Below are 72,089 nucleotides of genomic sequence, written 5' to 3' on the forward strand. Positions count from 1 at the left end.
CTTTCGATATGAGCTATTGTAGGCTAACTTTTTTTTTCCTCCGGACTTTGTGCTAAGATAGACTGAGTATGGCCTGAAACTATATGTCCTTTATTTGACTCTGAGAAAAACAAACTACATTGTTTTTGTGAACTGATTGTTGTTCTGACCTAAGGAGAAAGTCATTCTATCAGGCAAGTACACCACTGACAAGAAAAAGTCAAATACATTAAAATGGTTTCAATCTGAAAATTTAGGGTTGTAAAAGGGGTTAGTCTCCTGGTTAAGCCCTTGCTTTAATTTACTCAGAGATATTAAAGAGAATCTGAAGAGTTAAGGTTTCTTGCACTGCAAAAAATGCTCATCTTAACAAGTACTCTGTCCTCACTTTTAGTATAAAAATGTGATATAACTGAAATTTCAAAACGCCCTACATGACAAGAAATACATAAGACTGAATTTGGATTACTTTGCTTACCCAGTTTCAAATATGAATAACTTGCTAAGATGGACAGAACTGCTCCAACAGTTCAGCATTATTGCTTATTTTTCCATAGAACACAGAGTGATTTTATTCTGAGCTAGAGTCATGAAATCTTGCATTTACACGAAGTGTAGATGCAAATGTCTGAATCTGTTTTTCACTGCAGCTGGTTTCCTACAGGAACGAAACTTGATATATTTGCTGAATCGCTCCTCAGTCACCATATTTCAATCAGTTTTTTTTTTTTTTTGCTGGCATCTTAGCTTTTGCAAAGAGGGTGGTCCTCATAGGACAAAGTAATCTTTAATTTTCTGCAGAACCCATGTTGCACTCTTTATAATGCCGTTTTGTTTGTCATTGTTTTAGCTATTATTTGAAACAATATTACTACAAAGACTAATGGGTCAAGAAACATTAGTTGTCAGAAAATCTGACAGGATGTATACAGTCACTTATTAAAGGATGATTGCTTGTTCAGTGTTAACATATTGTACTGTTGTTGCACACACACAATAAGGGAATATTACTTGACCTATCATATGGTTTTCCCACACCAACTTCAAATGCAAGAAATTCAAACAAACCCAGGGACATAGGTCTTTAAATTGCTGTTGTTTCTTTTCTTAAGAAACATTAAAAATAAAATATCAAGAAGTCAGACCAGATGCACTGGCAACTACATAGAACATGAGGTCAGCAATTTAATCTAAATTCTTCCTATGCAATATATAGGAGGGTGACTTTTCTGCAATTTTGCAGGTTTAGTTCACATACATTTTAACTTCCAAATACTGTGGTAATAATCTGACTGTCTGATTATCTGACTGTGCGTGTTTCTTGTCCCAAAATATTCGTAATAGTTTTCAAACTTGCTAAATAAGAATGTTTTCTGCAGATCATGTGTTAAAAAGAGCTCAAATGCTTTTGAGGTTCAAGTGGATAAGTGCAAGAAGACTAAGTTAACCTCTGTGTTTCCCCCTCCTGGCTGTAGCTCCCAGCTGGCGATGAAATATCTGGATTCAGCGTTCACTCCTCTGACAAATGCACTCAGTGAGGACCTGCAGAACTCCTCTAAATGGAGGTACAACAGCACTGCTTTTATTCAGCAGAGGTACGTTACACACACAAACACAGTTTTCCAACAGTGACATGCTTCTAGTAGTCATAGCAGTAGTGGCACTGTAGGCAAAACATTCAGTATGTTTTGAGCAAGGAGCATTTCATCAGTGTCACTCGAACATAAAATGAAAATTTATCACTTACATAAAAAAAGTTTATATTAAATCCAGACGACTGGGGTTCAAAAACATCTTTTTGCAGCTGAATCCAGTGTAAAACCTGATTATTAAATCAGAACCAATTTGAATTTCACATTTATTGGGCTTATCATTCAACATTTGTACATTATGTAGCAATAAACTAATTTACCTCTTCACCTTTCAGAAAGGAGATCTCTCAGTACATTGACATCCCCCACAACTTTACACTGACAAGAAGATCAGTACGAATAGGACAGCTGATGCATTACGACTATTCCAGCCACAAATACGTCTTCTCCATAGGTGAGAACTTCTACTCACTCGTCCCTGAGGTCTCGCCAATTCTTAACAAACACTACAATATCTGTGCCATCATCGGGAACAGCGGCATCCTCAGTGGCTCACGCTGCGGATCCCAGATTGAGAAGTTTGACTTTGTCTTTCGCTGCAACTTTGCACCAACGGAGATCTTTAAGAAGGACGTTGGGCGGAGGACCAACATGACAACCTTCAACCCCAGTATCCTGGAGAAATACTACAATAATTTATTGACTGTACAGGACCGGAACAACTTCTTTCTGAGCCTGAAGAAGCTGGATGGCGCTATACTGTGGATCCCAGCGTTTTTTTTTCACACATCGGCGACAGTGACAAGAACATTGGTCGATTTCTTTGTGGAGCATCGAGGTCAGCTGAAGGTCCAGCTAGCCTGGCCCGGGAACATCATGCAATACATCAACAAGTAAGATTCACCAGAGTGCCACAGTATATTCACAAAACACATCATCATGATGCAGTGCATCATACACAGGTAACATACACAGTAACGCTGCAGTGTAGTAAGATTAGCAACAAAGGCAACCGCTCTCACCTGGTTTTATGATATTTAAATAACAAATTTTTATTGTCAACAATTTCTGTGTAAACACCAAACGTAATGCATTATTCAATTTCTGAATAATTTATGGCTTTTTTCTTTTACCTTCAGTGGCTTTAAAAAATAGTTTTGAAGAACATGTAATTGCTGGCAGGATGACAGCTAACTAACAGCTAACAGCTTGTCAAAGTGGTCGTGCACACAATAAGACCACATTTACAATACAGTTGGTCAACACTAGAGATGCGATATTGGCACAAAAGTTATATCTCGATATTTTGGGGGGAATATCTAGATGATATTTTGCAAACTACAAAAATATATTCATAAAAGTCCTAAATTGCATGATATCAGTCTTCTAATAAAATATTAACTGCTTCCTAAATACAGGAATGGAAACAAGATCCTTTAAAAAAAAGAAGCAGGTCCTATTTATTTACTTAAAGATAAAGCATTAAGTCAAAAACGATGCAAAACACTGAAATCACCTGTGCAGAATAGTGCAAATATGAGTAAACATTTTAAACTACCCCATAAGATGTACTTTTTAAACATTTGAACAAACACCATCACAAAAATAACTTTGGCAATAATATAGCCATTTAAATAGATATCGCCAAGTGAAATAAGTACTTAGGGTTAGTTCTGTCACATATTACACAATTACAGGATTAACAAAACAATGTGCACTTGACTCCAAATTCTTTCAGTTATGGTAATCTTTTTTTTTTACTGTTACAGTTTTTTTTTTTGTAAAATATGTCTGGACCTGCTGTTTCTCTGGTTTCATGTCTGTCTGTGTTTTAACTGTGCTCTGTACAGCAAAGAGGAGATTTAGGCTCCAAAGCCGGATTATAAAGAAACAGTTTAGTGAAAGGTATGGTGCAGCGCTGGAAATGTGTGTGTGGTTAGGGATTTAAGTCTGGTGCTTAGTGTTTTAGCACAGAACAGGCTGCTTGTACAGTAGGCTAATCTTCACCAATCCCATTAAATCTACCTGCTCTGGAAGAATTACTTACTTACTGCTTTCAGCACCTCAAGGATTCGTGGAGATGCTTTTGTTAAGGCCAGGTTGTATCATATCCCCTGTGCTGTGCTGCCTGTGGAAACCATCAGCAGTGGTCAGATTAGCTTTAACTCTTTGAAGTAATGTCTTTCAGTAACAGGCTAGTCTCACCCTGCTGTCTTTAAAATGTTGAAACAGAGCTAATATTTCTACTTTTTTACTGTAATTGTCTTTATTATTATAATTACATATACTATCATTTTCACATGGATTTAAACAAAAAAAGTGTAATTCTAAAAATATACATAAAAATAGCAATAATGAAATAACGCTAAAATTAAAATACTTGAATCCTGAATGTTGGAGCAGGCAGCTACAGAGGCTTCAATTTAGTTGTTTTATTCCTTCACCCTTTTACATTGCACCATGTTAATATGACAAATTGAAGGTTATTTTAATTCTTCTTTTCACGTGTTCTAAACAGCTACTGGAAAACCAAGCAGCTGTCACCAAAGCGCCTCAGCACTGGCATCCTCATGTACACGCTAGCATCCTCCATGTGTGATCAGATTCATCTGTACGGCTTCTGGCCCTTTGGCTGGGACCCCAACACAGGTAAAGAGCTGCCATACCACTACTACGACAAGAAAGGCACCAAGTTTACCACAAAATGGCAGGAGTCCCATCAACTGCCCGCCGAGTTCAAACTTCTATACAAGATGCATATGGAGGGACTGCTGAAGCTTACCCTCTCCCACTGCGCTTAAGGCTAAAACTGCAGCACTTCCACAAAATGAAAAAGACAGACAAGAGTGGGATTTGGGTGATTTTGTCAAAAGCTAAATTTTTGTTGTTAGTTGTACAATAGGAACAAGCGAAAGGCCATAACCTTGAACTCGAGATGAGCCATAACAAGAAGAGTATTCATTTTCTACTGTTCATCTTCTCCAGAATGTAAAGATAAACACTGTTTTTGGAAAAGATGACGAGATCACGGCTGGACTGGTAGTACTTAATGGGGTTTTAATGACTCATTTGTGAGGAACTACTACAAATCAGCCAACTGAACAAACTAAGTCTATGTTCATACTGACCCTGACACTTTGTTTTAAAAATGCAGCCCCCTCATTTCACTCTCTCACTTTACTTCATTTTGCTCATCCAGTTTGTGTCCTGATGCAAAATTGTTGATCCTAGCTCAGTTTTTGGCGTAATTCAATGCAATATCACATCCAACAACACAATGGTGGCTAAGCAGATAAGTGCAAACACACATTACAAATCAGTTCAGTTGTAGATGAAATAATAAAAAAAAAAAACCATCACTAAAAATTTTTTTGGGGTAATTTCCCAGCTGTAAGATCCCACATTATTATAAACTGTTATGCAGTGTAAGCCTTCAGACGTCTGGATCTTTTATTCAAACAAGACTTCCTAGATCATATTTCATCAGTGCACCTGCATTTGAAACAGAAAACCATCACCCTTGCATTTGTTTTTTACTGAGTCCTATTTCAGGCTAACTTCTTGTAATTGGTGTGGTATGCAGTAACTATTGTGGCAGGACAGTTACAGTACCTAAACTCTTATATTGATGCTGGGATGAAATGCAGTATGTCTGCCTTTCACAATTGGTTACAGCAATGAGTCAAACAATCACTAATGGGGCTTTTGCACTAGTACTAATCGGCTCACCTCGACTCGACTTGACTTGGTTTTTGGGGTTTTCCATTAGAGGATAGTACCTGATAGCAGGTACTTTTTAAGTACCTACTTGGCTGAGATTCGCGAGCTGACCCGATGCTAAAATGTGACGTCAACAGACTGCCAGCCACATATTGGAGTCCGACCGCGTCTGGCACAAGAATCAAAGGGGTGTTTAGTGTGCTGTGCAATAACGGCCCCACCAACATTAAGATGATACTAAGTTGTAATGGAAAATGACCTAAACTGAGTTGAGTTGAGTAAAGCCGACTAGTGCTAAAACTGTGTAATGGAAAAGGGGCATAAATCCTACAGTTATCCATTGACTTGGCCTAGAATCATATCAAACTACATACCTAATCTTACCAGTCAAGGCTTGCTGACTTTCATAACTTGCTTCATGTGCACAGGCAATAAGATGGAGGTTCCAGAAACCAGCTTCACTCTCATGACAATGACATCTTTTTATGCTTTTACCATGTGTAAACAAGCATCCAACTTACATATCCACCAGATACAGAGAAATATTATCATTTGAGTTTGTGTCCACCTGATGAATGTAAATCCACTAGTTTTAGCTCTGGTTTTGGTCTTCGCCACCATTTGAAAACAGTATCTGCCTCTTAAACTGTTCTACCTAGGCTGTTTTAACACCTGCTGTTTGTTAGGAACCATGGTTATAATGGTTTTCCACCACAACAACAAGCACAACCATTAAATGTAAGCCATAAGACAAAACCCATGTGTGTCCACAAGACATTTTCAACATTTTCAAGGCATCAACATTTAGGCCTGTTTGCTGACTTTTAAAAGGCAGCTGCATACAGTCACTACACTACACTGTAAGCAACAAGTCTGAGGAGTGTTTTCTAGTCACTAAGTAGGACGGTAGAGGCACAGCGACATAATGGAACAACACCATCACCATCTCCATGATATTGTTTAGGATGATGCTGTGGGTAATCAGACTGTAACTGGACACAATGGGACTCCTGCACAACTGATCCATTTGCTTTGAAAGTACCAGGAAAGATAGAAGACACAAATGCCAAAATCTTTTTAGGTAGCACAACAGTAAGAATTATTTTGTAGGATCTTTCACATTTCATTTTTAAAAGTTTTAGGATAGTAAGAGATATCCAAATCTGTTTTTCACTTCCCATTTTGTAAATCCTCATGTAACGCATTCCAGGGGCCAGTTGTTCAAAACATGTCATCTGGATCAAAACGATCTGGATTTGTTAAACTCATATTTAACGAATCATGCCATCCAGGATTTGGTAATCCATATGACTTTTGTGCTGTTTATTCAAAGCAATACCCTTATTGAAACTATTGTAACAATAAGTGCAGTTTCCTTCTCTGTGATAATGTGGATGATGCACCTGCGCCAGATGAACACCCAGAACATCTTGCAGCATTCTCACCGAATGAGGGACAGACTGGATGTACACTAAGGGAGACATTTGTTAGATGTCACCTTTGACTGGTTCATCTGATTGTGTTATTGTACATTGTGATATTGGGGAAATCTTTTTATGTTTTTATGTTGCTGAAAGGCTTAATGGAAAGGCTAATGTCTACTCCATTTACTTTACCAGTGTAAATATTAAACAAATGAAATGCAAAATATAACCAAATGTATAAATATTGTTAAATATTATATGTGTTTTTACATTTTTCTCCAAGATTGGATTACATAATTTTTCTGTTAGATTAGATTGAAACATTTCATTTCATTATTAGATTAAAACATTTCATTTTTGATTACTGTTAACTGTTCAGTTATGTATTACACTGCATATGCACATTGTATGACAAGATTCAGAGGTATTCAGTCATCCACCTATTTTCTTCTTCTTGAAGTATTGTTTTAATTGGAGACGAAATAGCCAATTAGACCTAACCTTCTTTTTTGGCGCATGTGTAACACTGTGCCAGAGTTGAGTGAGCATACAGGCAAAGCTGAGCGTACACAGTGAGGAGAGATCCGGCAAGCGCAAAGACAGTTTGTGAGAGGGCAAATAACTTGTGCCATCGAGACTTTTTTTGTTTGCTCAAACTAAATTATTCTATGCATGACAATATAGTCTCTTTAAAATATAATTTGTATGTGTGCAAAAAACATTTTTTGTGCTCAATGTCACATTGCATGCTCAAGAGGCACAAATATAACACCATTTTCTGGTGGTGATGTAGTTTCTTCAGTGAATGTATTTTACTGCTGCCTAATAACTGACTCCAATAAGTGTTTTGACTTAGTTCTTACTGTTTCTCAACACCTCAGGTATGCAGGCTGACACTGTTGTATGAAATAGATAACAGAATTTAACATGGTGAATCAGAGACACACCTCATGACAGCAGCTTCCTGTCAAACTTAATAAATGCTGTAGTCTGGTGAAAAGGGACTTTGGTTATAACAACTGGAATTTTTAAGACAACAGAATGAAATCACAACCCAAGTCAGTACTACAATTCATGTAGATTTTTTCCCCCCAATGACTTACACTTAAACTGGAAAACATAAAAAACAGTTCTACTTATCATTGTGTACTGTCCACCTGTCCCTCAGAGTTCTTTAGTTCAGATAAAGTCATTATAGTGGGAATGGTAAATGGTCTTATACTTGTATAGCGCTTTTCTACACTCAAGTGTACTCAAAGCGCTTTTACACTATTTGTACATTCACCCATTCGCTCACACAATCATACACCGGTGGAACAGCCACTGGGGGCAACTTCGGGTTCAGTGTCTTACCCAAGGACACTTTGGTCTGTGGACCAGGGAAGCCAAGGATCAAACCGCCAACCCTCTGGTTCATGGTTAACCTGCTTTACCTCCTGACATATGGCATCAAAATTGTACAGTTAATGCTTAATACAGTTCAAGTATCTGTACCTTAAATCATGAAGGATAGAAAGGAAGTGGCGTGCCACAAATTTAGTCTATTAACATATGAAAAAGCTCTCCGTAAAGCCAGAACTGCATACTATTCATCACTAATAGAGGAAAATAAGGACAATCCCAGGTTTCTTTTCAGCACTGTAGCCAGGCTGACAAAAAGTCACAGCTCTGTTGAGACCTCAGTTATGTTTAGACTGCTTCTCTCCCATAGATCTCTATGGAAAATAAAATACACAAAAACAAATTAGTAGTACTGTAAAGTGTTCTTTGCTGTACCTGGCAATAAAACTGATTGTGATTCTGATTCTGAATTCACATCAGCAGTTGCTTCATCTAAATCATCGACCCCCATTAGACCCCTAGACTCCTCATTTGTTGGCTCATCTTTATTAGACTTGGTAAATGTATCTCTGGTATCAGGATACGTACCACAGGCTTTTAAGACTGCAGTAATCAAACCCCTACTCAAAAAGCCTAGTCTTGATCCAGGAGTCTTGGCTAATTATAGACCAATATCCAAACTACCATTTATTTCTAAAATCCTTGAAAAAGCAGTTGTTAAGCAGCTATCAGACCATTTACATAGAAATGAACTATTTGAAGATTTTCAATCAGGATTTAGAGCACATCATAGTACAGAAAGAGCACTGTTAAAAGTCACCAACAATCGTCTCTTAGCCTCAGATAATGGACTCGTCTCTCTATTTGTCCTGCGAGACCTTAGTGCTGAATTTGACACCATCAACACCACAGCATCTTACTACAGAGACTGGAGCATGTGACTGGAATCAAAGGAACAGCATTAAAATGGTTCCAATCTTATTTATCGGACAGATTCCAATTTGTTCATGTCCATGATGAACCTTCCACGCACACAAAAGTTAGTTATGGAGTTCCACAAGGTTCTGTTCACTTTATACATGCTTCCTTTAGGCAGTGTTATTAAGAAGCACTATTAATTACCACTGCTATGCAGATGACACTCAGCTTTATCTATCTATGAAACCTGATAACACAAACCAGTTAGCCAGCCTTGAGGCGTGTCTAAAGGACATAAGGGCCTGGATGACCAGTAACCTTCTTCTTTTAAACTCAGTTTAAACAAAACTTATTGTATTTGGGCCTAAAACCCGGAAACAGCTTTTCTAACAATATAACTACTTTAGATGGCATAGCCCTGGCCTCCAGCACTACTGTGAAAAACCTTGGAGTTATTTTTGACCAGTATATGTCCTTTAATTCACACATAAAACAAATCTCTAGAACCGCCTTTTTTCACTTATACAATATTGCCAAAATTAGGAACATCCTGTCCCAAAATGATGCAGAAAAACTAGTTCATGCATTTGTACTTTAAGGCTAGATTACTGTAACTCTTTACTATCAGGATGTCCAAGTAACTCCACAAAAAGCCTCCAGTAAATCCAAAATGCTGCAGCCAGAGTCCTGACAGGAACTAGCAAGAGAGATCATATTTCTGCGATACTAGCTTCTCTTCATTGGCTCCTTGTAAAATACAGAATAGAATTTAAAATCCTTCTCCTTAAATACAAATATCTTCATGCTCAAGCTCCTTCATACCTGATAGACCTCATAGTACCATATCATCCCAATAGAGCACTCTGCTCTTAGACTGCAGGTCTACTTGTAGTTCCCAGAGTTTCCATAAGTAGAATGGGAGGCAGAGCCTTTAGCTATCAAGCTCCACTCCTGTGGAACCAGCTCCCAGTCTGGGTTCGGGGGGCACTCTCTGTACTTTTAAGGTTAGACTTAAAACCTTCCTTTTTGACAAAGCTTATAGTTAGGGCTGGTTCAGGTAACCCTGAACCATCCCTTTATTATGCTGCTATAGGCCTAGACAGCCTGAGGACTCTCCATCAGTGCATTGAGCTCCGCTACCCTACCCTAACCCTCCCCTCCATTCCCTTCCCTTCCCCTCCTGGAGCTGTATATTGCTGATGTGCAGTTACTGGCCCCACCAACCTGCAGTGTCTATTTGTTGTTTATTGTTGCTGTTCTTTTCTCTCTCCTCTTTCCACTCACCCCAACTGGTCGAGGCAGATGGCCGCCCAAACTGAGCCTGGTTATGGTTTTTTTCTTCCGTTAAAAGGGGTTTTCCCTCTCCACTGTTACCAAGTGCTTGCTCATAAGGAATTTGTTGGTTTTTTCCTTTTTTGTAAAGTGCCTTGAGATGACTGAATTGTGATTTGGTGCTATACATATAAAACTGAATTGAATTGAATTGAATTGAAAGAGTTATATGCTGCTGGCATACTGGAGAGAAGAAGGGGAGAAGTCAGGAACTCACGGGAGAAGCCTGCCGGAAACTCAGATGAAGGGCTGGCTGGCGGCTGAGGCGAGGGACTAGCCATAGACTGAATGGGAGAGGCCAGCTGAAGACTCAGGGGAAGGGCTGGCCGGAGACAGAGGCGAAAAGCTGGCCGGAGACGAGAAGGGGACCTCAGCGGGGACACTGTCGTCGGTGCACTGAGGCTCTGGATGCAGGACTGGAACCTCAGTGGGGGCGCTGTCGTTGGTGCACCGAGGCTCAGGAGTCAGGACTGCAGCCTCAGCGGGGATGCTGTCGTCAGCGCACTGAGGTTCATGCGAGTGAGTCGATGGAACCTCAGCGGGGACGGCTTTGTTGGCACACTGAGGTTCAGGGATTTGCCTCTTCGGATGGCGCGACTCCGTTGTCATTGAGGCTACAGGTCCAGAGGTTCTATCTGCTGCTGTGCTGGGTGCTCGAGCTACTGCGGCGCAGGTGGCTCAGGCGGTGAGGAGGCAGCTCGGGGCTCCGGCAGCAAGAAGGCAGCTAGGCGCGCCGGTGGCGAGGAGGCTCAGGTTGCAGGACTGGAGATGCGGCCACCCCTCTCCGACGCTGTAAGAGGGGACCCAGGCTGGGGATGAGAGAGAGTGAGAGGAAACCCAGGCGGAGGGAGATGAGACTCAGGCTGAGGGAGATTACACTGCTCAGGCTGAGGGAGATGAGACAGCTCAGGCTGTCTGCCGGCGTTAATGACTGAGGAACCGGTGTCGAAGGCTGGAAAGCCGGCGGGGAAGCCTGGTGAGCCGGTGGTGAAATGTAGAGGATCGGTCAGGAAGGCTGGAGGGGAACCTCAGCGAGGACGAGCTTGTTGGGGCACTGTGGTTCTGGATGCTGCCTCTTTGGGCGGCGGAGACGTCGTTGCTGAGGCTGCAGGGCTGGAGACTCTGGCTTGGTGGCGCTACTGCAGGACCCTGGCTCTGGCAAGAGGGCCTGGGAAACCGGTGGGGAATCCTGGAGAGCCAATGACTGGAACAGGGGCTGAAGCTGGGCAAGGCACAATGATCTAGCCCCCTCGAAGGGGAAACCCAGGTCCCTAAGCGTCGTCAGTATGGCCTGCAGAGAACAAAAGAGATCGGCACACTCTTATGATCTTTCCCCTTTTATGAAGCGTGGGAGGTGCCGGAGACTCCGCTCCTGCTGGGCGCACACATCCTGTGCCGCTGAATAGTTATTGATGGTTCGGAGGACGAACTGAAAGGCATGAAGCAACTCCGCTATCAACTCCTCCTCTCGCATCCTTCCTTGGGTGTCTGCTGGGTCCTTAGCTGGTTGAAGCATTCTGTTATATGCTGGTGGCTTGCTGGAGAGAAGAAGGAGAGGTAGGACCCAAATGCAGAAGACAAATGATTTATTCATCCGGGTTTCACCAGGGCAAGGGAAAAATACAAAAGAGCCAAATGAGATGGGAACAAAGAATAACCGAATGAGACAGTGGCAACAACAATAGCAACCAAGGTTCACAAATATTTGCAATGCTTCCACAAAAACACAAAGAAAGCACAGCACCTAAATAGAGGGGAAACAAAAGGCAATTAACCACAGGTGAAACAAATTAGGTTAAATTGTGTGAAGCTGCCAGGGACCAGTGCAGGGGGAAAAAAAGGAAGTCTTTTCAGTGTAAAGGTCCCCGGCAGGAAGTCCCAAAGGGGAATTATGACAGAAAGTGCTCTATGTGAATACATGATACACTACAATGTAAAATGTATTATAAAACATGGAGATTGTTGGTGCTTGTTTATGAAGGCAGTGGCAGGAGGTTAACTCTGGTCTCCTGCAATAATATTGGATGTTGCACTCCCACATATGTATTTTACGTCACCCTACATAAAACATACCACATGAATACTGAACACTCACACTGATTATAAGCGTGCTTTGCAAAATTGTTCAAGGTGAACATAGTTGAAGGGGATTCTGGGATGGACTTGACAACCCACAGAATGCTACACAAAGGGGTTCACAGTTAACAGTTGATTGTATGTCAAAGGGGTGACACTAATGACAAATAGGTCATACACCAGATGTTTGTCCCTTAATGAAACGCACCACCTTTATTTTGAAGAATAAAAGTAACCATATCTATAGGAAAATGTATTACAGGTTTCATATGCTAATAATCTGCAACAGTAACAGCATCTTCAGTCCTAATGTGACGTAATCTGGGGATGTTTGGTTTTCTGCAGTTTAACCCAGGAACAGACACATATTGCTGTTGCTAAATAATATCCATTATATCCTGTAATATCCAGATTGTTCCACCTGTTGAAATCAGAAATTTTACCTCAAAAAAAACAACAACAAAAAAAAAAAATAGAGGGTCTGGTGGCCTGGTGACTTGACAAAACAATTGTCGTCATCATCATCTTCAACATCATCTTCATCAAAAAATGAATCAGCAGTCACAGAACTCTGTTGCAGTCAGGTGACCAAGCCACCTAGTCTTAACATAAATGCAGATGTACATATTCTATATGTGAGAGGCGCATGTGTGTTTTTTTGGAATATCAGAAGTGAATTATCAAATTTGAAGGGTCTTTTGCAAGAGAGTTATTATTCATTTAAATATTTTTGTAATATGCAGCTGAATTTCAGTTGCCTTTTGTCTCGTATTTTTTAGTACCCTATGGTGAGAAAGCTATGACTTGAAACATGACACTTTCATGACATAAAGATGTTGCCTCAAAGGTTTAATAAGAAGCTTAGGATCTAACAGGAATAACTTATCTTATGACTTGAACACACTGGAAACGTATTAGTTACTAAGACGTAATTGTAGTTGATTTGTGTCACCTATTGTTTCCTTTCATTTTCTTAATTCACTTTAAGAATGTAACTTTTGCATGTAGATTAATACATATATTTTATTCATCTATTAGTTGAGAGAAAATATTTACTGTCAATTTAAGCATTAAAATGAATGAAATAATTTATTTGACAAAGAGTCCTGTCTTTTTTTAATCTGCTGTTTCTGAAGAATTAAGTCTCTGGATGTAAACAATTGATTATTGAGGTTTGGAAACATCATATTTGATCATGTTTTGTCCTATGAAGAATTGGACATACTTATTAGTTTTGTTGACTCATTCACGTTGTGCTTGGTCTCGGTACCAGCCCAGTGTTACCATTGAGTTCACTTACATCCCACATAATAAAGGTTTTTGAGAGACTAATTCTGGAGTCCCTGTGCCCCTGGGTCAAACCCTCACAGGAAACCTTCCTGTTTGCATACCAAGTACAACTTATACTACAACTGGCTCTGCCATTAAAACAAATTTAAGTGGAATTTCCTTTATGGGTGGATCATGGACTACTAACAGGCTGCTCTCAGTACATGCACCTGTGGCAAAACTGGTGTGCCACAGGGGACCGTTTTGTCTCCTTTCGTCTTCACCCTGTTCACCTCAGACTTCACATACAACACAGAGTCCTGCCGTAACCACAGAGTCTCTAGCTTAACATCAGCAAAACAAAGAAGCTGGTGTTGGATTTCAAGAAATCCAAGGAGCCTTTTAGTCCCCTCTCTATCCGAGGTGAGGAGGAACTGGTTGTGGTTGAGAGAAGGAGGTTGTCTGTCCATACAGTGGACAACCCCTCCCACTCACTGCACACTGAGTTGGCTGAAAAGAGAAGCACGATCAGCTAGAGAATGATCACCATGAAATGCACCACTGAGCTGTGTGATGTAATAATCAAACAATAATAGAAAGAACAAAACACAATAATATGTATTTAATTATCAGTGACAGACTGAAAACAATTTATCTTACATACTACAGATACACTGTAATTGTGTTGTTTTCTCATCACTTTTATTTGTGTGTTAATCACCTTGTTCTGGAATTAAATCTCACTTCTTATTAATATTTTAGTGCTTATGGAAATGCAACATCAAAAGGAAATAATTTTTGTCAGTTTAGAAGCTGAAATTACAGCAAATGGCTGTGTCAATGTGTGCCTGTGTGTGTGTATGTGTGTGTGTTTGCTTTTATTTTATGTACATAGTGACTGAGAGCTCTGTTTTTCTTTCACAATGTTAAGATAAGATTGTCCATGAAGGACTCTGATCTGACATGTTCATTTGAGAAAACACACTCGTCTTTCTATAGCTGTGAGGACACTCACTGACATTCCCGTTCCCAAGGTCCTAACTCTAACTTTAACCATTACAAGTAAATCTATCCCTGATCATTACTCTAACCTAACATTTTATTCTAATCTTAACCATAAAAACAAAGCTTGCCTCTTTATAAAATGTCCTCATTTTCCAAAAATGCCATAACTTTATGAAAAAGTATTCACTGGTCAGACTTGGTCAAAGCCAGTTGCTTCTTACATGTAATTTTCATAATTGAAATAACATGTACAACCAAACTACCCTTGTTGGTAGTGTAGTCTACATACTTCCTGCTAAATTTGACCCAGCAAACCCATGAGAAATATACTTTTGAAGAATAAAACAGTAAAAAACATGAGTTGTTCATACACAATAGCAATAGAAACAGTAGATAGAAATCGTAATCATTTATAGGATTAAAAAGAGAAATGCGATTACTAGAACACACAAAAGCAGCACTGTCTGACTACTTAGATGTCATGTCAATATAGATATTAGCCTACATGAAAAACCATTCTTTATTGTGATTATTAAGTCAATAATAACAAAATGTGGTTGTCCTGTCAAATGTTCTGCAATCATCTCTTGTTCCTCCTTTTTAAATTAAAATAACAGAGAATGCAGTTTACAGTTCTCAAGCACAGTGAATGAAAATAAATAGCAATGATGTGTTAAATGTAAATGTATTCAATATGCTAGCAAACGTAATCACAGACAAATTACGCTTCATAGCAAAACATAAATGACAATTCAGTTTAGTAGTATAGGAACATAATTTTTAGGAGACTGGGTTGGCCGTGGGTAGCTGACCTCTGACCTTTGACCCTCTAAATCCTCCTACTTGATGACCATAGTTACTAACAAAAGAAATCCTGCAGGAATCAACAGCTGGAATTAAAACACGCCTTTGGGTCTTCACAAACTGGGCTATGTAAACGCTCATGAGTTTAAAATCTCCATAAAAGTATTACACTTACTTTTCAAAACTTTACTGGGCGGTGAGGAACAAACAGTTAATAGTTTTAATATGTAAGAAATAAGGAGAACTCTTTTAAATAATACAAGATCCTCGACTGACAAAAGCAGCAGAAAATGAACGTAAAAATAAAGAACTACAAACGGCATATTAACAGGAAATGTTTGATTTTAAATTAAGTCAGTGCAGCAGCACTGCATTAATACAGTAACTGAATAAGTTAATACATATGCAAATACACTAGTAGTCTGATCAAACTAAACCTGTATAGATAAATAGATAGATAGATTGACAGATGCATATGGTAAATGTTAAATGTTTTCATCTGTTCTGGTATGTAGATCAGTTCTACTAATCGGCTGTCACTTCCACTTCAATCATGTGGATGTGTGAAATATTAATGCAGCTCCTCTTTTTCCTCTTCTGCCTTCTTTTCTTCTTCTCTTTGATCAGAAATATGAACACTCCAAAACCCTCAGCCTCAGCTTGCAGCCGTCGCGTTTCTGGAGCTGAGAGGAAGTCAATAAATCAAATGTTATGATTAAAAGAGCACCATGGCAGAGAACATTAAATAATCATGCAGGAGAGAGGAGGAGGAGGAGGAAGAGCCCGCTCCTTTAGTCTAGTAGTTAATAAATTACCACTCTGCTGTCTCTTGGCTAAACTAACCTGCTGCTCCACACAACTCCTGTTCAGAGGCTGTGGGTTCTATTTTGATGAATAAACACTTTGAAATATGAAACTTAAGAGAAAGAGCACTCTTGTGTATGATTTACATGTGTAGTTTACAGTTATTTTGTTGCTGTTCTTTTATGTTAATATTTAGTAGGTAACAAACTGTAAATCTGCTGTGTGTGTGTGTGTGTATGTATACATTATTTTAGTTATTGTGTATTGCCCACCACTTGTGTTCATTTGACAGTATTCCCTTATTATGATTTTGTTCAGTCATTGTGCTTTGGTCAAATGTTGTGGTTCATTTTGAACCTAAACTTTGCATCCTCATGTCTATCTCCTTGGCTTCTCACAGTGACACTTACTGCACATTAAACAATAGAAGTTCATTTCCAGATCCATGAAATACAATAGAAATACAAAATATATGCATAAAGCACCAAAGCACTTAAAGTGTCACAGTGTAGGTCCAGTTTACCTGCTCTGGTGTGTACACGAGTAAAGACAATGGGATCTGAACTCACACCACATGAAATACTGAGACTCTAAAAAGGGGAGTCAAATGGTGGGCAAAAATTAAAGTATTACTAGTGGGATGAATACCCAAGGTTTTCTAAAATAAATTACTGGTTTTGAGAGAGTGATGAAAATATCTGAACACACAGAATAGAAAGGAAGAACATTTAAAAAAAAAAAAAACTATTTCCTAAAATATTACAAAGCTGGCATTTCTGGTCCTGTTTTACATTTAAACATTTAATTCACAATCATAACACTGAAAATAAGTTAAAGATTATATTAGAGTGCAGTAAATTATGATAGATTTTGTTTGTTTAATTTTGTCAAAAAGTTTTTGTTTTTTTTTACATTTCCAGCTGTAGACATACTGTGCACACAGAGTGTTTGGTAGTACATGCACATATGAGAAGTAAAGGCGCCCTTAGATCACTGAAAGGAAACTGAGCTGACATGGAAATTTATCACCAGCATTGATCTGAATTAGCATGCGCTGCCCCTGCCTATGGCCATGTTCTTTCTGACATTTGCTAAAACATATATATGTGTGTGTGTGTGTGTGTGTGTGTGTGTGTGTGTGTGTGTGTGTGTGTGAACCTCTCAGCAGCCATGCGAACGAAGTGCGTTTAATGACAGGAAATGATGAGCCCTTATTATCAGAATCAGATTTATTGGCCAAGTTTGTGCACATAAACAAGGAATTTCACTCTGGTTCACTAAGCTTTCTGTATGTAAAATAATTAAAATAAAGTTAAACTTTTAAGAAAGGAGGATAGGAAGTTAAAAAATAAGCAAAGCAAAAGAAAGAAATTAAAATTTAAAAAGGCTAGAAAAAAAGAATACACACACACACACACATATATATATATATTGAATATATTTATATACATATATATATATATATTCAATTTTATTCCTTAAAACAGAGAAAACAATTACATTGGGTACAATGCAATTTTAATAATATAATTTTAATTATCTTATTAATATCAATGCAATTGTTTAAAAAGATTGTAATGGTATTTACTATTTAAAATTTACTATTATACACTGCTTTGCAAGACTGCATGGACTGAGCAGTGGGTGCTTACGTTGTACTGTTGCATCAATGTTCTGCTCCTTCCTTGATTTGCGCACCACCTTGTAATATTTTGTTGCTTTTGTTGTCACTTTCAGTGTATTGATGTTTGACATTTGTGTTGTACTGGTATTAGTACATAGAGCCACATGGCTAATACAGGTACATTTGGAGAATTCTTGAGTTAAGTGTTCTGTCTTTTTTTGCATTAAACATGAATGGAATGAAATAAATATTGCATGATGATAATGTCAGTACCTTTATTTTAAAAGCATGGCAACACTGGTTAAACAATTAAATTGCCTTTTTTCTTTGTTTCTTTCTTTTTGTTGTCGTAATAGCTGAATCTCCTAAAAAGTCATGTAGCCTTGGATGAGCTTTTACCTGTTAAATTTAGCTTACATTTCTTGTAGTAGGGCTGGAGTGTAGCAACAGTAATGTAATGTACAGCAATATACAAACTCACAGAGGCATAAGATGAAAGGCTGTTAAATGACTGTTTATTTAGATTTGGAAACAGAGTGATAATGGCATGGGTCACATTTAAATACAGCAGGTTGGCTCTGCATGCAGCCATTGTGTTCCCATTACAAACTGATTTTACGGCCAACAGAACTGCAACAAAAGAGGCAGCAGGTCCAAAAAGTTTGAACAGACTAGAAGAGATTTAAGGAGGAAGAGAGAGAGGAGGAGAAACAGGGCAAAAGGGGTGAGAGGCTGGAAGAAGAATGAGAAGGTGGATGATGATTACATTTTTTCTGAAATGGATAAAAATATGCTGCTACATTATGGTTATTATATTTTCACATTAACATAATTGTGTGTATGTGAGACAGAAACACCATCCTTTCACAACTTGACAAAGCCATTAATTACCTCATATGGTCTTGTGTTAAAAAATAAATCACAATTTTTATATTTATTTATATGTTTATCTCTTTATCATCTGAGTCATTTCTAAATAGCCCATTAGACTGAAATTTAATTCTTGTTGCTGGGTTACTGTAGGTTAAATAATCTTAATTATTTCCATACTATTCCTTTCACAAGTGCATTATTTCAAAATGTGTATATACTGTACATTTTGATGAGATCTCTCTATGCTCATACTAGATGTGCATAATCTAATTGCAATGCTTATAACTGTACTTAAATATATTTCTTTAAAGTATTAATTCATATATCTATAAAATCTAAAAATGTCTTCTTCTATATATTATTTCTATTTATGTATAGGTGTATGTAAAGTTCTATTTTAACCCCACATATCTCTATAAATATATTGCATATAATCTCAGTATTGTTTTTTAAGTTTCACAAAAGCTGTATAATATTCTAATAAACTACAGAATGTGTCTGTATATTTTTCTGTCATTAATTTGCCATACTATCACCATACAATGTTGTGTTATTAATAACTATATTCCTCAGTTTCTTTTTTATACAAATGCATGTGATATCTTTCTATACCTATTATTTTAAGGGCTATATTATATAAATTGTTTATCATTTTACTTTATATATAGATAGATAGCTCTTGTATATAAATATATTTAAATATGTTAATATATTTCTACCGCTCAAAATTTTAAGTATTCATGTAAGAATTAATCTCGATATTTATTCTAATAATTTCCTCTATAAATCTGTTTTTCTACAAAATCGCAGTACATGTATGTACATCTCTATATCATTAAAGGTTCTCCAACAGACTCCACTATATTACATCCTTTCTTTACATTTATATAAGGTCTTACAACTACTTCCACAGTATGGCATAGGGGTAACATGTTATATTACTTATTATATTTTTTATATATTATAAAATGTATATTTAGGCTAAAGCTCTATTTGATCTTTTTATCTATTATAGCCTGTTTTAGTTATATATGGATTATAAATCCATATAACTTCCATAAATTATCTCTACCTTTGTATGTAGTTATCGTATAAAAAACTCTATATAATCATCATCTCACACTAGACCACTTTACTGTATCTGTTTAAAGCTTCAAACAATATGTGAACAACATGGAATATTATTTTTAGGGATATCCACCCAATTTTACAATATGTATCTATATTTCTGTATTTCTGTTTTTATGTTTGTCTACAACATAGTCTCTTTAAATCTGTCAGTATTCTCTCAATTCTTTCTTCATTCTTCATGTTGTTTATGTTTAACACTAAACATGGCTGCCGAGAAAAACCAGAACATGCTGAAGAGGACTCACCCGCAACCACTGCAGGAGGAGGAGGAAGAGCTTACGGCCGAACAGATGGACCCCCATCCAAAAACTGCTGGCTCATTTAGTGAGAGAGAGTGAGAGAGAGAGAGAGAGAGAGAGGGAGGGAGGGGGGGGGGGGATGACACTGGTTATATAGAGAGAAAAGACAGCGAGTCAGTGGGACAGATGCGAGGCAAAGCGGAGCAGTGTTTGTCACTAACGCTATAGATTAGCATGTGGTCTCCAGCACAAAGCTGCAGATCAATACTGCTGCTCTGTATACAGCAGATGGCCCAGGGAGGGTGGTGGGGGGTGGTGACAGAACTGAGAAGAGGAAGCAGGAGGAGGAAACGTCCTGATCAGCCTGCAGCTCTGGAGCTTTATTCACATTTTACAAGCTGCTGCTCACGTTCAACCATAACAAACTCAACCCGCCAGGAAGCAGAAGTGGAAGCTGTTCCACTCCCCAGTTTCTTCTTTCTTTCTCCTTTTCTTTCTAATACAGTTTTATGAGATACAGCATAGATTCACTTGCTTGCCATTGTCTTGAATTTCTTTATATGAATGTATGTTCTAATATTAGTTTTTGGATTGATTTGCATGGACATGCATTTAAGCGTGTTAACAATGAAAAATATTTAACATTTGAATAAAATGTTAAATAAATGTTAATAATAAAACAAAATATTAATGCTGTAGTTTAAGTGATACTCATATATAAAATTAAAAACATTTTCCAAGCACTTAAATAAATGAATACTGAAGAGACATAAGAGTGCAGATGCCTTTTCATGACATTATATACACATTATAAATAGGACTAAAATTATATTTTACAATGTAAAGATTATATAATTGCATTTGTTAACTGATCTAACCTTTATTTATAAATAATGTGCTAGGTCTTGGCTATAGAATCAAATTCAAAACAGTGCTGCTTACTGTTTGTCAGTGATGTTTCTAAAACACTTATTAATTATCATCATACTCTGGCTTTTGAATATGTATTATATATAGGCTACATACAGTATATGCTTGCTCATAAGGGAATTGTTGGGTTTTTAGTTTTAGTTTTTGTAAAGTGCCTTGAGATGATTTGTATTGTGATTTGGCGCTATACAAATAAAATTGAATTGAATTGAATATAGTAATATAATATATTACTTTGAGGTTTAACGGAACAAATTAGCAACAACAGGAAATTGGCAGCTTAAAAAAAATGTAATAATACTAATAATCAGACAAGTAAAACTTCAGTAAAAACAAAGAAAGCAGGGAAAAATACAATATATACAACACAATGTGAAACCCAAATATTGTGTCACCAATAGTGACACAACATGATTTTGCACAGAGTATATTAAGAGGCTAATATTTATCTTCATTCCACATAAATAAATATACAGTGCTCCCAACTTCACATCATGGACATGAAATAAACATAAAGCAGGAATTCCAATGTCTTAAATTAAGCTTGAAATAAATACTGATTTATTGGAAGAATTTACATGTATTTTACTTTTATTAGCTTTTTCATTTGTAAATTGAGACACTTGTGATTATTCACATTAAAAAATATGCCTAGTGTTATTCAATATTTTTTCTTTTTGCCATTAAATCCCAGAAAAGGACCAAAATCACCAATGAATGTATCCTACTACCTATGGCCCTAGTCCTCTAGTGTTGTTTTGAAACTATTACAACCACATTATTAAGCCACACTGTTTAAGTCAGCAACATATTCCTTTGCTACATTATAGAAAACACACTGTAGTTTAGTTTGACTCAATACACCATCCTGCAGCCTGAAATACTAGAACAATTGTGTATTAATCCTAAACTGAGAACAGTCTTCAATAAATCTATTATTTTGAGAGATTTTTGATTAAAAACTACAATGCTCAGCAAAAAAGAAAATGTAAACAAATGTATACATTTACCCTTTCATTGTTTTTTCCCAAAAATTGTTAGATTATTATTATTAGATGATTAAATTCAATTAAACACAAAAAAGGTTTGTGGTTTCCCTTTGTGTGAGTGTGTATTGATCTGTTTGCAGCCTGTCAGTTGTGCTGCTCAGCCTCTCAGTATTCCCTGTTATTGGACAGTTAACCTGTTGTAACACTGAGGACAGTTATAGTGACATTACAAAAAAACATTTATGAAACTTTGAAAACTTGATAATAACCTTGTCACTGAGATTCATTGGAACTGTAGTTGCCAGATATGAAAAAAAAATCTATCTTGGTTTGATCATCATTAAAACAAAGATATGTTGAAATTTTAATATCACACACTCAGGAAGTCTCAATGATGGAATAAATCTCCTTTAGTTAATGCCTGGATATAAATCAGCATTTATGTTGTGTGCATGTTTAACCCACCAGATCCTTCTCTGGGTTTTCTTGCTGCCTATTCCTGCCCCTGCAGCTGCTCCTGTAAAGTCTCTTTCCCTCGTCTCCTTAGCATTCTCCACTCACCCTCTCTCATGTGTTGCTCCTTCTTCCATTTTCTTCCATCCATATCTTCACTTACATATCATCCATTTTCCACCTCCCCCCTCATCACCTACTTCTCATCAACACTTCCCTCCCTTGCCCTAGTCTCCATCATCTCCTCAACTCTTCATTTGTCTTTATCTCTCTTTCCTTTTCCTGCTTCTCCTAGTCTTTCTTCCTATTCTTTCACTCCTTGTCAGTGTTCTCATGCTCATCTTCCTCAGCCTCCCGTACATCCCTCTCCCTCTGTCTCATATCTTACCTTTCACCTCTCTCTGCATTGTGGAACATCAAGTGGAACATGAAATGGCAGCTGTTTCTTCAGTGAGCTTCCCTCAGTGAGACAGCTGAAAGTTTTACGAGAATTGTACAGACATACAGACAGACCCCCACGCCCCCGCCTATGATGGCTGATCAAAAGGAGAAACTGGGTCAGGCTTCTGTTCTTCTGTCCTTAATTACCCAACAGTCTTTAAACAAAGTAACATCTGCCCAAATACCCATCCTGCTCCTCCTCTTTGTCCCCATCTTCTCCACCTTAATTTCTCTTTTATCCAGCCGCTCATCTTCAGTCTCATCATTCAGCTAGAGTGAATTTGGTAACAGTTCATGTCACAGGTTCACTTCCAACTAATTTATTCCAAAAACCTGCTCACACATTAACTTAGGGAGTCTTTTAGTTTATGCACAACATGCCAGCTGGACATTCAGGCTCTGAATTATATGTGAAGAATAAAGCTCTAGTAAGCTCAAGTAATTATATATCCAAATAAATATTTATAAGAGGATAACATTTTGACAGTAAAAGTCTGAGAATGTTGTAAGGAACATAAGTAGTTTAATTGTGTCATATTTTTTATCGTAACACTGAGTCTGTCAAATTATGAAATATTCAGTGTCAAAATATGGCAACACGTTTCATTAAGATTTTAAGCAGCTATATCTGATATTTAACAATTACAGGGTATTAAATAATGCAACAACATGAGAGAGTCATGCACCTATAAGTACAGTCAACAATTTGGAGCTTTCTAGTGACTACTAATTACTAATTGTTTAGTTGTAAACACCAAACTTTACTATTTTGATTACTTGACTCATGGATGGAATGAATAGGTGTATCAGCAACAGGCTAAGGGGCCCAAAGGTTCCGGGGCCCTAGAGGAGAACCATGAAGGGACAGTTAACTTCTCTACTGAAGACAATGAAGAAGAGAAAAAAATGGATGCAAAACAGCTCCAGGACAGAGATACAAAACTACTACAAACAAACACTCAGTGACTAAGAGTGTGAAAACAACCCTAATTGCTGCAAAATGACAATCAAAATATGAAAAAACAGCACAAAAACAAAAAAGGCACAAAACTTATACATATGGGTGCAAAATGACTATGCAAAACGAGTCAAAATGGGTACAACATGGCTAAAAATACACAAAACTACAACCTTTGTAGTGGCTGTTTTTAAGCAGCAACCCACTCTACTCTGCACCAATCAGCAGATAAACATGGTTAGCTAGTAGCTAACTAATAAGTGAAACATTTAGCAGCAAAAGAGCCAGATAGATTCCTCTGCAGGTGGTGAAGACCGAAAATAAAGCTAAAAGAGGACATATATTATACGGTGATTCTAACAGAAAAATATTCAAAAAAGTTGTGTTATATGGAAAAGCAAGAGGGTGTTTCATTTTAATTGCAATTTAGTAGTGTGGTATTGTTTTTGTTGTTGTCCTTATTCTAGTTAGGGGAGCTGGGACAGAGCAGAGTTATTTAGCAGTCATTTGCCCTTGGAAGTGTAATGAATTGTAAATGCTACAGGCCATAATGCTCATTCAGCGCAGCTCCCACGCTCATCACTCCACCCAGAGACTGTCGATAAGTGTCACTACAAACATCAACTCATTTACATGGCAACAGTCTGTATTCAGCACTAACTTACACAGCTGCAAACATCTGTCCAAATAACATCACATAACAATGTCATGCATGTTGTGTTATGTAATGTAACATTATGAGATATTTTATCTCACCGCATGTGCCATGTTATGCCATATAATATATATATATTATAATATATATATATATTATAATATATATCATATCACATCATGAGATATTGTTTCATCTAATGTTATATTATGTCATGTCACAACAGGTTTTGTACTGTGGGCTGTGTCTTGTCATACAGCTGCTGATCATATTAGTGATCACACTATTGTCAGCCTCTCCTTCACCTCTCCTGTCAATCAAAGAATTCTGCATAAATTGAGAAAAAAATCCTAAATCAGTGCAAAATAAATCCATAAACGAACCAATTAAATCATTACCTTACAAGCAGCACAGTTGTTGTTACTCAGTGTTGTTGAGCCATGTCATCAACATCAGGGTGAGTTCTATTATTGTTAGAAATTTTGAAGAAAGGAAGGAAAGGAAGCATTTGGCAGTGTTTAATGGGGATTTGTCATCTGTCAAGGCAGTTTTGGCCTTATCATGTGTTATTTCCTCTCACCTTACTTTATCTGTACAATCAGAGCCAGAAGGTGATGATATGAGAGCTGAGATGACATCAAATTTTAATGATCCCTGTAGGCAAATTGCTTCTTAGCTGCTGTAGAAAAGGAAGCATTCTTGGTTTGTTACCAAAAGATTCACTGATTAAATGAGCGAATTAATGTTGTTTTTCTCTGTTGAACGTGAATGTCCGCAGGATGTAAAAGTAAGTCAATTACTCTCCACACAGACATTGCTGGATGCCTTCAGCCACCTGGTCTGTCTGTATAAAGACTGACTTCATTTCACATATAGCACTCAGAATAATCCCTGTGGTGACTTTGCAGCAAAATTATGAGAATAATTTAGACTTTGTACGCCCAAGTTAATATAACTGACATAAAGAAGAGATAAAAGACATAACATCTGTAAATTTAAGCCTGTACTTCTTGCCAAAGTAAAGTTCTGACACGTTGGGTCTTCAAATATATAATAATAATAATAATAATAATAATGGTGATCATAATAATAATAATAATACCACACAATGTTGGTGTTTCGTTCTAATCCCACCCAGAGCTGCTTCATTGTCCTCCCGCTGCATCTATCCATGACGCTGATCGGCCATCCAGCTATGTACCACGTCCTTTAGGCCCCTACCGGTCACGCTGATTGGTCCGCAGCATCATCAGTCAGTCGGAGGACTGCCCTCTATTCAAGCCCTCTACCCCCCCCCCCCCCCCCCCCCCCCCCCCCCCCTATTCAGCAGGTTGGGTTGAGTGCTCGGTAGGGGACCGCGGACAGCTCCCGTCTGAGGAGCAGAGTAACGCAGGAGGAGGAGAAGGCTGGATATGGGGGAGCCACCGCACAGGCCCGTATGGTCGAGATAAAAACACGTTTATATGTATATACACCAGGGAAAATACACAAAGACAGCGAGCTGGAGAGGCCGTAGGAGACCCGGGAAACAGCCGACTGAGTGAAATAAGAGGGGGGAATAGGGCCACTGACCCATCCCGGCGCATCAGGGAGAAGCAGCGAGAAAAAGGAGGAGAAGAAGGAGAGATAATTCTGCTCGACCTGATGGACTGAGAGGACAGATGAATGAAGACTGCCTACACTAACGCCTATAGATGCCTGGCCAAGGACCTGGACGCTTACGCCATGAACACGGACATGACAATGGACGGCATTGGCAGCCTGCATGGCGGGGTCGCGGTGAGCTCCGTGGCCCCTGATGCAGAGCTAATGAGCGGCCACAGCCCGCACCACAGCCGCGGGAACTCGTCTGTGACGGCGGGGGGTCCCGGGGCGGCGGCGGCGGCAGCGGCGGCGGCTGCGTCCACTCTGCGGATACACCAGGACCTGGCCGCCGCCGCCGCGTCATCCCGTTCGGCCATGGTGTCCGGCATGGCCACGATACTGGACGGCAGCGGGGAGTATCGGCCGGAGCTGTCCCTGCCGCTGCACCATGCCATGAGCGTGCCCTGCGACACGTCCTCTCCCGGGATGGGTATGAGCGGCACTTACACCACCTTAACCCCGCTGCAGCCTCTGCCCCCCATCTCCACCGTGTCGGACAAGTTTCACCATCATCATCATCACCACCACCACCACCAGCGGCTCTCCGGGAACGTGAGCGGGAGTTTCACCCTGATGCGAGACGAGAGGGGGCTACCGGGCATGAACAACCTTTACAGCCCCTACCACAAGGACCACATGTCCGGGATGGGTCAGAGCCTGTCCCCGGTGCTGGGCAACGGCCTTGCCTCCATACACAACACCCAGCAGGGTCTCCACAACTATGGCACGGCTACGCACGGAGGCCACGACAAGATGCTAAACTTCGACGCGCACCACACCGCCTCCATGCTGGCCAGAGGGGACCACCACCAGCACCGAGGCCTTGGTGGCCCGGCGTCCGGCATGATGCCTCACCTGAACGGAATGCACCACCCTGGGCACCCGGCTGCCTCCTCGGCGGGTCACCACCCCCACCTCCAGTCTCCATCTCACGGGCCGGTGTTGGCTTCCACCCGGGATAGACCGCCCTCCTCCTCGGGGACACAAGGGGGGAACAGTTCAGGGCAGCTGGAGGAAATCAACACCAAAGAGGTGGCGCAGAGGATCACGGCAGAGCTGAAGAGGTACAGTATCCCCCAGGCCATCTTCGCCCAGAGGGTGCTGTGCCGATCCCAGGGGACCCTGTCAGATCTGCTGAGGAACCCCAAACCCTGGAGTAAACTAAAGTCAGGCCGGGAGACCTTCAGGAGGATGTGGAAGTGGCTGCAGGAGCCCGAGTTTCAGAGGATGTCGGCCCTCAGACTGGCAGGTAAGAGCCGGAAAAAAAAACAAACAAACAAAAAAAAAAAAAACAGAAACTGCGGTGCCACGTTGGTGTGTTGGTCTAGGACAGAACAAGAAAGGAATATATATGTTTCTCACAGAAAATCTAAAATCACTCGTGCTTTCATCCTTTAGTGACTTTGTTCTGGTGTTTCCTCTTGCCTCCTCTCCAGGATTGCTCTGCAATTTTTGATGAATGAAATTTATTTAGAATCACTGGCGTGTTGATTACCATTATTGATTAATAACACAAAAAGAGATCGATATGAAATGACAAGGTCATGGGATTTCCCTCCAACAGTTCCCCCTCTCTATGCACTGTGCAGTAACCTAGATTTTATTTTCATGTTCTCACATGTTAGAAAGCTCTGCACCATAACTGAAGACAAACCAAGTATTAACTTCTAAAATCCCAGCCATAGTAAGAGCCTGTGTAAATAAACAATAAAAACAAAGATGTCAGAACATAAGAACAAAGGAGAAGAAAGACAGTGCTTCCCTTTGAAAACATTTGGGATTTTTTGCACAAAATTTAGGGAATCATTTATTGTTAATGTAGTTTTAATTGTTGAGGCTTAATCAAATTGTGAAAATGAGTATCCTTAGCTTTTAATATAGTCACTGACAAAGGCTTACTGTCTTCTTATGATATTAGTAGAGAGAGAGGCGTGAGAAGTCATTCAGAAGGATTTATTTCTAATTGTGAGGAGCTTGAAGTGATCATAGAGCTGTGGCAAGCTGTGGCTATGAAGGTTTTATAGCATCAGTGGGTCTGGTGCCCCCTCTAGTGAGGAACCTGGTTTCTGTCCCAACAACAAGCCTCTATTGTCTGTAGGGAACAGCAGCAGCCGAGGCAGCAAAATACAAAGGATTGGGCGGATTTTAAGGTACATGCTGAGAGTGGATTACATTCAGTTTTGGAGGAATAGTGTAGCATAAACAGAGTTTGATGTTGCTGTTGGGGTTTAGTTTGTCTGTTGAGTTTATTTTAAAACATAATCACATGTGCTGGTCTAAACAATGGTATTTTAATTTATGTACGCCAATGAGGAGACTTTAATTTCATGCATTAAAATCACAAAGAGAATTGTACAGTGATCTAGACAAAAGCCTAATAGGACATAGTAAAAGGGAGGAGGGGAACATGTAGGAGAAAAAAGCTGTGTTTTAAAATTGTTAATCAAAAAAAAAAGGAGAATTTTATCCACCTGTCACAGGGTATCCACTGCACAGGGATACACAGGTCTAAATGTTTGAAAACTTTAGGATCTGTTGTATGAGGGAGGGTCATGTTTCAGCCACCTAACTATTTACTGGCACCCCTTTAGTAGGGGTTTTGATAAATTGATGGAGTTAGACCAGCAAGAGTTACCTTGAGATCAAATTGATTTTGCAGTTGTAAACAAGCATCAGTTTTACCTTGCTTCAGTGGTAGTACTTTAACTTAGCTTCAGTGATTTTTATTGATTCATACACTGAGTACAGTACTTATTTTTATTGGGATTTTTGCTTTGGCACCGTCCTCACAACAGTCCCAATGTGCAAAACTCGCAATATTCCCAGATTTTGAGCTCAAAGCAGTTTGTGTAAAACTGCATCATGTCTCATTTATTAGAACGTCATAAAATGTATGTTCAGATTCAACCTCATATGAGTCTGCTTGTCAGTAGCTCACAAATGCAAACAAAGAGAAAGACAAGCAAGCAAATAGTTTTATGTATATACTACATAGAATACACACTCTAGGCTATGCAGATTCAACTTTTCTAGGAATATATATATTAACTTGTTGCAGTGTGACTGTTACTGTGTAGTGCACAGTAGTGTACATGACCAGACAATAGTTTGTAATAAACATTTAATGCATATTTCCTCAAAGAATATCAAAATAGTAATAACGCTCCAGGAAAGCAGTACTGTAACTCGGTGGATTATCTGATGAAATCAAGTACATTTAACACAATTTTTTTAACACATGTGATGTGCTGTATTTTAACAAAACATGCATGTGAATATGACAGCATATCAAAATGTAAAATCAAAAGTTAATTAAAGTATAATAAAATGCACTGATAATTTAACCAATGTTATCTTGCAGGCCATCCTTAATATATTCCAAATTTATTTTAAATTACTATAATAATGTTAAAATAATCTGGCAATGATCTGTCTTATGTTGTCACTGTTTCATAAAACATTAATTTTGATGTTATCAAACACACCTCACTGTAGCACTAGAAACACATCAGAACAGAGACAAATAGAAAAGTCTATAAATAACTATATTTAGAACATGTAGTCAGTTGATTTTATTTTTACAAGCAAAGACATAGTGTGTTGGTATATATTATCAGTATTAATTTCTCCCCTTTACTTTTTAGTGGTGTCTTAAAACAGTTTTTTTAAATTATTTTTGAAAAATATGACCAGCATAATTTATAATAAACTATTTATTTCTTATGCTATCTCTGACATTCCTACATTATGCCACTTGGGTCTCAGTGTGTTTCTGGTGTTTTAATGGTGAGTTCATGGAATATGTATCATATATGTGCTGCAGTTTCTGATATTTAGTGGTACAAATACATTGTATATATTACATTGTTTGCTCATAATACCTTTTTAGTATCCTTTTACATTTTTTTCACATAATCTGAGATTTATTGAGGTTGCTTCTGAGAGCGAAGAGGCATGATTTATGGTCTAAATGTAATGTGCTGTAATGTTATGTGGCTGTAACATAAATGTAAGTTCACTGAACAGACTTCGCTGAAAAGCATAATCAATCCACGTAGGTGGTGTTTTCTTCAGTTAATGGAGATCCCAACGTCCTAGCACTGACAGGCAATTCTCAAAAATTGATTCAGTATTTAACTAGCCTAGATTCAGTTGGTAGATTTGATCCAGTTTAGACCTACATATTTTAAATTTGTTCAAATCCTGATGTGGATGAGATGATCTCTTCAACTGTTATTCCATTAGGGATTCTTTGATTTCCAGGACTGGTATTTGACGATATAGGTTAATAGGAAATGACATGAGTGACAATGAATGGAAGGTGGAGCTGGTGGAGAGAGGGTTCATGTGATCTGTACTCCCCTGTGTGCTGTAAAATGTCAGCATGCAGAGATACAGTGAACAGCCTTGTGCTTATACTGCTGGAGTTGCTTTTCCTCTCGTTGGCAGCTTTATGATGCTGTTTTCTTTTTTTAAACTGTCCAATTTCCACAAATCAAACTTTAAATTATCCTACTAGCTGGATATTGATTGCTGTTTTGTGATACAAGAGGAAATACAAGACAGTATCTGTGTTTTGGTACCAATACCAGAAAGATTCTTTTTAAATGCATATACCCTTGTAAAGCATGCTTTTGCTACAAAGCACTTTCTTGACATGTGCAGTGATTTTCAGCAACAACACATTCAGTTCAGACACAGGACCAAACACTAGCTTAACAAAAACCACTTCACCGCTTGCAGCAAGACCCAGCTGATGGTGACTACCAAGATACAATGCAAAACAGACAGCTTTATAGTTGTTGGGAGTGTGATTTGTTTCTCTTTTTTTATGGCACTAGGCTAATGGCTAGCATTATGGCAGAATAACAACTGTTGTGTGCAACTTCTTCCTTATAGTTTGTGTGGAGCTCTATAAATGTCCAGAGAGCCAAGTGGGGGTGTGCCAAAAGTCCTAGTTTGTTGAACATTTCCAAGAGCGGTGATATATGTTCATAGAGCCAGTTACTGCCTGAACTGCATGAAAAATGGATAACTTGTGTTTGAAATGGAACTGATGGTCCAATATTAAGACATGACAACACAAGACCCTGTCTGAAACAGTGATCTGCTACCGGCTGCATTAGAATTGTAGTTATTGGGATTTGGAGTGGTAAATACTGTGCCAAGCAGCTTGTAAGGTGCAGCATGAAAACATTGTTTTTCACACTATACACTATATAATATGGGTTCTAAGCTAGGTGAACATGACATTTTAGTTATTAATTTAGATATTATTTCATAGCTTTTTCTCCACAATGAGTTTTAAATGACTTTTGAAATAGGGAGCTTTAATTCCTAGCTCAATGAACTACAAGCAACCAATAGAGCTGATGTCAAAGGTCAGAGCTGCAACACTGAGACAATAGATGGAGCAAATAATCCCATGACCCTGACACAGCAGAGAGGAGACAGCAGCAGCATGCAGGGCGAAAAAAAAAAAAAAAAAAAAGAGGTGGAAAATTAGGTTATTGTTGGTTTTTTAGGATTACCGTTACATTACTTGCATTTGTGTTTTGTCGGTTTACAACAAAATATATATTGTAGTAATAAGCAAAATATAATCAGTGCTTTGTAAATGGAATTAATAATCCTCCTACTTGGCTAGCTACCTAGCTTTGTCAATGAAATGTGACGGGAAAATGGCCACGATAATTCTAATAAGCAAAAGATTGATGAAGCTGTACTTTGTTGTGAAATATAATGGCCCCTAAAGCCCCTTGTGCCAATGAACTGAAATCTTAATGTTAGAGCTCCAAAAACATTTTAGGCAATAGTGTTCATTAAACAGTTCCTATTACTGCATCACAATACCTCTGTACAAATCCACCTCCATAAAAAATGGTTTCCCCAGTTTAGTGTGTAGGAACTGGCCTCAGTGCCCTGACCTCAACCTCATCCAACACCCTTATGGCTAAATGGGAGCAACCAGGTTTCATAATTTTGTCTTCCCAGAAGAGGTGCCGTTTCACCACCAGATTAATGCCCATAGTTTTGGAATATGTTCAACAGTCACATTAGCTGAAATGGCCACAGACCTTTGGCCATCTATACAGTATATGCAAAACAAATTTTACAAGACTTACAAAGTAAATGTTATTACTTACTTACTTGGTATTTTAAAAAAAGACAATAGAATGGGGTGCATATTAGTAGAGTGCTATAATAAAAGGAAAAACTAATTTTGAAAAATATATCCAATCTAAACATCTAGAGCTAGAGCTTGTTCTCTCGTCTCTTCTCCTTCTCATTTCTTTATAGATAAATCTAAATCTGTTTCTTTCTCTTGCCGTCTTTCTCCTCCCTTGCACTGGTCTTTCTCTTTTTCTCTCTCTTTGGGGGGAGGTATTATGTGATCATCAGGGGAATTGAACACAAGAGCAGAGGCAACAGCGGCCCGATGAATTATTGATGGGAATCTCGGTGTGACCCGCCTCGGTCTGCTCACTTCACTTCTTCTTCACCTCGCAGCCGGGTTAACCAGGCAAAATGGAGGGAGGCAGGGAGGGACGTAGCGAGAGGAAGAGGAGTCCATTGTTTGGTTTGAGGACACTGCCTGCTTGTTTTTACAAGTGAATTATAGATGAAAATGGTCATCAAATCAGTGTTAGAGTAGCTCAGATAAAATCTGACCACCTACAGCAAACCTGTATCTTAAATGTTTCATGCTAAATTCACAGTTTACAAATTCAGTACACCAGCCATTTATTTCTGATACTTTGCAGTATTTTCACTCACTAGTTGTTACCTATAAAGAAAGAGAGGGATATGCACTTGAGACAGTGGAAGGCTGTTTGTGGTAATGAAGGATAATAGGTCACTGATATATTTTTAATAGTTTCTGGGGAGCAATTTAGCTCTGTGGCACAGACGAATAAGAAATCAGGCATGGCTTTGGTTTTTTCACTCTAGGTTGGAAAGATGAAAAAACAGAGTATCAAAAGACATATCCTTTAATATCCACTTAGAGTCACATTGTGCTGAAAATCTGAATGACTGAACCAAAATATTTTCCACTTTACACATCCTGCTGCGAGCAGACATAGTGCATTATTAATGAGCCGGACTCTGCTTTATGACACAGATTACCAGCAGTTACCAGTAGCTCTGTGCGTGTGTGTGTGTGTGTGTGTTGTGTGTGTGTGTGTGTCTGAGTGTGTGTTTGGTCTTACAGTTCCAGACTGGGAATACGTTTGTGTCCGTCTTCAGGGTTTGTGTTCTGACCTCGTACATATTCACAGGCTGCTATTGATCTGTAATAATGGATTTCTGGCTGCTGAGAGGAGACTTTTGATGTTTGTCTCTGTCAGTGTGAGAAGATTTGACATAAAGCGCTATCTCTGTGCTGTGCTGTTAATAGCAGTTGTGGAGGCAGGAAGCTAATGGGGCTTTTCCACTAGCACTATTTGGCTCGACTTGAGTCGTTTTCTTTTTGTGTGTGTGTGTGTGTGTTTTACATTAGGGGACAGTACAGTAAAAGCAGGCACTTTTTCTGTACCTCCTCACATCACCTACCACCTCAACGTGTGCAGGCCTGTCATAGCATGGCGACGCGAACCTGAAATGTCCATACCTCCTTGTTGGAGCACGGTGTTGTTTTGTGAGTAGCGTTAGCCATTTGCCTCACTAAAGACAATAAAAATGGAAGTGGCCTGCAGTCACATTTTAGTATCGACTCAGTTCGCTTGAACCTCACCCTAGGGTACTTGCTACCAGGTACTATCCCCTACCCCCCCCAAAAAACGAGTCGAGTGGAGTTGAATGGAGTAGTGCTAGTGGAAAACCCCAAAAGTCTCTTTCCAGGCGCTATTGCCTATTAAGGCTAGACCTGAATATTGGACTATTCAGATACTTGTTCTTTGGTTTTCAATTTTGGTATTCTGATTTTTTTAAAGGTAGGATATAAATAAAGGCAAACAACAAAATCCAACAAAAATTTGTGACTTTAAAAATTGCCTTAAGTGAGGTCAGTGGAGTCAGCATGAGTTGGGGCTGGCCACAAGTTTGAACATGAAAAAGCCTGGAGTTTGTTAGGAAGAGGTGAGTTTTCCAGACCACTGTAGCCTACTCTTCATCTCTGCTTTAGACTCGCAGCTACGTTAACTGCTACTAGCATAACACACTGATATCTCTGACTGACCTGCTAGAGGTCAAGTCATCATAGATAATGTAGAGTCCAGGTTTTGACAAGATGATATAGATTCTTATGACATACAGTAATGGCAGCACAGTGGTTTGGTGGTTAGCAATGTTGCCTCACAGCAAGAAGGTTCCTGGTTCAAAACCCATCAGGGGCCTTCCTGTGCAGAGTTTGCATGTTCTCCCTGTGCTTGTGTGCATTTTCTCTGGGTACTCCAGTTTCCTCTAACAGTCCAAAAACATGTATGTCAGGTTGATTGCTAACTCTAAATTGCCCATAGGAGTGAGTGTGAGTGTGTGAGGTTGTTTGTCTATGGACTGTTCCTCTGCGATGGACCTGTCAGGAGTGTACCCTGAAGAGAGCTATGATAGGCTCTAGCAGATCCCTGTGACCCTAAATAAAAATAAGCGGGTATATATACTGGATGGATGGCTGATGTACAGTGTCTGTAGCAGGTGACTACCAGGAGGAGACTAGCATTATTAAGTTTACATATGCATGTTTTTGCCTCCCTTTCATACATAGAGGCTCTGATATTGCATTTATTCAGCAAAGCACCAGCCTATCAGATCTGTAAACTCCAAATATCAGCCTTGTATGTTCAGAGACTCAGAGACAGCCTTCAGTGTAGCTCCCAATAAGAATATCACAGAAATAGTATAGTGATTTTTTGTTGAGATTGTCCAGAGCAATTATCATGCCCCAATGTCGTCGGATGAGTAGAAGTGTGGCTCAGGCCTACTGAGCAGCTCAGGTTCAGGAGAGAAAATGGCCCTGTCACTGCTTTATTACGGTGGTCAAATCAAACCTGACACCTAGACCGAGCTCTCTGAGGCAGAGCACTCAAAGAACACACACCACAGTCAGACCTACAAAATACTACACACATGCAGGGAGCAGCAGAGTGGACAGCAACACAATTCTACATCATGCTTAACAACTATATCGGTTTTTAAATATAGTTCATTACATCTTACAAACCATAAAATCTGTTCAATACTTCATCATGTATTTAGTCTCCAGTCTGATCAGTGTTGGAGAAATTTAGGACAGACTGAACCTGGAAAAAAAGTGTATTGGAAAGTCTTGATTTGTGATTTTGTGGCTGGAGTTGGTTTTAGAAAGGATGTGAAGAGCACATGTCCATTGTTTGTTTACAGTTTGTTTCAAACCTAATGCAGTTTTTATTTATTGATATTCTTCAATGGACCTGTCCAGGGTGTACCCCTGCCTTTCACCCAAAGAGAGCTGGGATAGGCTCCAGCAGATCTTCATGACTCTGGTTAGGAATAAGCTGGTATAGATAATGGATGGATGGATGGATATAAATAATGGATGGATTTATTGATATTTAAATGTTTAATAGACCAATCCCCAACTTCATCAGTGTTTTTTGTTTTGCTTTATGAATTCTTTCTTGTACTTGTTCTGTCATTCCTCTTTGGTTTCCTTCCTCTTGTGGTCCCCCCTCCCTTTAGATCAATTAGTATTGGTGTCACAGCACAGCTGAAATAACTCTGTCTGGAGGCGTAATGAACCACATCAGGCAGTACTCACCTGTCAGTCCATGGGCAGTATTTATGGTGACAGACAGTGTTACAATAAAAGGAAAATAAAAAGGTCAGATTTTTTAGGACCAAAATCATTGATCTAACTATGCAAATTAAACAAAAATTAGTTAAAATGATTATAATTACTATTATAATCATACCTATTATTCATAGTATTCGTAGTATTTAGGTAATTACTAAAACAACATTAATGTCATAAATTGATAAATTATTCTTTTATTTATAGCATTAAAAATAAGATCATATAGAGATTAAAATAATGTTTTCAATATATAATAATTATCTAATGTGATTTTTTTTTAAAATAGCCTTGCTTTAAACTATTACCTACTAATAATTCATTCATTCATTCATTCATTATCTATAACCGCTTATTCCTATTCAGGGTCATGGGAATCTGCTGGAGACTGTCCCAATTGTCTTTGGGTAAAACGCAGGGGTACAACCCGGACAGGTCACCAGTCCATCACAGGGCACCTACTAATAATTATTAATTGAAAATAATATTAATGAATGTTGAGAAAAGAAAATTCATATTTTAAATAACATATTGGACAACAAACAACAATCATATTAATAATAATTGTATACATAGAATGAAAAATATATGATATTCCTATTTGCTGATGCATGTAAAAGTGCTGATATATAACATATAACTGATCAATACACTGATGGTCAGATTCTGAGGCTAAACACAAACAAGGAAGTGCATGCACATTCTGTTTGTTGTCCTTTGTGCTCCTGTCCCTGCTGATGATGTTTTTCCCTTATATTGACTTTTCTCTCTGTCTTGCGAGTGTGTTTTTCTAAAATGCGTGTGTGAAGCAGCAGTTTGGGCTCAGTCCTGCATGCGGATGGATACTGTGGATCGATGGCTGTAATCCCAAGCAGATTAAAAGAGCATTAATACTCGCAACGATAACGTAAACGGTGTGGACTGAGATCTCCATTGATCTGCAGGAACCTGATCCAGAGCAGTTCCTGGAAGAGATGGGGGAGGGAAGGTGGAGAGAGGAGGAGAGAGAGCTGACACTACACAACAGAGAGGGAGAGACAAGCTGTATCATAGTGGTTCATACCAGAGAGCAACAATATGGACCATTTAATGTATGATAACATTTGAGTATTTATAACTTAGCAACTGAAAGATATGAGTATGCAGATGCAGATGCATAATATGCAGCTGATGGGCTGTAAATGATCCACCAACCTGACCCACACACCCTACAGGGCACAGTAGATTTTATATTAAATTAAATCTGACCTGTTTAATCAGTTAGTAGGAAACTGAATATAAATGTAAAACATTCTTTCTGTTTTTAAACTCAACACGATCACCAGTCACCTTATTTAACATTCTGAGCTGCTTTGACCAGGGTGCCATAAATCCTTTTTTAAGTTCTGGGTACACAAAGTGGAGCAACATAGGTGTTGATAGTTACTTAATGATTATAGTGACTTCTCACAGGGGTAGTTAGTCGAGTAGTTAGTCGAGTAGTTGGTGAGCGAACCACTAACACGCTGGCTGGATGTGAACATGCTACCAATAATGAGTCAAAATAGCTCCTCAAGCTAGAAGGCTGGTTGCTAGCACACAGAATGACTACAATGTCTGATTTGGTGTAACTCAGTTTTCTTCTATGTTCAATTTTTAACATTCATATTTTTTGTTTCTTGCCCTGATGTATTGGTATATTTATCTCAACTACTCAGTTTTTTAAGTTAGTTGACACTTTGTCTTATCATCTGTACCATTTGCTCTTTTAAAGTCAAAAACAAACACAATTGTACCAAGACTTTAAAGGTCGGGTTCTTATTTTCCACTCTGTGTACCTATTGCAAATTTGGTGGTAAAAGCATTAAAAACAGCAAGTTTGATGTGTATCAGACAGATGGGTTTGAAGGGAATCTGCCTCTATTTGATTGGGCCACATAACTTGATTCATTGAGCTGAATGTGTCTGTTATTGGATTATGTTTCATATTGGATGGATGAGATTGAATTGTAGATATTACAGCCTTTAATAGAGATAGGTTTAGCAGAAACAATTGGGCAGAAACATGGAGTAAAAAACTAAAGGCATAAAATGAAGACAATATAAATAAATAATGACACAGAATAAACATAGAAAAGCAAACCATAACCAACTAATAATTAATAAATAACTACAGTTCCTTAAAAATAGCATAATATAAACAATAAGAAAATATATTTGTGAAAAAGTATGTGGGCAGTTAGTTTCTCTGTGAGTATATCTGAGTTACTTTTCATCTCTGAGAGCAGGAAACTTGATCAACTTGTATCACTCGCCACTGATCATTTGGAGACAAAGACAACAGTGAGCAGTTTGCTAGGATGTCCATTTATAGCTGCCCAACCTGCTTTTGCTCAATCACTGATTATAATATAACCTATTGATCATAGAATATTATCTTTCTTTTCTTCCTGTGTTTGCTCTCTGTTGGAACTGTGCTGGGACACAGAGTGGTTACAGCTTTAGGCCGCCAAAAAAACACTGCTGATAAGAAAAGGTACTGGGAGGCCAGTTAACTCATCATCTATTATTCTGTGTGCGTGAACACAGCTTCCCTCACAGTCAACATTCAGCAGGTTAAAGGTTAGTAAATGTTTTCTCTGCAGCTTTTCAAACTGTCTCTCCAGAGACATTCACTTTTGACATCAAAATTTTATTTCACTGTTATTTCTTTTAAACCTTTGAACTTGTGGCTTTTTGCTGTTTTTTTTTTTTTTTTTTACCCCTTTTGCACAGACTCCACTATGTACTGTATTAGCCCTTAGGAGTCTACTATCATAGATAGATAGAAAATGGGCCTAGACTTCCTAGACAAGGGTTAAGGAATGCCATTTATTTTTATTTGTGGACTTCACTTAAGAGGACAATTTTTGTGTTAAGACCAATGTTGATGGCACATTTCATCTCTTAAAAGAATTTGGTGGCTAATATTTCTGATATAGGATAAAAAAGCACTACAATTCCCAAAAATGCATTGTGTGAGACTGTCTGAAATTACTGCCTATTTGCACATTCTGCTCTAATTTTGCCCTTGTTTGTCAACTTGAGGCAGAAACAAACATTGTTAGCATTAAGAAATCTGTGAAAGGACTGCCAAGTACTGCTGGTGATGAGCCAACGGGGACAGCGCCAAATGTGCAAGCTACCCAAACAGGGAAAAGTAGATGAGGCAGATTCCACCCTAGGCTTCACCAGTTGTGATGGTGGTAAGAGAGAATTAAGTGTGTTGTGTGTCTCAAAACATCAGCTTCTGATAGTATGAAGCAGAACATGTTAAGACATCAATTGGAGAATTTCTATCCAAAATACAAACAGATGCCAATTGATTTCTTTAGGTAACCCAATGTAAGCGCATAACACACTTTCAGTAATGGCTGATGAAGCAACAACCAACAATTTGAAGGCTGCTTCTTTGTCTGTCATTTGGTGCTAGCCTGATAATGTACGGTGCATTTTTCATTGAATACAACTACCTGCTGTGGCCAAACATTAATGACACTGGTGAGATAGAAGAGAGTTGCAGGCAGGAAATCCAAAATAATGAGCAAAAGATACTAAAAATCTCTGCAGAGCTGAGGAGGACTATTGCAAGGAATACAATAACAAACACGTAATTAAAATTGTTGAACCACCATGGATAAACTGGTTTCCCCCTGTCAAAGTCCAGCGATTTGTATAAAATGTAGGTGTACAATATTAGGTGTACAATATATGAATGTTGCCTCAAGGGGTTGTATCACCAAATGATTTTTTTATAAATATTTCTGTTACTACAGTATCTTGATTATTTTTTTCAAGCTCTTGCCATTTTCTTTTGGAATGTTAGATACTTTCACTGCCTTTGGGCCACAAAATACCTTATGATGAAAGGAAAGGAAGGCTAAATCATTCTTTTGGTCAAACTGCTCATTACCACATTAAATTAAATTGTAGAGGATATAGCCAAGAATGTCAGGTACCACAGCACTGAGGGCTTGGTCTAGGTATTCTTCCAGTCTGGTTTATACATTAATTTAGCATATACAGTGGGTACGGAAAGTATTCAGACCCCTTCAAATTTTTCACTCTTTGTGTCATTGCAGCCATTTGCCAAAATCAAAAAAGTTCATTTTATTTCTCATTAATGTACACTCAGCACCCCATCTTGACAGAAAAAAACAGAAATGTAGAAATTTTTGCAAATTTATTAAAAAAGAAAGACTGAAATATCACATGGTCATAAGTATTCAGACCCTGTGCTCAGTATTGAGTAGAAGCACCCTTTTGAGCTAGTACAGCCATGAGTCTTCTTGGGAATGATGCAACAAGTTTTTCACACCTGGATTTGGGGATCCTCTGCCATTCTTCCTTGCAGATCCTCTCCAGTTCTGTCAGGTTGGATGGTGAACGTTGGTGGACAGCCATTTTCAGGTCTCTCCAGAGAAGCTCAATTGGGTTTAGGTCAGGGCTCTGGCTGGGCCAGTCAAGAACAGTCACAGAGTTGTTCCGAAGCCACACTTATTTTAGCTGTGTGCTTAGGGTCATTGTCCTGTTGAAAGGTGAACCTTCGGCCCAGTCTGAGGTCCTGAGCACTCTGGAAGAGGTTTTCTTCCAGGATATCTCTGTACTTGGCCGCATTCATCTTTCCTTCAATTGCAACCAGTCGTCCTGTCCCTGCAGCTGAAAAACACCCCCACAACATGATGCTCCCACCACCATGTTTCACTGTAGGGATTGTATTGGGCAGGTGATGAGCAGTGCCTGGTTTTCTCCACACATACTGCTTAGAATTAACGCCAAAAAGTTCAATCTTGGTCTCATCAGACCAGAGAATCTTATTTATCATAGTCTGGGAGTCCTTCATGTGTTTTTTGGCAAACTCTATGCAGGCTTTCATGTGTCTTGCGCTGAGGAGAGGCTTCCGTCGGGCCACTCTGCCATAAAGCCCCGACTGGTGGAGGGCTGCAGTGATAGTTGACTTTGTGGAACTTTCTCCCATCTCCCTACTGCATCTCTGGAGCTCAGCCACAGTGATCTTTGGGTTCTTCTTTACCTCTCACCAAGGCTCTTCTCCCACGATTGCTCAGTTTGGCCGGACGGCCAGGTCTAGGAAGAGTTCTGGTCGTCCCAAACTTTTTCCATTTGAGGATTATGGAGGCCACTGTGCTCTTAGGAACCTTGAGTGCTGCAGAAATTCTTTTGTAACCTTGGCCAGATCTGTGCCTTGCCACAATTCTGTCTCTGAGCTCCTTGGGCAGTTCCTTCGACCTCATGATTCTCATTTGCTCTGACATGCACTGTGAGATGTAAGGTCTTATATGGACAGGTATGTGCCTTTCCTAATCAAGTCCAATCAGTTTAATTAAACACAGCTGGACTCCAGTGAAGGAGCAGAACCATCTCAAGGAGGATCAGAAGAAATGGACGGCATGTGAGTTAAATATGAGTGTCACTGCAAAGGGTCTGAATACTTATGACCATGTGATATTTCAGTTTTTCTTTTTTAATAAATTTGCAAAAATTTCTACATTTCTGTTTTTTTCTGTCAAGATGGGGTGCTGAGTGTACATTAATGAGAAATAAAATGAACTTTTTTGATTTTGGCAAATGGCTGCAATGGGACAAAGAGTGAAAAATTTGAAGGGGTCTGAATACTTTCCGTACCCACTGTAGGTATTTGAGAGAAAGCTGAATGCTTCAGACAGTTCAGAAAGGGTTTACAGTAGTTTTGTTCAATCTATTAACACATAGAAACAAGATAGATGAAATGAGAGAACTGAAAAGAAGGGGAAAAAGAAGAGGAGTACTTTATTAATCCCCAATTAATCCCCAAATTCAATTGTTACAGCAGGTTTTTTTTGTGTTTTTTTGGGGGTTTGTGCGTGTGTGTGGGTTAGTGTTTATATGGTGGAATTATAGAGTCTTATGGCTGTGGACACAAAAGACTTCCTGAATCACTCAGTCTTGGCTTTAGGAGGAATTAGTCTGTAGCTGAATGAACATCCCATTCGCCACAGTTCCTCATGAAATGGGTGGGCAGAATTGTCCAGTATGGAGTTGATTTTGTCCACCATCCTCCTCCTCTCTGCCACAGCCTCCAGACTGTCCAGTTCCAGTCCAACAACAGAGTTTGCCTTCCTGAAAAACAGCAAAGAACAGTGCGCTCACTACTACAGACTGATAGAACATCTTCAGTAGTTTGTTGCACACACTAAAGGAACAGAGTCTCCTGAGGAGACTTTCTTAAAGAGTGCATCTGTATTGTTTGACCAGTTCAGTTTGTTGTTAATGTGGACTCCAAGGTATTTGTAGGAGTCCACAATCTCTTCTTCGTCTCCAAGGATAGAGACAGGGACTGGGGTCTTCCTGCTCCTCCTAAAGTCCACCAGTTCTCTGGTTTTGTTGATATTGAGCTTTAGAAAGTTGTTGTTACACCCATCAACAAAGCTTTTTATCAAGTGTCTGTAATCCTCACTGTTATCATTATTGATGCATCCAATGATTGAAGAGTCATCAGAGAACCTCTGGAGGTGACAGGTTCCTGAGTTGTAGCAGAAGTATGAGGTGTAACCTGGCTTTGTAAGTCACATATCACTTTGATGTTGGTGTTGGTGTTTATTACAATATACATTTCTGTTTGTTTAGTAGCATTTTAATTTGCAGAGTAGTGGACGAAAAGCAAAAAGATGTAAGAAAGTGAGACAGAGAGTAATTAAGGTGGATGACATCAAACCCCCGTGAGGCCATTTCCTCATCAACTTAGTGACATCATAAAGCCACTAGAGGCTGTGATTGGTCAGCTGCTTTCTCATGGTGAACAAGTGGAGATACATTACAATGTGCGTGTGTGTGTGTGTGTGTGTGTGTGTGTGTGTAAACAGGCAGAGGGACCTTTGTCCAGTGAAGTCATCACAGACTATGTGGACATGCAGATTATGCACCGATAAAACATCTCTCCACACACACACACACACACACACATAGTCTGAATACTCTCTGTGTCCCCATTTATTCCTCAGTACATTCAGTCAAATAAAATGATTTACCCATTCTGGACACATATGTGGGCTATACACACACAGAAATCCTTTTATTTTTTAACCCTTTTTATTTTGTTTTATACTGTAAAATACTGTGAACTTTCACATTAACAATAAAGTCGAATGTGGATGAAACTTAGTTTAACATAGTAATAATACCATAACATGCCAAAGCCTGAAATGTTGTTTAGGATGTTACAATATTTAACCTCAGGTTCAGTAAATCTTAACTTCATTAATATATAGTTTAATCTATGTCAAACTGCTCAATAACTTCCTCCAACACCTGGGCAGTGCAGTGTCCAGCCAATGATTCTGAAACAGGAGGGAGTACATGCAACCATAGTAGTGAAGAAGCAATTCATAATCTAACCATTCAACAAAAGGGTTATTTCTTTCATTTTGATAATCAACTGTCCAAGTCACTTAATAAGTAGAATGACTATTGCCATACTGTCATGTCTGAGGCTGTACAGTGATGTTTTCAGCTAAATGCTAATGTCTTTGTACATGATTGCTAAGACTGACAATGCTCATATGCTGATGTTATTCATGTATACTGGTAATCATGTTTACCATTTTACCATTTAGCATGATAGCATTCCAACATTTTCTAATTAGCACTAAACGTAAAAATGTAATTAGTTTTGCAGGTTTTGGTCATAAACCAAACTACTGCACAAATGAAAACCTAATGATGACATTAGACGAAAGGTTAAAGGATCAAATATGACATGAATAGGGGTAGCTAATTTTATGGGAATATTTTAACTTCTCAACTGATAAATATTGCTAGAGATTCATTCATGTGCCCAGATACTACTATATGTGTGTGTCTGAGAGATAGAAACAAAGACAGTGTGTCTTGAGTCTGTTGTTCCATTTCCGGTTATCCTCTCCAAAAGGATGGAGGAAAGCATTGTGGTGCATTAAGCACAACCACACACACACACATGCACGAACACACGCACACACACACACACACACACACACACACACACACACACACACACACACACACACACACACAAGCTCATAGTGGTGTGCTGATCGCTAAGTGCTATGATGCTGTGTGTCTCCATATACTCTGTGTGTGAGTTTAAGTGCCGAGATGCTTAACGTGTGTTTGCCAGGCTGCCATGCTGAGCTTCAATAGCACACAAAGTCTGCAGACGTCCACTCAGTTATGATATGTCTATAGTTTTGGCAACTTAGTTTAAAATAGTAATAATACAAAGTATGTAATTTTCTATAATTTTGTGAACTACTAAGTAAATGCAGAATAACTCCCAACCAAATGCAATGGCAAAGTGTGTGATCCAGTATCAATTCCTGTCCCTTAGGTCTTTAGAAAACCTCATTCATTTCACAGTAATACAATGTAGAAAAACAGGGGGAAGGTGCAGAGACTCACAGTCAACAGGAACACCAGTCAGTGAACACTTGTGCTGAGGGACCTATAGTAGCTGTATTAGGAGCTCTGAATAAAATCTGCTCTGTGGTTGACTGCGTTACTTTGCTCAGTTAAACCATTTCAAATGTAACAATTTCAGCATGTGTGTATGTATTTGTGTATGTTTGCTGATCAAACGTACTCTTGATTTTTCAATTTGTGCTAAAATCTTGCTTTGGTACTGATCATATTTGGTTGGTGGTAGTTCAGTTATTTATTCTTATTTTTAGTGATGCAACAGTTGTTTTGACTGACATACTGATCTAATAATACATAGATAATATATGGTGATGTGAGAGGCTTTGTGCAGTTTGGAGGCTTTTTATTTGGATTTGTGTTTTCAAACTGCTGATAGTTTACAATATAAATGGCTGATTATAATGGATATCCATCCATTGTTCACCGCTTATCCTGGCACCCTCAGAGTCTCAGGGAAGCTGGAGCCACCCTGGGTACACCTGGTCATCAGTCTTATTATAATGAATATGTGGGATATATTTCTTTTATCATTTAAACAAGTGGTTTATATATAGTAGTTAAACTGAGGACTTCTTTGCAGAGACAAACCATGTTAACATGTTTAACCAAGGAAATAGAGGACAGTAAATTTAAAGTTAGAATTAATCTGTTCATCTGTTCAGAGTTGTGATGAATATTTTAATTAGCACTAGTGGCGTCTGGCCAATACAGGGCTCTAGGGCGCCGCCCCACCCCCTGCCCACCGGCGAAACTTTTTTTTAAATTATTTATTTGTTAAATAAAAATAATTATAAGTAATTAATATTACTAGTTCATATATATGTATGAGAAAATATTGTGGAAAAAACATGTAATATATTAAATATAAATCAGTATTTGTGGTAAAAAAAAAAAAAACCTGCAGCAGCTCAACTTGGGGCGAACTAAACATCACCCAGTCAGTGACACAGCACAGCCAATCAAAGCTCTCAGACAGACACATAGCAACAGAAATTCAGCCAATCAGCGTCGGGTAATATGACGCCTGAAGGGCGACGATTGTGGAGTGACAGCGACCTACAGTGATGCTGATACCTGAGAGTCGCAACTTCAGCTTTCTCCTAATTCAGTCAGATTTATTCTTCAGATTCAATTTGAAAAATAACTTTGGTGGAGAAATTACAGGTTAAAGAGCTTGGTCCAGATCAACGCGACATCATAATCAAACAACAAGCTAGTGAAGAAGGTAAAATATGTGTGAGAGCTTTCACTCGTAATTGGTAACTTACAGCAGGAAGACTTGGCTAGCTAACGCCGTGTTTTGTTTCCCTTGTTTACTTTCTAAAACGGGAGGGACAGACACAGCATGGACTGTGACAGGAATTAGGGACGTTAAACTTTTATCTAAAAAAAAATTAAGAAACATGAATGTACAAGAGCACATATGACGCATACGGTAAAGCTAGCCATGCTAGTTAACATCGCCCCCTAACTGGTCAGAGGGCACAGAACTGCGGTGAAAAATACAATTTATATAGCAACATAATGCAGTTTTCCCTAAACAGATTAAATTGACCTGTATCCTTAAATATTTATATTATATATATATGTGTGTTTTAATATATATACAGTATATACATATACAAGTTTTTATATTATATTAATTGATATATTGTTTATGTATATTTTGCCTTTGTGTAATGGCCAAACATTTTAATATTGACTGCTGAACATTTCCAAGACCATGAGTTATGTTATTGCCCTGCAGTTCTTCTTTAATTGTACTCGGATGGTTACTGAACTAAGTAAATTTGGCACAGCCCCACCTACAAAACACAGTAAGCTGCAATACAGTAATTTACTCCAAATACAGGATAAACCTATATAAAATAAAGTTTTAAGATTAATGACATTTTCTTGTCTCATTTTGAATTGATCCAATTCAAGACTTTTGTTATGCAGTATTTCCATAAACTTCTATAACAAGTAATAGCACTACTAGTACTTATTAACCCCACTCAGGGAATCGTGACTAATTACCATCCCTTCTTGCCCACAGCACTGTAAGACATACTGCTCAGAGCCAGTAGATTAAATGACAGTTAACAGTTGTGATTATTTAGAGGGATAAAAGTCACAACGACATCATGCACATTAACAGACATCATTGCTGATTAATGATTTCATCCAAACATCGCTCAGCCCTGCTGGCTCATGACAGTATTGAGGCATCCAAGTGTGGCGCCACACACAAGCACCGAAGTGTATACCAAAAGGCGACTTTACTACTTACCCTGCACTTATATGCCCTCTCTGTAATGGATACCAAGGCTTAAGTGGTAATGGTGCAATAAAAAAAGACAGAGAGAAGGAAGAGGAGAGATACGAACAAAGGAAAAAGAGGGAGGGAGAAAGGAGGGAAAGGTAGGGAGGATGAAGGAGAGGCAGAGGGAAGGAGACAGGAAGGAAGAAAAGAGATGGAGGAGAGAGAGGAAAGACTGGCGGATAGAGTTAAAGAGATAATGGAGACAAAAGAGAGATGAAAGTGAGCAACCAACAAAAGCTGAATGACAGATGAGACCATAGCAAAAAAAAAAGAAAGAAAGAAGGGAAAATAGTGATGAAAGATGAAAAAGAAACAGCAGTTAAATACAAAATGACAAAGACAGTCTGACATAGGACATAAGAGACGGCAGATAAAAAGCTAGCTGGAGCTCTCCGGTTGATGGCAGCCCTTTGTGCTATAAATCCCTTTTTTCTTACAGAACGCAGCCTGTATGTCTGAGTCTGTAGAGTCCTGACAGCCATCTATGGCTTTATATTCAGCTTTATTGATCCACAAACTCTCTGCTCTCTTTTTTTAATCTCCCTCTGTGTCACTTTGTTTACTTGTAAATCTATACCTCTTCATCTCAGTATCCCTCTTATATTCCTTCGTCAGAGCATCACAGAGATGGAAAGAAGAGAAAATGGTAAAAGAGAACCTTTTTCAACTTGCCAAACATTTAATTGCACTTTTCTATGGCGACTGTTGCCGACCCTTGCCGCCATAGAAAATGCAATTAAATGCGTTTTTTATGCGTTATTGTTTCTGTAATTAATTATTTCTCTGAGCTGACAAGTGCCTCAAACAAATGTTTTGTACTTTTGTAAGCAACTCCACCATTGACAGCCGAAGAGAAGCCAGGACTTCCACGTTCTGTTCCACAAGTAAGACAACCTCATTCCAAATCATACTGACATGTCAGAAAAAGAAACCACTGAAAGCTCTAAACCTGACCAACATACCTGAAGGTCAAGAACCTGACACACTGAGGTAATTTGAGTGGAAATCTATGAGAACAGACAAGGAGGAGCAAACTACAGATGTTTTTTAGAGCAGAGAAAAATGGCATTAGAGAGTGGATTTGACTGGACATCATGAATAAGTGAGAAATGGTGGAAAAAAACCTCTTAGGAGTTGTAGTTGTTTTAAATTCTAACAGAAGCTCATTGAGCAGCAAGGTGACATAAATTGTTGTCAGGGGCGTTGGGGGCGTTGAGGGGAGGGTTGTGGGGGCGTGACGGGCGGAGTGAACGACACATAATGGCTGCTGCTACAGGAGGAGATGAGAAGTCCCGAGTGCAACAAGACATGTCGGAATGGTTAGTTAACATTTTGTTTTACCGTGTTTGATATTATTCCATGATTGTGTATATAATAACAATGGGACTAGGCCATTATTAGATGGTAACCGCTACTTTGTCTTTCCTCTTTATGAGCAGATTGAATAAACAACGTAACTAACGTAATAGTGTTTTTGGTCAAAGATAGCGACACAATATGCAGAGAAGATGGATGATTTTCCAATTTGGTATTGCTAGTTACGTGTGTTAATGCATTTATTAATCTGTCAGTTGTAAAGAGAAAATTAAAAATTGCACAGATACTGGGGGACAAGTGCCAGTTAATGTAAGTAGCTATATTAGCTATTACTGCTATTAGGCAATGGTATGAGCAACACTAGTAACTTAGGGAAATGTCTGTTATTAGTTTAAAAATGTGCTGCTTTGTCTAATTTGTAGCTAGCTAAGTAACAATGGACTTAGGCATTTCAATGTGTAATGTGAATAATTGACACTGTGCACTGTAATTATAGCACGTTTTATATGCTGATGTGAAAGTCAAAGCATGTTAATATGGTTTATACTGTATCATAGCGTTTGTTCCTATGTGCCAAGACAGACACATGAACTATTGCTACAGAGATAGACCACAAGTGTGTTTGGCTACTAGTCACAAATGTTATTGTCTGGGTAATACTGTCATTAAACTTATCTTTTCCTAACCAGGTCACAAGACACCTGAAAAGCTTCTAGACCATCATGGTGAGCACCTGGGGCTGGAACATGTGTTTGAATGTGTCACAGAAGACATTCAAAATGTATCAGGCTGACTATGACTCCTTCTGTCTAAAAGGATTAACTCAATAAGTCTGACAGGCTGTTATTACCAATTCTTTGGAAACTGTATGATTAAAAATAATGTTTTAGAAATGTATGAATGACATTAAAAAATGTAGCTATATCTAACAAAGCTGAATGAATAAGATGGGCTGCCTCACAAAGAAAGTACAAATTCATAAAATAATATACTGTATCTTAACTGCATATATACACGGAGTAATCTGCAATTGGTTAATTTAAATAGTATAAACATTCAAAAGGTTTTCAGAGTGTAACATTCTTTATTTACAAAAAATGGGGAAAAACATACACAAAAAAATATACATTTTGTACAAGTTTTCTTCATAAAACGTTCTTTTTTCTGACATGCCTCAGTCACGTGATAAAATATCTAATAGTGGATCTGTGTGACTTTTGGAAGATGTTACAGGGATACAGAAGCCTTGTAAGCTGGTCCTGGGGATTCACGGAGGATCCGAGTGGTCATTTCTGCCCGTGTGGTTCTGCACATACAGTCAGGATTTCCTGATGCAGAAGGCAGCTACGCTGGATTTTGACCTCCGGTTGATTGAATCACATCTTGAAACACATCTTTGTCTGACTGGTCTGTCTACACAGAGGGTGGCGGGACACGTATCCTCAGGATAATGTATGTTGCCGGATGGAATATGGTTTCCATCACAAAAGAGAAACAGAAATATTGTTTGATGCTTTTGCACTACATGTTTTTAAACAGCCTATTTTCTGTTTGTTTTGTTACTTTTTAATAACAGTACATTTTTATTTACATTATTTAAATCTGTAAAAGGTACCAATTTACAGTTTTAGCATGTTTCCTCAAGTAATGGGTTGTTTTTGCACTTTCCTTGTCTTTCTCTGAATATGACAATATTGATGTGCAATACCTCTAAAGTAATAAATGTTGCTATTTTTTAACAATAAGTGCCTGCTATACTTTCACTGGTTTGGCAATGTGTGTGGTCTGCTGTCCAGTACATCACAGTTCATCTCTGAGATTACTTCCAGCCTCTTCATAATTCCTAGCATGAACTTATAATAATGAAGTTATTTTTATATTAAACCTATACAATTGTGTATAAAACATCTACCCCGAAAAGAGCGATCTCCTAGCATGACTAATATACTTCAAATATGTCATTTTACAATTACTATAATAACAAGAACATGAATGACATTGCGTGACATTGTAAGAATTACATTCTAACACCTTGTTAAGCAAATGTCCAGTGTTTTTGTGCTCTATCTGTGTGCACATAAGCACACCATGAAAAACCACTGTCTGTCTGATGGTAAGTCACACATCCAAAGTGGATTTTGCTTTGCTGTTTACAGTGACAGACTCCTGGTTGTATCAGCAAACCAACAAATGTTTTCCACCAAGTAAACCAGGCAGAATTACCACACAAACTATCTGTACTCCTTTCAGTTATCCCCTAAAGACAGACAACATGTCCTGTTTCAGAGTAAAAACGAGGCTATGAGTAGACATGAGTATGTTAGCTTGGCAGCATTAACACTATGTAGCAAATGTGGCGAATTTCAACACGTCCATGTTATAAGAAAACAGAAATAAAATATATAGAAACTCACCACTGTAAATGAAAGTATCCACTTTCCACTCCACCCACAATTTTGCATAATAGGGGACCTTTAACACAATTTTGTCAGTATTTTGTGAATAGCTGTTCTTCTGTTGCATATTGCCTTGTTGATGATTGCCTGTGAGCAGCAAGACATATGTACTGAGGCTGTCATTGTGAAACTGCCTGGCTCTCATATGTACTTGTGAGGATGAAAACAGACTGTGATGACTCTGCTAAACTCCACTTTCTCCTCTCTCTCTTTGTTTGTTTGTATAATGAAACCAAACCTGGCTGGTTCTCCCACTTCCTCTCTTTAAACATTTACTTTGAATAAACTTTCTTTATTGCAGTTCAAGAATAAAATGGAGGACAAAATACTTTACATAAACATGATAATCTGCTCTGCCAATCTTGCCTCATTACCCTCTCCCTCTTTTTTTCTTTTTCTCTTCTGTTGTCCATATTTTCCTCTCCATTTCAAGTGGTCCTTAGCCACTCTGCTGTTTGTTCTCTGTTTCACTGTATTCACTTCAAATGGCTGTTTCAATAAAACACTACCTTGATGTTTGTATTGACATTCAGCAGCCCCTGACTCTTAAAACCTCATTGTAATACATTGATGTGTTTGCAGTAAGTGTTACCAGCTCTTGAAATTCAGCACCTGACTCAACCCTCCATGGATGAAGTAAACAGAGAAAGAGTTTTAAAGGGTGGAATAATGCCTCTAAGCTGCCCTATTGGAAGGCTTGACCTCTTGGTCAGCAGTGGTTGTGAACATCTGATTGTCTTTTCAAAATGTATGTTGTGTGTTTCATAATGGATGTGATTAATTTCTGGATCTGACTTGCATCCAGACACATAAACCAGACCAACATCCTCAGATTGTATTAGCAATTAAAAAGGGTCTAATGTTTCATAAGCTCTTCTTAAGATCACATTAAGTCTACTGTATCTGTAATATAAGCATTTAATATTAATTTTTTTTACACATCACTAAATTAAAACATGCACCAGAAAGGCTAGTTCCTATGTAGAATTAATTGGTTTCAATACAGTAAGCACACTTTATCAGTTGCTTCTGTTACTAAGGTAACTAAACTGAGTTTAGAGAATTATAATAATTAGGGCAGTTTTGATGGTAACCTGACAGACAGTGATGCTGTAGTGATGAGCATGAAATGACTGTGATGATTGGAATGATCATGATAGCAGAGAGAAGAGTTACCACAGTGCTGCTGATGATAATGACGAAGATGATGACTGTGACTTGGCTGACTGTGAAGGATTATGCTGGTAGATAACTGATGATGGTCCTGGGTGCCGCGTGTCATGAGACTGGTTGTGGTGCAGACTGGTTAAGCCTGGCCATGGTAAGGATTCTGATGAGAGTGATTGTCCTGGTGTTGATGAGCATAAGGACTGTTTTTGACTGATGGAGATAGCTGTTATGATATTTGAGTGGCTTCAACTGAAGTAAGTGAATAGAATAGCAATAATTATTGCAATGAGAATGAAAGTTTAATTAATGATTACATGAATAAATAACAAATTTAAACACTAGAAATATAAATGCTTTGACTTTATGGAGGATTTTGTGCTGACAGTATTTCTTTGCAAAAACAACATAATCATCCACCCAGCGTTTCAGTGTAATATTCCTGGTTACAAGTGCAGGTTGTGACATACGTTTGGTGATCAAGGCTTTTGGTTTCACAGTGCCAGCATGATGGTACCAAACCTGGAAAACTCACAATAATAAGATTTGGTGTTTTCTAAGAAATATTTTCAACACATAGCTCCCCCACCAAAAATGGTTGTTTTTACATCTTAGACGTTTGTGTGTGGATTATCCAAACGAGATGCAGCATGCTAATTAGTTCAGACGCGTTGATAGGTGTGTGTTTTGGTTTTTTTTTTTGGTGCTAAGGCAAGTACTGGCATTAAAAATGTAGAGTAACCCAGCCTAATAATAACACCATAGGTGCATGTCCAGGTATCACACAGTCATCAGCATTGTCAACTACACATACAACCACACAGCATAACCTGCCAGCACAGCAGAGAATAGCGTAGCACTGCCTGCAGCTCACTGGCCCCAGTGTTAATACAGAAGAATATTAAAAACACATCCATCTCAGCAGAGAACAGAGACATAAACATTCACCCAGTGGGACTGGGTATATCATTTGAAATTTTTTGACACTGGTGCTTATATAAAACTGGATGTCTGATAAGGTCCTAAAAAGATATTGTTGATATTTCACTGTAAAAAACTAAATTTGTTTTCTTCTTCAAAGCCATGATTTTCATAAACCTAAAAATGCAATCCTCACAAAACAAGAACTTTACTCTACAAAACTGCCAAAATGATCATTTAAATTATCTAGTAAGATAATAAATTAAGTGTTGCAGTGCTATGATTACATAATGACTAGAGTCATAATAAATATTGTGATGAAGATGCTTTTGTGAGAATTTGAGTAATAAAAATGTAATTGTAATAAATTCTGAAATTGATGACATCCTGATGACTGGTGATTACAGTAATGGTGATGACTACGGTTGTGGTTAGTTTCTATGACATATCAGCCAAACACTGACAGAGCAGCATGACACATAACTCTTACTGAGAGAAAAAACAGAAACACAAGGCAAGTGATTTTTGGTATTTTCTGCTGATCTCATTTGCCATTAGAAATGCGTTTAGCAACACACTGATGTCTAGTGAGAGAGCTGATGAAAGACAGAGGAACCCTGCTTTATTGATCCTATTGAGTCAACTCTTACCTTTAAAGAATACCCACCCCTCCCCTTCTTCAGCTCATCCCTCTCCCCACTCGCACCCTTCCTCAAACCAAGAAGCCCCTTTTAAATAATATAATTGTATATTTGATGCTCACAGTAACCTCAACCAGAGGAAAAAAATTCTGATTGAATTACTCAAGTGTGCTCTTTCTCCACTGACAGCAGACTGTGTGTTTGTGTGTTGGCGATTTTGATTGCTCCCTTTCCACGTAGATGTGTCTGCACTTTTTTTTTCTAAAAAAAAAAAAAAGGACCTTGTCTGGCATGAACTGCTGCTGAGCTGCTTCTCACTGGGCAAACGTAAGCAGAAAACAAGGAAAGAGAGAGAGAGAACAGGGGGATGGGTGGTGTGTGTGTGTGTGTGTATGGATTGGTTTATTATTTGTTTTTTAGCCTGTTCTAAGCATTTTTTAAAATGTTATTGTCTATCAAAAAAAACAAAAAAATTTTATAACACAATAGTCAGTCCAGCATTATCTATTTTAAAGCTTCATTTTTACCAACTGCAAGATAGTGTGAATGCTAAAATTATGAACAGCCTTAAATTTCACTATAAAAGTAGATGTATTGTTTTGAAAGGATTGCCTGAGCCATCCAATACCTGTATTAGTACTGGTATTGGTAGCAGTTGTAGTTATAGAAGCACAAAGAGATGCAAAAGTACAGTGACAATGCCAGCAGATGTAGAAGGTGTTCAGAAGAGCTGTAGCAAGCAGCAGTAGTTAAAAATGTAAAAAAAAAAAAAAAAAAAAAAAATGTAGCATTGGCATTAGACTAATAAAAGTAGTATATATCAGTCATAGCAAACAAAGCAGAAAACAGCGGCAGTATTAGTACTAGTTTTTAGTATTAATAGAATATTTTTCAGAAAGGAATCTCATTGCTTTCATTTCCTTAAACATTGAGCACATTTACACAGCGAAAATATTTGGATTGCAGAGAGGACATTTGTGAGGTGACTCAGAGGGAAACGCTGTCAACACCAGGTATTAATGTCACAGTCCTCCCATCAGTCTATTAGCTCACCGTCAGATATTTTATCACCAAGATCATCCAGTAAATAGTTGACTCCAAAGTCCAAGCCTTGTCTGAGGTTTAGCCTTTGAATAAACAAACGTAAATCTGTGACACACTTTTTAGCTTTTTGAGCTGAACAGCATCTCAAATAGAAAAATAACATTAATAACCCAGTGCTCTAAAATAAACAGCAACCAGATTCAAAAAGATAATAGTAAAATAATAAAAGTCTATAAAACTAGTTGAAAGAAAACAGGTAAATGATGTAATATGAGGAGGATGTGCATCTATGTAGGTTTGTATTGTGATTTAAAAGATGAGACTAATTCTGATGCTACTGTCTTACTGAAGGTTTATCTCTCTGGTGTTTTTTCACTTTCACAGACAAATGTGCTATAAACACATTTGGTTACTCCTATTCAGAGATCAATAGTGCCACCTGTCAGTGACAAATTTTATTACAACCACAATAGTTTGATCCCAGATGGTTTGGATAATTAAAATTCACTTCACTTCAATAACTTTTCACATCATTTCACTTATTTACCCAGAGAACAGAAGAATCACTTCTAATGTTAAACAAAAGCGACTTAGGGGAATTTATTTCACAGCTTGTTCATTTAACTATAATGACTGAATTCAAAGCAGGGTATGTTTCATTAGAAGAATTTCAGATTTCAGATGTTCAAGTGGAGACACCAATGTGTCCAAACATGTCAAATATGCCAGCCTGAATTGTGTCTAAAATAATGCATGACATGTAGAAAATATCTATAAAAAATTGAGACCTGTTTTTGTCAACTACCCTTAAAAGCTACATAAATATCTGTAGAACGGACAAGACAGGGAACATCAGTGAGAGAAAAACCTTTGTATCTGTCGTCAGGTCGCTAAACACTGTGAGAAGAGGCTGAGTGTTAGATAGGAGGAGGTTGCTGTGTGTGTGTGTGTGTGTGTGTGTGTGTGTGTTTACAGCGAGGATAGTTTCCCCTTACATAATAGTTTTGTTACTGAATTGAGTCCTTAACCTGATTCGTATTGATCACCCAAGCACTAACTTGTGCATACTTAATTCAGAGAGGTAATCAAATGAAACGCACCAAGACCTCCTTCTCCACCTCCTCCTCATGGACTGAGGTAAAACAGCAAACACATTACAGACAGTTTTATTATTATTGTTTTTGTCGTAAATGTTTTTAGGTAAATGTCTATGAAAGCACAAATAACAGTAATAAATAAACTTACATTACAGGTAGTATTCACTAGTACTAAAAAATATGTAATTTGATCTCCAGCTAAATTAGTGTTGATTTCAAAGGATCAGTCTCTGTATTTTTGACCATATAATTATTAGTATGTTTAGTAAAGGTTCATCATAATGCTCATACACTTACATTTCTTAACCTACACTATATGTATAGAGGCACAATAGAGAAAGGCAGATGCAGAGTTGTGTACAAACAGATATGCTTCCGAACACACCAGGAGGCATTTTTCCTGATTCTCCCCAAACTGATCAGCTGAAGAACTACAATATGAACAGTCTTTTAGATCCAGAGCATTGTGCACATTGGGTCTTTTTCACACGTGGATCGGTTGAGTGTGTCTGGACCAAGGAGAAAATGGTGCATTTTTTCCTTTCAGTTCTGCTCTGGTTTGTGTTCAGACAAGCTTACCTAGACCTTGTAGCATGAAGTCCAAGGACTGGATATTCACTAATAAAGTAATGCCGCAATGCCAGACTCACACAGCAGGTGAACAGATCGCAGAGGTACACAGGAATATAAACTTGTGTCAAGTTCACCTTCTGTTTGTGACACTTCTAACTCATTCAATATTTAACCCTCCAGATAATTAAAACAAGACTAACACTTTTTTCTGTCTCCTCTTCACCCCCACTGCCTCATCCTTTTATTTCCCTTGTTTTCTCCCCCCTCTCCATGCCCAACATTCTCCTCGCAGCATGCAAACGGAAGGAGCAGGACACGGCGAAGGAGCGCAACAGCACACCAAAGAAGTCACGACTGGTCTTCACTGACCTGCAGCGGCGTACTTTGCTGGCCATCTTCAAGGAGAATAAAAGGCCTTCCAAGGAGATGCAGCTCACCATCTCGCAACAGCTGGGCCTCGAACTCACCACCGTCAGTAATTTCTTCATGAATGCCCGTCGCCGGAGCCTGGACAAATGGACAGATGATGGAGCCAGTCCCGGTGCCCAGTCTTCGGCGTCCAGCACTTGTACCAAAGCGTGATAATAGATGACAGGAGGGCAACAGGAAGGGAAGCCAGAGGCAGGGGTCTTGGGTGAGGTAGGGGTGATGGAGAAATCAGGAGGGAGTGAGGGGTCATGGGTGTGGGTCGAGCATTTGTCCAGCAAGGAGGAAAACCAAACTTTTTACATTTTTTTCGTTTGTCTGCTTTGCTTTTGTCAAGGGTGACAAACTGAGAGAGGGGCTGCTCACTGCAACGACTTGTTTGTAGTCAAACCACCTTCTTCACATTCATCATAAATCCATAAAGAAGCTAAAGGGTAAACTCACCTAAAAACATACAAACCTCACTGGAGAACTTTTGAATCATGGACTTTCACTGCTGATGTCTCTGCTAGAAGAGAAGCTGACACACTAGCCCAAATACCAAAGACTAGAAGACAATATATGTTTTCTATTATGCAAGATAAGCTAGGAACCAACAAAACAAAAACAAATGAAAGTTTTATGACTGCAGGATGTGCTAGAAGCTCTGAGATATGATACCATTGTGCAGCAGAGGGTGAAGATTAATCTTTTTAAACCAAACCAAAGACAGAAAGGAGGGGCATAATGGGATCTCTAGAGAAATGTAAGAGAAACTATTTCTCTTCACTAAGATGTAGTTACACAGTTTGACTAAAAACTCTTAGCACAAGATCCATTACTAGCCTGGTACATGTGCTCTCGTGGCTCTGTATGTTGAGGGTTCATTGTTTTGCTAAAAAAACGAATCAATTTATAGTCTGCATGTGCTAATTAATAATAGAGGAAATTTTAAATTAAAATCAGCACTAAAAAATCAGCTTTAAAAAATTCACTCTTTCCCCCTGAGATCAAAGCCTTCTATATCAACCTGGAGTGGTTGTGAGATTATTACTTTCTTAAATACTAGCAAAAAAAATGTAACTTTCATTCAGAGATGATATTTTTCCATTTTGGACAAATCTTTTCAACTGATCAAAGAAACAGCGACATATAATGATTTGACTCTTTAAAGGAGCAGTGAGGATTTGTAAAGTTAGGAAATGGCTATATGCAAGCACAAACACACACATCTACACACAGACATCCATCAAGGCACATGCAACTTTCCTCGTAATTTGAGCCGAAATGTAGAATTATAAGCGTACTCAGCATATATAGTGTTCAGTAGAGTGTTACTGTATTAGAAATTAATATATAAAACATATGTGAGCACAATCTTGAAGCACATTTTCTTTGCAATAGAACCGGGGCTCCCTGCCAAGCCGAGTGGTCTTCACATCTTTGAAAACTCAGGATGCCATTTTTTCTAAACAGTGGCTAAACTCCATTCGGCATCTGTTGTTATACAGTGCAATGTACGAATGTACAAACACACATAGACATACACACTGCTGACAACAAGCAAATACACTCACTTTATAGAAACACACAATCGCACACACAACTGTAAAGTCATTTCCTGAATGTTTTCCAGAATTCCCACGCTGACTAAAACATTATCAGCTATACCAAAACTAAGCTCTAGTTTACCCTGGCTTCACCCACCCATCATGTGTGTTACCATGTCCACCTAGCATTTTAGCATTAGCAGAACATTTGTTCTCAGAACAAAGATACTATTCCCAACGTTAAAAACTGGTGCTATTTGATAACGAGAGCTGTAACTGACATTCGTAACAATTAAAAACAGGCTAATGGTCCACAGGGACATTAGAGATTTGAAGACAGAATTTTTTTATACATAAATTCAAATATTCTACAGGAACAGCTCTCTTTGATAGACCAAACTTCAAATGCATCCTCGATTTACATCTGTGGCCACTCCCTGTTCACAGGAACTTGAAATTTTCTTTGTGCATCCAGAGGGAGCCAGCAATCACCAAAGCATTAAGAAAAGCTTCTGCCTCCAATGCCAAAAACTCTTACTAATGGCAACCATTCCTCGCTATTGCAAATGGAATCAATGAGTTTAGCATATTTGCAAAACTCACCAAGCACAGAAAGTTAAAGATGATCCATGTTTAATAGAGAGTGTTGGGTTTCATTTTTTATTATTAAATGAGCAGAAGCCACAGTAAAAAAATTTTTCAAAACCAAAATCCCTACTGAAAAATAACTTTAAAGATCGGCAAACTTTTTCTGTCTGGAGTTTGAATTTATTTCACAAATTTTGACTGTGGTGGCTTATAGCTGCTAAGGAGGGTTTTAGTTAAAACCAGCTCACATTTGAGCTTTTAGTGTAAATCCAAATGTAGAACTAAAATGCTTTGTGGAAGCTGTCATCAGAAATATCTCAAAAAACACAAGCCACACACTCCCACTGCATCAACTGACAGACAACAGCAGAACAAGTGAACCCTCTGAACCTATGGAGGATGAACAGACCTGTCCAGGCAGATCAGGGCCTTTGTAATAGCTAAAGAGGACAATCTAAAGTCGATGCCTGGCAGGTCCGTCTCTTCCAGAGGGTCAGCGGCTTGATAAAAAAAGAGAACAGGTCTTAACGCCATAAACAAACGATTTTAATTTAGCCTTCAGTCATTGTTTTCGACATCGAACTGGGGGGATTTATCTTACCACGATGAGACTTAATGAATCCTATTGCACATTTCCAAGGAGAAACTTTACCAAAATTACTACTAGCTGAAAGATTTTTAGTTGATTTTGAGGGCAACAAATCTGATTTTGAGATGAAACTGTAGATGGATTTTGTTTGCAGCATAGAAGAGATGGATGCTTGGTAAACAGGATGGGCTGCAGACAGACAGGTGGACTGAGACAGAGTCAAGGCTTCTCTACTTGTCTCTCTGTGTCCATAAACTTCTCCAAGCACCATTCACTACCAAATCAAACCACACCCACTAATTTTAGTTTGATATGTCACATTGTACAGCCTTTACGCAGTGTAAATACTAGCACACAGCTACCACCTCCACTGTTTTCACATCCTTTACCAATCACCTCATTATTCATCTCTCACTCAAACTATCAAACCAAAAAAATAACCAAAACCAAAGGAAAGGCATCAGTCAGCAGCCCCTGCTCCATAGAAAACCCATGCTTACCCAGCCTGGTTAGAGGCAAGCCAAAGGCTTTAAGAACGATTTAAAAATGGACACATGAGACTTTTTCTATTTATTGACAAATCGAAACCAAAGAAAACCTTTTTCTGCACCTAACTGTTCCAACAAATGGAAAAAAACTAACTGAAGATGGAAGAGAATTATTACCAAAAAAAGAACAAAAAAAAAAAAAAAAAAACAAAAAAGAGTGGTGGTGGTGATGTTGAAGATGGAGGATGATGTTGACGATGAGAAGGAGGGAGGATAGGAAGAATGACATCATGGGAGTGGAGAAGTAGCTTTGTTCTGCCTGATGTTGCGTCAGGTCACCTTTAAGGGGAAGCAAGTTGGGGACTGGAATGGGTAAAACTACATGGGAAGGAGGGAAGGCGCGAATGGAGATTGACCATTTTCTTCCCTCTGACCCCCAAAACAGGCAGAACATTAATGTGTCTCTCACAGTTGAAGAGTGTCTTTAACGTGTGCCTATGCAGTTTTTCAAAATTAAAAAATGGTTAAAAGAACAACAGAAACCTCATCAGCTAACAAACCAAAGATTTACCGTTAACTCCAGCAGCAGTTCTCCTCCCCCCTAAAAAGAAAAATCTGAGCTTTTGCTGAGCAGGATGTACACACCTGCAGCACAATGAGCATGCATGCAGTGGTGTGCTGTGCATCCTGGGTTAGCATATAGGCTAAATCGAGCTTGTTTGTCTTTTAACTTTCAGGCTAGCAGCATTTCCATCCATCCTTTTCAACCTATTAAAACTGGCAAACTCAGCCAGCATGATGATGGACAGTTTCTTTCAGAATAGCTAGTATTCTGCTTTCAAGCTTAACTAGCCACATGTCTCGATGATATTTCTTGTACAGTACTTGTCCAAAACATCTGCTATTTTGATTGGTTGTTCATCCAGCATGGGGCCAACACATACAACCATCACAGTAAATTCTTTCTTTCTCACGACTACATAGCTGCTGCTGTTTTTTTTTTTTTTGTCACATCATTACCTGCTCCACAGGACAAAGTCTACCTCCAACAATCTCCAGCAGTAGGACCAAAAGCTGCCAGACAACAGTACAGATGGTTTATTTTTTTTCATGCTTTTGTGTACATATAGTTTGACTCATTCAGGCCTAAATCAGCTTTTTGCATTAGCACTGAGAAAAACAGCAATGAGTTGTTGACTGTTACTCAAATACTTCTGTCCTCCTGCTTTGTCATCCAAGTGTGGTAACTACCACCAGCCATCATTTCTTGGTGAAGTTTGCTGTTGTCTGGCCAGAGTTCTACTATGGAGAGAGTGACAATATAACGCTATGTGAAACGTACAGTACATACCAAAGATTTTCTGCTGTACAAACAGTAGCGCACTGACACATTTTCTTTTCCCCATATCCCTTTGGAACAGATCATGGATCTGTGATATAGTTTGAGCAATTCCTTTTACATTTAGCTACTCATAATGTTGTTTAACTTACAGTCACTGAAGTGTTACATTTCACCCCAGACCTTGCAGAAACTAGCTGAACCAGACAGGCTTGGCTTGTTTTAAGCAGAATCCAGCTCCTTTATTAACTGGGACAGCAATAATTAAATCTGCAAATTTAAATAAAGTGAAAAAAGAAACTTACTCACTTATATGAAGATATCAAATCAGTCTAAGACACAACTGAGCACATAGACTTAATATGAATTTGAAAACAAGGAAACACATTCAAGTTGCAATTTTCAAATTCACGCTGTAATTTTGGACTGGGGACAATCCAGTGAATGAAAGTGTTCAGTGGTGTTTTCACTAAGCACTACTGGTTTGGGTGGAAATGTTTTAAAAAAGTGGAGAGAAAATTTCCTGTATATGATATTACACCACAGTTATAGCCCACACTGCTGTGCTGGAGGATTAGCCTCACAGAGTGATGGGACATAACTGCCTATAGGTAAGCAAGCCCACGTTAGTTTGTTCTTTAAGGGGGAGGAACTATACTGCTGCTCCAACAAAACCAAAAACACCCGCTGAGAGAAACTGCTAAAATATCGGTCAAATAGCTTTATCCTTAGTTCTCTCTTTCTGTATGTAAAGCTTCTAGTCCAAAGAAATCCTCCACCCACCTGACTGTCCCATTCTGCAGACCACGCCCGTGGTGGGGCGTGGCCTCTGGCTCAGGAGGTGGTGGCCATTTTTCATTCCCACTTGCAGTTCTGTCTGGATGTAACACAGGCTAAACCTGCCAAACCAAGAAAAAAAAAAAAAAAAAAAAAAAAAAAACACAAAAAAAACACAAATGTATGAAGCCAAAAACCATCCCAAAGAGGTTTTCATTGCTTGTTTGTCTTAAGTACTTGCAAATGATTTACCAGTGCTTATGTGTCTATTACTATTACTACCACTATGTTCCTTCCTAGGTTTTTGCAATATGTGCTTTTTTTTAATTTAATGTAATTTATGTTTTAATTGTGACTTAATTTAAGCGAACAAATTGTGTTGCCAAATCTCCCTCTGAACCTTTTCCCTTGATGATTAGCTTTGCCAAAGTTTACACTGTATGTTCCATTTCTTTCTGTTTGATGGTGTATTTATTTATGAAGTGTTTTAGAACACACTAGTTTTTTACTTAATGATAATTTGATATTTAATTAGATTTAATTTTGATGAATATTTATGAGTATTTAAGAATGTTAGACGCATCAAAGATGCAGTGCTTATTCCAGGCCTGTTAATTTATTCTTAGCTTTACTTTAAAAAGCAAATGAAATGCTATATTATGAATGTTTAGACTTAATGACAGAACAATGTAGGGATGTCAGATTAGAATTGCGTACTTCTGAATGTCAACACTTGTTCTCACTCTTTAGCCGATCTAGTTTCTTGTCCTCACACTGATTTTTCTTTTTTGAAAATGAAAACAGTGTGTTTATAACTAATAATAGCCTACTGAGTGATGAGCACTGCATCTGTTTTTCTTTTCCTCATTGTGATTTTTTTGACTAATTTATTGGTTGTTTGGATTTTATTTTTTTCACTTTTTTGCATCCTGCTGACCATTGTTGAACAAGCAGTGAATTTCAGACTGATGGTTTAATTACATTTGATCAGATGAAGTGAGGGCCACATGTTGATATAAACTAACTCACCAAAGATAACTGGAATCCTTGAGAGGCCAATAAACTGTGTGTTTACATCCACTCAGCTCATACCCTGGTTAAGGTCTTATACATAGAGTTATGTTACAAAGTTATGTACAACACATGTATGAAAGCACCATTTTCTGCCCCCAAAAGATCATTTAAACTTGCTCTCTGTGATGTGTTAGTAAAGCGATGTTTTTCAGGGCACCAACATCAATTCTTAGGCAGGGTTTTTGTTGCATTTAAAATAAAGCAGATGTATTTCATTACCCAAACATCTGCATAAAAATATAGTAGACAATATCAAAAATGCTCTTATGTTTATAGAAGGTTAAAGAGAACATGATAAAGATTAAAATGAGGTAAGAACTTTATTTTTTTTCTTTTGCTAGTTTCTGTTGTGCACTAAATAGAATTTTTTTGAATTTTTAAATCACGTGTGTTTTCACTTTACACTATTGATCCTGGCCCCAATATTTCCTTTTTTTTTTTTTTTTTTTTTTTTTTGCAAAAGCAATATCAATTATTGGCCTTTTCCAGACAAAATGCACTGTTTCTGTCAAGGTGTATAGGTCAGGATTCACGTGCATCTCTGTTTTTTATGTTAACTGGTGCACAGCAAAGCCAGTTTTCCATCTGCACCAGGCAGTTTCAGGTGCACCGTCCACCAAGCTGTCATTTTGATCATCACTGAATAATTATATTGTGATCAAGAGAAAAATACTTTTTAGTAATTTGTTATATCAGCTCTGCCCATTATGTTACATGGAGGTAAAAACAAAGCATACCTTTAAAGGATTAGGCTGGCAGTTTTCTTTTTTATTATTTTCAACAAATCCCACACAGAGACTGTGCTGTACACAGAGTTTGCCTTTTAATCATGTCCTCTTCAAGACTCTATAAAAGCTGAGCTGAACATAAAGAAAGATGTGGTGTTTATTGTAATTTGGTATCCCCTGATAAATTCTGCTCATTTCCAACTTCTTCTAAAATTCTCTGTCAGGATAAGATCTTTTCCAGGTTATTGTAAACAGGATGTGATGTCAACACACCACCTCTACAGTAAATTACCTGCTGTGTTTTCCATTTGTTTTCAGGATTTCAATATGTGTGACTGTGTGAATGCATACACACTGACTTGATTCACTCGTTAGAAAGGCAAACTGAGGAGTCCCTTATTGCTTCCAAGACTGACTTTGTGTGTGTATAAAAAGAAAAAAAAAACTTTCTATTTCAAATAGTGAGAACCAGAGAGGCTACCTCACTAACTTTCCATTTGTCCTTTTAATCGTGTTGATGAAACCAAAGAAACCAAAGATTTTTTTGTCTTTAGTACGGTCTGCGCTCAGCTCCATGCTTCTATGCGTTCCCTTCTTAATGATGATACCACATTTTGTCCTATTTTTTTATTTCTCTTTTTGTATCTTCTTTTGTTCTCTTTTTCTCATTTTTCCCTTGTGTCTCTTGGCATAGCGTTGTCTTTTCTCCTCAAAATGAATAAGTATGAAGGGGGAATATGTATGTGGTGATTCTCAGTCATCCAGGGGACGTTATCTAGAGGTTGAGTCATGGCAACTGGACTTCTAGTTTTTAGGTTGGAAAAAAAAAAAAATAGAAAAAAAAAACAACAAAAAACTAGAAGTCCAGTCATGACTCAACCTCTAGATATGAAGGGGGAAGAGGCAGGGGGTTGGGTTGAATGGAAGAAAAATAGGTTACATAGCTTATAGATACATCGATCTAGAATGTTTAATAGTATGGACATTTGCCGGTGTCAAATTGGGAAATGAATACTAGAGAAGAGTTTCATACTCACTGATATGTCAAACAACAACAAAGACTGCTGAGCTCTAAGAACAAGAATCTTTCTGCAGCATTTCCTTAGACATGATAGAAAATAGCAATCGTTAACCAGAAAGATGGCATATTGTATATATGGTATAACAGTTATGTACTATGGACCCAGTGGTGTCTGCTTTGTCCAGTTTTTTTATACATCCTCAACACTTTAGTATACTTAACTTCAAAATAAAAAAACGGTCTGTTTTACATGGAAATATGGAAGCTACAGGTTCATGGAGCCCCTTAGTTGCAAAAGAAAAAAAAAGAACAGCCTTTTCAAACAAATATGACAGTGAAAGAGGAGAATCCTGGTGTCTTCTTAAACATCTTGATTCTTCATTAGCAGCAAGCTCTGTAGGCAATATTTATTTCCAACATTCAACCTTATCTTGCTAACAGTAATTAGATGCCTAGTTGTTCCCAACTTTGTGCTGCATAGCAACTACAGTGATAATGGCGGTCCTTATAATTGTCTGTCAAGTCAAAGTGAAAGAGGAAACTGCTCTCCATTCATACAGTTTTATTCTTGTCTTCTTAAAAGTAGTTTAAAATGAATGCTTTCACATAAGCATCCAACTCTAAAAGCTCATGCTGTTGTTTCAGTGCAAAACATTCCCATTGCCCCACAGTACAAATAAATAGAAATCAAGTCTGAGCATCCTGGGCCGCCACTTGCCTTCAATAATCTAATGTAATTAATAATATGGCAAATTATTTTTTTTATACCAGCAGTAATATGAGTCGAATTAGGTGTCTGGAATCTACATGCCCAAATCTGCCATTGTACTTCTCAAAAAGCATTTGGCCTACAAATTAACAAGGAATGCCAAATGGCAGACGAGCAAATCAACAGCTTTATCTGGGTGGCATGGAGGATTTAGACAGTTTTTGGACTTGTGTCATCACATTTTGCTTTTCCAATCCAAGTCACTTTGAAAACGGATACAGATAGTGCTTTTGTTGCAAGTATGAGATAACCTTGGATGAGTGCCTTGCTTCAACCAAAGCAAAGTCTAGACCTCTCTGTTGTGCTATAAACTTTCTATTCCTACGAAAAATAAATACCTCAGCATTGATGCCGCTGTCATTTGGCTCAAGCGCTTGAGTTTCCTCTCTGCTCTCTGGTGCTTTGCCATGCAATCAATGCAAAGAAACCCAGAGTAAATACCAAAGGCTTCTGTTCTGTTTGACTCCTCTTTTAAAATCCCTTCCTTTAATTTCTGGGCTGTTTCCGCAAATAAGATCTTGTTTTTCGGGTGATAAACTTGAGTGTTGTGCGCAGACCGTGCTCTCTTTACCAAACTGTTGCAGATATACCTCATAGACACTAGTGGTAGTATGATGTTATAATAGAATATGTCATAAATTACTCACTTGATCTTCTTCCTTTTTTTTTTTTTTTTTTTTTTTTTTGATAACTGTAACTAAGATTAAACAAATGTGGAGAAGAAAGCTTTACAGAAGCTTGACACATGTTTAGGTTGTGATTTTTTTATAACAGTTAAAAAGGTGTGCTGAAACCAAAATGAAAAATGTTTGTCTTCTTCTATGCTCTCTTACTTGTATGTATTACTTTTTTCTCTCTGCCCGATTTGCCAAGAGGATTAATGATTTTTATTTTATTTTTTTTGGTCTCTGGTTCTTTTGAAGGGGTCATTGTCCCTTTGTGGACATGTACGGGATTGGGAACATTGTTGGAATGATGCCAGAATTTACTTGTTTCAGCCCAGACTAATACCGGCTTTTTCAATCCATCCACATTGTTTTAAATCCAACCACCTTTCAATATATTTTCATGCCCCATTTTTAAAACCTGTATTTTGGTGTCGTTATTTTCCTGTGATAAATTTGCAAGCATCACTGTTACATTATCCATACAGCAGTGCTACAGATTTTATGCATGAGTGTATGTACAATTAGCTAGTTGTATAATGCATTGTGGTTATTAACCTTATTATTGTCATCCTCTCATTTAATATCACATATTCTATGCTATGCCAGAGAACTTTGTGTTGCAGCTCACATTAGAATGACCTTTGACCTGCAGATATAATACCTTAAAATCGGTTTTAGTGGGTGAAGCATCAGTGTTTTCCACTGAGTGACTGTTAGCTAATTTGGATGCTAGACATCCCTGTGACAGCATAAGTTAAATGGAACATGGCTGTGGGATATTTATGAATAAATCCAAAGTGAAAAGGGAAAAACAATTGATCGTAACAGCAGGTGTTCAGCTGCCACTGTTCGGCTCAGCTTTGTCCACGTTTTGCTTATTGTTGCAAGTTCTTCTTTGTTTAGGAAGGTTCACTCCTGTACATACCTGCTCCCAAACCTGAAAATCCCAAAAGAGATTTTATTAATTTATGGTCATAAATCTGATGTTTTCTAGTGATACAGCAGAATATTAATAATGGCATCCAGTGGCTGATTTTTGACAGGTAGATTATACTCTCTGGGTTTATTCATCTTTGCACATAAAAGGAAAACATTTTATTCACTAGAAGGCATCAAATTGCCTTTAATGAAGCCTTTTGCAATCAGGACTATAATATGTCAAAGACATGCACTCAAACTTCATCTTTGAGCAAAACAACAATAGAGAGAGAACAAATGGCCAAATGAACAAAATTAAGGATGAAAAACAAAACATGTTTTTCTTCTCTTCTGTAAGACAAACAATAGTAACTCTGTAACTGATGTTTTCATAATGTTACAGATACTTCAGTGAGTTCCTTTAATCAAGATCAACAAGTTTGTGCAAAGAGTAAAACAAATCCACATCATGAAGTGTTGAAGGAAATCAAAGCACTTCCAGCCCTACTTGACTTCCACTATCAATCAGATTCTCCACATAAAATCTGAACTGCAGAACAAAGTCCCCCAAAAAACACAAATTATAATGAGCAAACATTTTGCCTGAAGCTTTATAAGTCAGATCGTCCGCAGAGCTGCACCTGAAATATCTGTGACTTATCAGATGTCATCATAAACATGCTTCTGAAACTGCTCAACAACCTTTTTTTTAACTTCTGTGCATATAAGAAAAAAAAGATCATATATATATAAAATATATCTTTCTGGACTTTTCTGGTCTAGCGTCAGCAACAATAGTGAGCGGTCAAATGTCAAAGCGACAACTTCATGATGAAGGTTTTTCAACAAAATAATCATTATTCCACTTTTTAATTTATTTCCGATATGTAAGGGCAAGTAGCGCAACCCCTACCCCAATCTCACACACACAAAACATAAAGTTTGACCATTATCTAATCAGAATCACAAAACATATGACCCAATATTTTCTTTTTTTATTTTAAACCATTTTCTTTTAGAGTCATCATACCATAATCAAAAATAAAATTATGCGTTTTTATTTCTAACATTCGGCTGGAACAGAAAAAGAGAAGTGACTGAAAACATGTGGTGTGGAATAAAACAATGATCAAACATGAAAGAGATATTTGGAGAATTAATGTTGTTCCACTCTATGTATAAAAGAAGAAAAAAATCAATAAAGAAATCACAATGGTCTTATCCATGTACAGATGATCCTCCTGTTATTTTTTTCCTCTCCTAAAAATACACTGATGGTCAACACAGCTGCAGGTTCCTGTAAATTTGCTATTTTGGGGATTTTAATGGACAGTTTAGCAGAGAGTAAAAAGACAAACAGTGGAGAAGGAGCTAACACTGTGTGTTACCTATGTGCTTTTACAACTAGTTGTATATTAATTTATTTTTGCACTTGTTAATGTTTGGGTTAGAGCTATGTAGCCTGTACGTTTTTGTGATGTAGCAGTGTTTAGATGCATATAATTTACTCATTTTAATTACTAATATGAAACCTTGTCATTAACAACATGAGAGTTGGATGTTTTCTGTTTGATACCAGAAGAAATATTAGATCAGCATCTGTTTAACTCAGTGAATCCGATTTCCAATATCTCCGTCCATGTTTTCCTCACTTGTATCTTTTCCTTGCATCTTAATAACGCTCACGTATGATGCAAGTTATAGATGCAAGAAGAAACTGCAATGAGAGAAGACCCAAGGAAACACATTTCCTTTCCTCCAATCCTTAATGTTAAGTGTCCTATCACAAAATGATTTTCCTCAAGAGAGGAGATAAGAAGACGAGATAAAAAGGTAAGATTAATCCTTGTCCATTTAATAAAATGGACTAATCTGTGAGTGTCAATTCATGTTTTTTTAAAAAAAAAGTCAAAACTTCTTGCAAAACATTGAATTTTAGTATGAAGTGGCCTACTATGTGTCGGCGGCCCAGCTCCTAGCCACGTCTCGAGTGGCAATGTGTCTGCGTTTTCTATGCCTTTTCTTGCTTTCCTTAATTTACTGCTGCAGCTAATTTACCTACAGAGATGTTTAGTGTCACCCGAGACAATATTTTCACTATGTTCGTGTCATGTTTTTTTCACTCATGTGCTCAGTTTTCCTCCTCTCTTTTAAAATACTTCACCAACCCATCTATTTTCTCTGGTTTAATGACTCTATCACCATCTATCTCTCTCTACAGCTCTTGTCCTTTCATTCTTTTCTTCTCTATACTGATTTCTATACAACCATCCCAGTGTCCATCTCCTCTCATCAATCTACCTCAGCACTTCTAAACTCCCCTCCTCCTCATCCTCTCCCCTTTTAATCATTCCATCCCATCCTCCTGCTCCTCTTCCTCTTTCCGTTGCCAGGGAAACAGTGGTCCATTTTGTAGCCATTAATCTAGTGACATTGTCTTTCTGTTACCTGATAAGGAGGACAAAGCGTGGGAAACTAAACAACCACTGACTCTAGACATTGTAAAATGTTGGTCTTCATTAACAGACTACGGTGACAGAGCAGCCTGCAGGGAAGTTTACTGTGGAAAATAATTCTCACTGCTGTAAGTTCACTAATACAGAATCAGCAGCGATATAAACAATGTTGTTCAAAGTAATTCAAATAATAGCTGCCTACTCTCTGTCAGAGAGGTTTAACTAAGTAGCAGAACTTAAATAAAAATAATCATGTCCTAAACCTAGCACAACAACTAAAAACAGTTGATTTATGGAGCTTGGTGGTGGTGCTACATAATGTGACAGTAAGATTACAGTTACCATATAGACTCAGGTCAAGGACTGATGTTCAGCTACCTGACTAACTAACAACAAGGGGCTAGCAGCTAGAAGAAGACATGCTTTTTACCTATTGCAATCCATGCGTCTTTCTTCTTTAGCACTTATCCTATCAAGTGTCCCAACTGACACTGTGCAAGTGGTGGGGTACACCCAGAACAAATCACTAGTCTATTTCAGGGCACAGAGAAAGTCAAACACTCACACCTATTAGCCATTTGGAGTCAAAAAAGTAACATAGCCTGCATGTGTTGGACTGTGAGTAGAAGCCAGAGGTTGTGGAGAAAATTTTAATCCCTTTCTTTCCTCCATTCTTTCATGTCTCTATCATCTCCATCATTTACCTGGCTTTCTTCAGATTTTTAAATTTACCTTCTCTCCTTCCCACTTTTTCATCTTTCATTCTACTGTTCTCTTTACATTTTTTTCTAAAAATTTTTCTCCTTCATTCCTCACCCTCTCCTTCTGTCTTGCTTTCTAGAAATCAATGGTCATTCTCACAATAGGGTCACTGGGGTTGCAGGCGCTGCGTCCCAGCTTTTCAATTACTAGAAGCCTGAAGTCACCACAACACACACACACACACACACACATACATACACCTTTTGTCCTGAACATCCCATCCCCCCAGAGCAATGGCTTCAGAAAATCAGAAAAAACAAGAGTAAAAAAGATTTTAAAATAACAGGAAAAAGATTTAGGTATTAAAGAGAGGAGAGATCAGAATAGCACTGAAGAAAAAACACAAAGCATGCAGATAAAGATCTCCAGAGAGAAGAAGAATGGAGAGGAAACAGGCCCAGAGGGAGAGGAGCACTGAGATCGGAGAGATGAGGACTCAAAGGAGATGAGAGCAGAGATGTAAGAGGTGAAAAGATAGATGGGTTGTTGCTGCTAAATAGGTTTGTCTTTGTAATTTAAAGATTGTGTTTGTTGCACAATAGTATTCTACCTGTATGTTTTGACCCCATTTACTGTGTTTGCATATGGCAACAGAAATGAATGGTTGCTGAACACTGAAGAGTTAATTAGTGTTATATGAGAGAGGAGAAAACAGGACATTACAAAAAAGGTTAGGATAGGAATCAAGGACAGACGGCAAGGAGACAAGGCAGGTTTCAGAAAGAGAAAACCTTGAGCAACAAAAAATGGAGAATAAAAAAGGAGGAAGAGATCAAAAGAAATCAAAACAAAATGAAGAGAAATGAAAGGATATGGTGAGGAGAGGAAAAAGGAGAGGTATGGAAAGGTGAATGGGAATGGGAAACAGAGGATGAGAGGAAATGACGAGGAGGCATGAAGAAACCCAAGGATGAAAAGAAAACAGGGAAGAGAACATAGAATAGGTCAGGTAAAAAGAAAACAAGGAAAGGAGAGATAAAAAAAAAAGGGAATGGAACAAGAGAGGAGAGAAACAAAGAGACTAGAGGTAAGGGAAGAGCAATGAAAAGGACATTATGGAGGAAAATAGGAGAAAAGGTGAAGAGAGAAAAAAAGATCAAACTAAAGTGAAAGGAGAGAGCTGGCTCAGATGAAGAGGAGGGGGAGAAAAGGGGGCGAGTAAGTGCTCAGTCTGGTGCCCTCAGGGGTTATTGGGTCGTGGACAGCCAATCTCTCTCCGCTTAATCAACAGCAGCAGAGGTGATTGCAACACCACAGGGGACTGTGGGGGAAAAGGGGGAGGTAGCAAAATAGAGGAGGAAAGACTGAAAGATAGAAATGAATGGCAATGGGAAGGGGGGTTGGGGAGGCGTAGCTGGAAGATGAGGAAAAGATGGCGAAAGGGGAAAAATGGGGGGAAGAGGCAGAAAGATAAGCTGGAGGAAGGAGGAGGACAGATAACTGGAAAAGATAAGAGGGAGAAATGGGAGAAGAGGGGCGAGGAGAAGGGAAGGAGGTAGAGAACGGAGGTCAAAGGAGGAAGTGAGACAATTATGAGACCACAGGAGGAATAAAAGGGGGAGGAAATAAAGGAGACAGATGAAGAGCACATTAAGATGAAATAAGAGGAAAGCAGGACAGTTTGGGGTTTCCATAGTGATGAAGTAAATGCATGAGTAAAGTAAAAGCATCTGTTGTGTAATATTATTAAAGTTACTGAATTACCATGTTATATTCAAAATTGTATTGCAATTTCAATGTAATAACTACAGAATATTCACACTGAATCTCCTCAGAAGTTTCATCTGTTTTTCTATAGCCAGAAACACTATCACATCAAACACATCAACAGACAGCACACAGGTTTTTCAAAAGTATTTTCTAATGTTGGTACTATTTTTAATTCATTGACGAAAAGGACAAAACATTATATTACACCTCTGCTGCAGCATGGTGGTTTAGTGGTTGGCACTGTTGTGTCACAGCAAGAAGGTTCCTGGTTTGAAACCCATCAGGGG

The 72,089-nt window shown here is 38.3% G+C and overlaps 2 protein-coding genes across 3 annotated transcripts in view; both read left to right on the forward strand.

Moving 5' to 3' along the window:
* The window catches only part of st8sia3 (ST8 alpha-N-acetyl-neuraminide alpha-2,8-sialyltransferase 3), an 11,526-nt gene extending 6,686 nt beyond the window's left edge, over positions 1 to 4,840 (forward strand). The window contains exons 2-4 of the mRNA XM_026297903.1: positions 1,455 to 1,574; positions 1,907 to 2,464; positions 4,090 to 4,840. Of these exons, the coding sequence (XP_026153688.1) occupies positions 1,455 to 1,574; positions 1,907 to 2,464; positions 4,090 to 4,372 (961 nt within the window). The 3' untranslated portion in view covers positions 4,373 to 4,840. The remainder of the gene's footprint in view (positions 1 to 1,454; positions 1,575 to 1,906; positions 2,465 to 4,089) is intronic.
* Positions 4,841 to 26,222: 21,382 nt separating this feature from the next.
* Positions 26,223 to 57,513, forward strand: onecut2 (one cut homeobox 2). Of its 2 annotated transcripts, XM_026297892.1 has the most exons (3): positions 26,223 to 26,381; positions 26,460 to 27,450; positions 56,253 to 57,513. In XM_026297892.1, exons 1-3 carry the CDS (start codon positions 26,223 to 26,225, stop codon positions 56,540 to 56,542), a joined length of 1,440 nt encoding a protein of 479 aa, XP_026153677.1. In that variant the 3' UTR covers positions 56,543 to 57,513. The 2 variants fall into 2 exon arrangements, with proteins under 2 accessions (XP_026153677.1, XP_026153675.1); XM_026297890.1 differs by having other exon boundaries at positions 26,223 to 27,450.
* Positions 57,514 to 72,089: the final 14,576 nt, after the last annotated feature.

Source organism: Mastacembelus armatus, chromosome 12 (assembly GCF_900324485.2).
Source record: "Mastacembelus armatus chromosome 12, fMasArm1.2, whole genome shotgun sequence".
Taxonomy (NCBI): domain Eukaryota; kingdom Metazoa; phylum Chordata; class Actinopteri; order Synbranchiformes; family Mastacembelidae; genus Mastacembelus; species Mastacembelus armatus.

What these genes read in the sequence shown, in the direction of transcription:
- onecut2 (XM_026297890.1), top strand. Translation starts at nt 26,223, where the DNA reads ATGAAGACTGCCTACACTAACGCCTATAGATGCCTGGCCAAGGACCTG. An exon ending in GTCGGCCCTCAGACTGGCAG is followed by an intron (nt 27,451 to 56,252) that starts GTAAGAGCCGGA and finishes TTCTCCTCGCAG; the next exon opens with CATGCAAACGGAAGGAGCAG.